Source organism: Siphateles boraxobius, unplaced genomic scaffold (genome assembly GCF_051911475.1).
Source record: "Siphateles boraxobius isolate OS27281-9 unplaced genomic scaffold, OSU_SipBor_1 19, whole genome shotgun sequence".
NCBI classification, from domain to species: Eukaryota; Metazoa; Chordata; class Actinopteri; order Cypriniformes; family Leuciscidae; genus Siphateles; species Siphateles boraxobius.
In genome coordinates this window covers 35,256,392-35,328,480 of record NW_027508799.1, presented here as the reverse complement: position 1 = coordinate 35,328,480, position 72,089 = coordinate 35,256,392, and the positions used below count along the sequence as shown (strand labels likewise).

Sequence of the window (72,089 nt, the reverse complement as noted above, 5' to 3'; positions counted from 1 at the left end):
TTCTCTGACGGGCTCTCCCCGTCCACGCTCAAGGTCTATGTGGCGGCCTTAGCTGCCTTCCACACGCCTTTAGGGGTGGGCACCTTGGGGAGACAACCACTTATAGTTCGTTTCCTTCGTGGAGTTAGGAGGATGAGGCCTGTCATCCAGTCCAGGGTCCCCACGTGGGACCTGGCAGTGGTTCTTGAGGGGTTATCCCTGGCACCCTTCGAACCTTTGGATGAGGTGACTGAGAAATGTATGTCTTTCAAGGTAGCGTTCCTGCTCGCCATCACATCCCTAAAGAGAGTCGGGGACCTTCAGATTCTATCTGTCGCTCCTTCTTGCCTCGAGTTTGCCCCCGGCAAGGTAAAGGCCATTCTCCACCCTAGACCTGGCTATGTGCCTAAGGTGCCGTCAAATGTGGCACGAACTTTAATTCTCCAGGCCTTCCATCCTCCACCGCATGTGTCGGATGAGCAAGCGAAGTTACATCTACTGTGCCCGATCCGAGCCCTAGAGATCTATATGCAAAGAACCTTGGGATGGAGGAAATCAGACCAGCTACTTGTGTGCTTTGGGTCCCCTAGGAAGGGGTCACCTGCTTCAAGACAAACTAGTAGCAGATGGATAGTGGAAACAATCTCTTTAGCTTACGAGGTACGTAATTTGCCTTCACCTCTGGTGCTTAAAGCCCACTCCACTAGTGGCTTCCTCTAAGGCTCTGCTAGCAGGAGTTTCCCTCCAAGAGGTCTGCGATGCTGCAGGCTGGGCTTCCCCTCACACTTTTATAAAACACTACAGTTTGGATCTGCCCTCTACACCGGGCTCATGGGTTCTCTCGTCTTGAGTGTGCCAGTTTGCTTCACACCAGGGCGTATTCTCTCAGTGTGGCGCAGTGAGCATTTCGTTCCCCAATGTGTCGATTCTCGACGCAGCGCGAGTTCCCTCGAAAGGGAACGTCTCGGGTTACGACTGTAACCCTCCTTCCCTGAGAAGGGAACGAGACGCTGCGTCCCTCGGCCACACTTCTAGCGCTCCTGAGTAAGTCTTGCTTCAACCAATCAAAAGCTGTCATTGTTATGATCTGGTTCCCTTTTATAGCTTTCGCTCACCGTCACATGCGACGTCACGGCTGACGTCATGACGCAACACCAATCAAGATTGGACTAGTTCCATACAGGCTTCAGACGCGTCACGCTGAAGGCGTTCCCCAATGTGTCGATTCTCGACGCAGCGTCTCGTTCCCTTCTCAGGGAACGAGGGTTACAGTCGTAACCCGAGACGTTTAGATCAGCTGGAACCGGGAACACTTCCCATAAATCCTGATGTACTTTGTACATCATAAAAGGATGGCGTCTACGCTAATATTAGTCTCTCTGTTTAACCCAAGGTTTACCGCATGAACACCTCAACAAACTCGTTTCCATACAGGCGTGATGACTCCGACCCCGAACCAGATGAACTGGATAAATATTTTGAAAGTTCTGATCCCATATGACCTATAATACTGCCTAAATCATAATCATGCACTGTTCTTTCATTGGCCAAAGGAGGATTGGCCCCCTGACTGAGCCTGGGTCTCCCAAGGTTTTTTTCTCTATTCTGTCACCTGATGGAGTTTTGGTTCCTTGCCACCATTCTTTGCCTGTCGCCATTTTCGCCTTTCTTCGCCTTTGTCACAATTGGCTTTTGTCTTGCTTAGTTGGGGACATTTAATTTTATATTTAACAATACTATTACAGCATTATTTTCCTGTTATCTCTGTAAAGCTGCTTTGAAACAATCTGTATTGTAAAAAGCGCTATATAAATAAAGGTGACTTGACTGAACTTGAAATAAACTGTTTATTGCACTTGCAATTGATTTCTGAGTCATTTACCTGACTCACTGTTTCCAATTGGTCTTATACTGGAATATATATATATTTTTTTAAATGCTCTTAACTTCCATCTTTAATTGGTATTATATATAAAAGCATATAAAAGCTTTCAAGGACCAGTCTTTCAAGAAAGTTTTTTTAGAATATAGATCAGATATGATCTGATAGGTCTATGAATATTGAAGTAGCGGGTTGGTTGATAGCTGAATATTCAAACATCACAGTAAAATGAGGTGGTCGCAGAGCTTCCGTAAGTATCAAAGTATAAAAGTCATATTAGTGGCAAGCATTTGGAGTCTACACTCCAAGATAGATCTATCATGGAAATGTCCAACCGGGGACTGACAAACATCAACTATCAAACAATCCAATACTGCTTTCCAAACAACAATTTGTCTTGTACCAGAAGTATCCGACCTGAAGTAGAGTACATTATTGTGTACATTTTCATCGCTGTAACATCAGTGTTCACCGTGTTTCTGAACCTGTTGGTGATCATCTCCATCTCGCACTTCAAGCAGCTCCACACTCCCACCAATGTGCTGATCTTCTCTCTGGCAGTGGCTGATCTGATCGCAGGACTGATTCTCATGCCAGTGCAGGGAATGAAACTGATTGAGCCATGCTGGTACTTTGGAGAAATATTTTGCTCAATATTTCCTCTTATTCTTTATGTGGTTCTCACAGCATCTCTTGGTAATATGATTATTATATCTGTGGATCGATACATTGCTGTGAATGACCCTTTGCGATATCCAATAAGAGTCAATAATTACAGAGCTATTGTTTCTATTGTTGTAAACTGGTTATTCTCCTTTATATATATTTTTTATCTGTTGTATGAGTTTTTACTGTATCCAGAGATGAACCACACATGTATTGGAGAATGCATTCTTTCTGTTAAGTTTGAAAATACAATACTAGATTCCATTGTTTGTTTAGTGGCACCTTGTTGTATAATTATTCCTTTATATGTGAAAATCTGCTTTGTAGCAAAACGGCAAGCTAAGCATTTAAATTCAGTCACAGACAAAAAGGCCAAATCAGAAAAGAAGGCTACAAGAACCTTAGGGATTGTAGTACTGGTTTATCTTCTTTGCTGGATGCCATGCTATTTAACTAGTCTTTCTTTGGGGCAAAACGAAAATCACTCTCTTATAATTAATGTAATGGATTGGATTATATGCATGAATTCCGGTATGAATCCAATTATATATGCAATGTTTTATCGATGGTTCAGACTGTCAGCAAAATACATTTTGACACTGAAAATATTTGAACCTTCATCAGAATACTTAAATCTGTTCCCAGAGGAGAAATGATCACACTCTCATGCAAATGTAAATGAGATAATGTGTCTCCAAATTAAATTTTGAAATTAAAGTTTTTGTTTTAAGCACATCCTTATAGAACACTGGATGGCATGTAACAGCTGTTTTTTGAATATGGTGTCTAACATGTATATTATGAGCATATTTGTTAGTGATACTGTCTGCTCCATTTACTATGTCTGAACATGAAAGCACAGCAAAATTGTATTGGTGCTGCTTGGAAGGTAGATGTTAAAAGTAAATTTAATATTTGTCACACTCTTATTCTTTTAATAACTCTTATTACAGTTATTACAAAGATAATCTTTAGTTTAAAGAAATCTATTTTTTAGAAGAAAACAAGGTACAATATATGTTGATGCATGACCATGGTAACTTTGCACTTACAGTAAAACAATTGAGACAAATTTCACAACATGAAGTTAAATGATTGATGATGGGTAAGAGTAATGTTTAATCATTATAATGATACGTATTATTAAGCTCTTCATATATCCGGTTTTCTGCCTTTTTTTTAGCCTTATAAAAAAGAATGAACCAATTAACGTCCAATTAGTAATACACTTATTTTGTATTTATACAGTGTTAAGCATGTAATAAAAAAAAAAAAGATTTGAATTCATCAAAGTAATATGCATGGTAATAACGTGAAGAATGTTTAATTGCGAACTTGCAGAAATGTTCCATAAATTATGTTTCCTTTGAAATTTAGTGCATTCAGTTCCTGAATAATACAAATATATATATATTTTGGAACAATATTTTCACTTTCATTTTATAAAGTTCTGAGGGAGAAGATGTTATGATTCAGTGAACAGTGTCAAACAATCCCAACTGTATTTAGGCTCACAGCTCTCAGTGATGTGTCGGGTCCACGCAATAGAAGCAATTTTTGCTGGAATGAGTGGGAACCCAGTGTGCCTGTAGCTTTCTTTATTTCTGTTTCGATGAGTGACCGAAAAAGTAAAGCCTATTAAGCATGTATGGCATATCTAATCTGCTTCATATTACACACCAAACCAAGCTGTGGTATGAGTTCAAACAAATATATTATAAATACGGATACTTCTTCCATCATTTCATATTCCCTTCTGTAATGCAACTTCTTAGATGCAATGTGAGTATACAGTACACAGTTTTATTGTCTAGAGCAGTGTTCCTCAAACCTGTCCTGGAGACTGTAAAACACTGAATACACCAAAATGGCAAAAATAAAAAAATAAAAAAATAAAATACAAAAAACTGTGCTCACTACGACAGGCCTGTCCAATCCTGTTCCTGGAGGCCCACTGTCCTGCAGAACATCAAACACACATGAACCTGCTTTTCAGGATTACTAGAAACTTCCAGGCAGGTGTGTTGGAGCAGGTGGGAGCTAAATTACGTGGGACATATATAAGGTGGCAAGAGATGCCTTTTACCTCACTCTCAGGGCCAAAGACACCCAGTACTGAAACAAATACTTTAGTTTTGCAAAATGCAATTTAAATTAATACTTGTCTAAAACAACCACTTAAGCCAAATTATAAAAATATATTAGATCAAATTAGTCCAGAATCAACTTTGTGTTGCTACCCATGATCACATCAAGGATCAGCTAAATGTCCACATGCATAGTGAAACACTGATTCCCTTTCAAGGGAACTCGAACTCCGTTTAAGTGTTGTGTTGTCCCTTGCCCTCGTTTCATCACGGGTGGGGACACACATCAGCTTTGTGTTGCTTGTTTGGGAGTGGAGCATGCCCAGTCAGTTCTCGAGGGAGCTGACTGTGAGCATTGGGAGAAGCTGTCCGTGAGGACGCTCCGCTCTCGCCGGGCGTTCTTTGAGGAGGACGGTTTGGTGCGGGTCCCGCTGCTGCCGAGGCACAGTGAAGGCTTTCATCTTGGGGTTCGAATATGGATCTAGTAGCGGGGCTTGAGACGGGCCCAGCCCTTTCTCAACCCTTACCTGCTGGATCCGGTGCCTCTGCCCGGGAACGAGCCTGCGCTGCGGCTTCTCCTTCCCAGGTCGGGGCACCATTGCTGAGACTATCCAGTTTTGAGGATCTGGATGTCGTCAGTATTAATATGGGGGATTTTGAGTCTTCGCCAGCTCATACCCCCGGTAATGATGAGGAGCTTATGGAGGTTTTATCTCGTGCTGTAGCTAGATTAAATATTGAATGGCCAGCCGATGATTCTCAGAGTGTTATTAAAAAGAGTTAATTAGATGAAAGATTTCTACCATCTAAAACACAGCCTCCATGGTTGTTCGATTCACTGAATCGTTTCAATGTCCCCGAGACTGCTGGGCGGAAAGAGATTATTAAATCCGAGCAGTTTCGTCCAAGCTCAAGCTCCTCACAGCACAGAGTGCATCAAAAACAGAGCGTCGCCACTCGGGCTCCTCCACAATCTGGGGAACCTGGCTGCCGGTCGAAGTCCAGGCCAGCTAGGGGTAGGCAAGATCTGAGGACTGTCATATCTAAGAAAGCTTGGGCTAAGAAGAAGTCCTGACGCCCAGGGTGTCAAGCTTCTGAGGGTGGTCCCCTCCGGGGAGGGACGATTTCGAGAAATTGTTCATCCTCTGCGCCCTCTGGGGGGCGATTCTCTGAGGAGAGTCGCAGCGCTGCCACATCGGTTGTTCCCTGCCGGTTCGCCGCTTCAGGCCACCGAGGTGTCAGCGTCCCCATACGATTCTCCGAGGAGGGTCGTAGAACGGTCAGTTCGGTTGTTCCCTGCCGGTTCGCCGCTTCAGGGCACCGAAGTGTCAGTACAACCGAATCCCGAGGCCAGTCTCGAGAGACTGGTCCCCTTAGTAGAATTTCTGGCAGCGTGGAAACTACTGCCAAATATCTCTCAGTGGGTCCTGGATATAATAGAAAAGGGTTACAGAATTCAGTTCGGTTCTCGTCTGCCCAGATTTCAAGGGGTCCTTCCCACAGTGGTGGACAGAGAGCAGGCTCGGGTCATGGAGCAAGAAGTACTGACGCTTCTGCAAAAAGGGGCTATAGAAAGGGTTTCTCCTCCCAGCAGACAGTCAGGGTTTTATAGCCGTTACTTCATCGTTCCCAAGAAGGATGGGGGGTTGCGTCCTATTCTAGATCTGCATCAGTTAAACAGCAGAGTTCAGAAACTCAAGTTCAAAATGCTTACACTCAAACAGATTGTATCACAGATTCAGTCCGAGGACTGGTTTGTCACAATAGACTTGAAGGACACTTACTTTCATGTATCAATTCATCCTCATCACAGGAAGTTCCTGAGGTTTGCTTTCGGGGGCGAAGCATACCAATATCGGGTCCTTCCATTCGGCCTAGGTTTATCACCCCGCACCTTTACGAAATGCGTGGATGCAGCTTGTTATCTCAAGCAGGGGGCACGATATTTCACCCTCGCCCGGAGTTGTGGAAACTGTGGGCTCGGCCTCTGAGGGGGCCCAGCTGTTAGAATCCGGTCTCTCGACTGAGGTCGTTGAGACCATCCTTCAATCCAGAGCTCCTTCCACGAGGAAACTATATTCATTGAAATGGAAGCTGTTCTCTACATGGTGTGGAGAATGTTTTTTAAATCCTGTTAACTGCCCGGTTGGTACAGTTCTCGATTTCCTACAAGACTGTTTCTCTGCTGGATTATCTCCCTCCACCTTGAAGGTGTACATAGCGGCTATATCTGCTTATCGCTCCCCTCTGGGGGCTTCTTCTCTGGGGAGAGATCCTCTTATTATTCGTTTTCTTCGTGGTACATTGCGGCTGAGGCCTGCACTGCACTCTAGAGCACCGGCTTGGGATTTGGCCATTGTACTTGAGGGTCTGGCCCTGGCTCCCTTCAAGCCTATTGAAGAGGTTTCAGAGAAGTTCCTTACACTAAAGACTCTATTTCTACCCGCTATTTCTTCTATCAAGAGAATTGGAGATCTGCAAGCCCTGTCGGTGGCTCCTTCATGTTTGGAATTTGCCCCTGGTATTGTGAAAGCATTTTTACACCCTAGGCCGGGTTATATTCCTAAGGTCCCCACTAATGTGGCGAGCCCTATTGTGCTGCAGGCTTTTTCCCTCCACCTTTCAATACCCCAGATCAGGAAAGTCTCAATCTGTTATGTCCCGTTAGGGCTTTGGATGACTACGTTCACAGAGCTGCCCTGTGGCGTAGATCAGAGCAGTTATTTGTCTGCTTCGGTTCAACCAAGAAGGGTTGCCCTGCATCTAGACAGGTAATGAGCAAGTGGGTAGTTGAGGCTATCTCACTTGCTTATGAAGCGGCCGGACAGCCTTCACCTATGGCTGTCCGCGCCCATTCTACAAGGAGTATGGCTGCCTCTAAGGCTTTAATTTCAGGTGTTTCCCTTCAGGACATTTGTAATGCGGCAGGCTGGTCCTCACCGCATACATTTGTCAGATTTTACGACCTAGACCTCTCCCCTCCCGGGGCTAGGTTGCTTGTTTCCTAGTGTGCACAAGGACTCCACACAGAACGGGCATTTCTCATTATGGCGTAGTGGGTATGGGGTTCCCACCGCGTCTCAACGCAGCTCGAGTTCCCTTGAAAGGGAACGTCTCAGGTTACGTATGTAACCCTGGTTCCCTGATAGCTGCGTTCTCCTGCCATACTTCCTGCATACCCTGATCGACTTGCTTCAGGCTTTTTCAGAAGCTGTCGCGGTCTGTTTTAAGGGGTGCTTTATAGCTTCCTGGTCTATGACGTCACCCGCCTATGACGTCTCGCTCTTTCATTGGACTGATTATACACGTGCTTCACGACGCAATCACGCAGAGCGTTCCCACCGCGTCTCAACGCAGCGCCTCGTTCCCTATCAGGGAACCAGGGTTACATACGTAACCTGAGACGTTTTTTTCACTCTCAGAAAAAAAAAGTACAAAAGCTGTTACTGGGATGGTGCCCTTTCAGAAAGTTACTAATATCATGTAGGTATTAATATGTACACTTTAGTTACCAATATATACCTTTAGGGGCAAAAAAGGAACAGAGATATACCTTTGAAAGAGTATCGCCCTAGTGACAGCTTTTGAATTTTTTTTTGAGACTATCAAAAAAACCACCAATTACCATTAACAATGTCATCCATGACCAGCCCCATCACCTGACCTTGACACGGACTGCAAATCTCACAATGAGGACTCTGGCTCTTAAAAAGGAGGTTCTGGGTGCTTTCTGGGCTTCAGGATCTCAATTCTACAGTACAGAGAGCGGACAAGAAGTGAAGTGGGAGAGAGAGGAGGTGATGGCATCAAAAAGGATCTCAAGTTGGGACTCAGTCTTAGATTACCCGAAGCACAACCATGCTGTTTGTTGGAGCATTGCACAAGGCTGCTGCTCCTGACCTTTTATGAGACATTTTTTTCCCCTCATAACGGACATCCGGTTCCTGTCTGCCTTGTGTGCATTAAAAGTACCATTTCGGCAATGAGAACATTTCTGAGCAAAATGAAGATAAAGATGTGTTCTGGTGACTGGCGTGTTTATTGAACCAATCAGATCAGAGTAAATCGAGTGTCAGCGAGAAGCTCATCTGATTGGCTACATGATGAAGGTAGACCCGCCCTGCTCTTCGCACTTGTCACGGTTTATAAATACACTGATTCCTTCTTGTCTCCTTCTTGTCTATGAGCTGCAGCTCATTCAGACACATATATACATATGCTCACCGTTTTCTCCTCTCATTGTCAGATTGTTGTATGAAGTCCCTCGTGTGTGTTGGTCCCACCTGTCGGCGTTTCAGCTCGTGTCTTGTTCGTGTTCACTTGGATTATCACCGGCCGTGGATTACATCACCTCACCTGGATCTTCACTTCATTTCGTCACTTCTCACCGGACTCCTGACCATCTCGTCCCTGCGTCACCAGTAGTATTGTTGTGTGTTATCTGACCGTGGACTGAGATTAAACATCCTTCACTTGCATCTTTGCTTCTGTGGTTCTTTGCCGTTACAGCGCTTGCAAAACTCAGTGAGAGAGAGAATCGTGCCAAAACTGTAACGGCAGGTAAAAGAAAGACGCAACTGTACAAATCGGGTTATTTCTGAAACTTTTTGCCTCATGCACACAACAAGTCATGTAGACATTTGCAACAGTTTATTTTTTTTACACAAAGTTTGATTTTACGCAATTAATCTGTTTTGCAGTTCCTGCTTCTGTTGTTTTCGGTTGCAAAATGCTGTTCACAGACTTGCAGTGCTTTTGGCCGCATTTGTGCGCAAAAACCGTGTCAAAAAAAAAAAGCGCGGAAAAATTAAAGTCTGAAGAATACAGATCCTATTTATTTTGCATTAGCATGAAGCAGCAGTTTCAAAATACATGAATTACACTTACGAATAACAGTTATATGCTGAAAAAAAAAAATTCTTACACTTGAAGGGCGATTTACACCTTTACAAATCTTGTCTTGCACATGCAAATGTAATTTACGCTTGCAATCTTATGTACACTTTCACAAATCTTACCCTGCGCATGCGATTTTTTGTCATCATTTTACCTTCATATATTTACTTCTTATTTATTAAATCCATGCAATTGGTTGATGAACATTGATTAAAATTAAGATACAATTAATAAAAAATTAAATTTACTTTAAAGAAAGGCTTTGTGCTTTCTGTTTGAGGTCTCTGTGAAAGTTTTAAAGTCGCTTTCAGAGCGGTCATGTCCGTAACGGAGAACTGTCACGTCCGTAACATTGTTTTTTTCCTAATAAATGCGAACACGAAAAATTAAATAAAAATAATATTTTATGTTCTGTGGAACATACGGCTTGCCAACAGTGTCAGATGTGACATACGGAAACACGTTGGCGTCTTGGCAGCGCAATTACCCAAATACTTCCCCGAAACAGACAACCACGACACATGGATTCGTAAACCTTTTTCGTTACCCAACACATGCCAGCTTCCTATGCTCGAGAGAGAGAGCCTCATTGAAATATCCACGAACGGGTCGGTCAGAATCGAGTTTCGGTCAGAAGACACTGACAGATTTCTGGATTAGTTTGCGGGCAGAGTATACAGACCTGGCAAACCGAGCGATTAAGACATTGATGCCATTTGCTACAACGTATTTATGTGAGACTGGATTCTCAGCTTTGCTCTGCCTTAAGACCAAGTATAGTTACAGACTGTTTGTGGAAAATGATCTAAGACTGAAACTGTCCCCAATTCGGCCTAACATCGCTGCATTATGTAAGAACATCCAGGCACATCCCTCACATTGATTAAACTGGTGATGTGGATGGAGAGGTGGCATTCTGTGTGGTTTACAAAAATTTAGTTTACTGTTTACTATTTAGTTTACTATTGTTATTGTGTTCGGTTTTTTATTATTATTTTAAAGCAGAGAAGTTAAGAAAATATACAATGTTATCATATGTGAAAAGCAATACTTATCAGTATGTGAAAAGTTAACAATAGCTTAAATGAGATGTTGGATATGTGTTGTGGGGCTATTGTGTGTGAGATTGGGTGCATATCTGTTTAAAATCATTATATTCAGCACATTTGTATCATATGTTAACTTTTGATGAGATTTGTATCATGTGTTTATGACTATTCTCGAGAAAATTGATAAAAAATAAATATTAATAAAAAATTTAAAAAACTTGTTGTTAACAATTGGTGGTGTTGGGGGTACTACAGAAGATTTATAATGTCTCTGTCAGGATACAGGCACGGAGACAGAGGTAAGTGAATCCAAACACAGTTTTATTTAAAGTGACACACGTGCACAGGTGAGTATTCAAAGTTCAAGTGCAGATTCGGTGAAGAGCACAACGTGCGGGGCAGATTACAGGTGAGCAGGTCCTCTTCAGGTTTAGTTGATGTCAAGCAGTCACAGTTCATTAATACTTGTCTTTTCTCTTTCAGATGCAGTCACAAGCAAGCAAACTCAGCGTGAACACAGGAAGTTCAGGTGAATACCAGATCTCGGGAAACATGGATTCAGACAGGATTTCTGAAGACAACAGAACAAGGATACAGAGGTTAGTATTTCACAGGTGAGTATACGTTACTTAGCGGACACTGGATGCATCAGAGACTCCGGGCGACAATGGGTAATGGTCTGTTCCTGTTGGAGGCTTGACCAAGACTGAGGCTGTGGTGAGTGTTTTTATGGAGCTTGCTAATGAGGCTGCTGATTGTGAGCAGGTGCAGGTGATAATACTCAGGGGAGAGTAATTGCAGGTGCGCCAAAGAGGATTCTGGGGAATGTAGTGCAGATAGAACCGGTGAACCTCCCCGAAGGCGCGTCCTCGCGCCGTATAACATCCAAAGGGGTGGGAGGGTGGGCGCCCTGGAGGCTGACGAGGGCGTGGTTGCACAGGACGGGAAGCCTCCAGGGCGGAGCTGGCAGCTCGTGGGAAAAGGGCGGAACAGGCAGCGGGTATGGCCACGGTGGAGCTGTCGGACTCTCGGGCGTCCAGGGCGGAGCTGTCGGACCCTCGGGCGTCCAGGGCGGAGCTGTCGGACCTTCGGGCGTCCAGGGCGGAACTGTCGGACCCTTGGGTGTCCAGGGCGGAGCTGTCGGACCCTCGGGTGGCCATGGCGGTGAGGACCCTTCGGGTGGCCATGGCGGTGAGAATCCTTCGGGTGGCCATGGGGGTGAAGCCACTTCGGGTGGCCATGGGGTGAAGACCCTTCGGGTGGCCATGGCGGTGAGGACCCTTCGGGTGGCCATGGTGGTGAGGACCCTTCGGGTGGCCATGACGGAGCTGTCCCTTCGGGTGGCCATGGGGATGAAGACTCCTTGGGTGGCCATGGGGGTGAAGACCCTTCGGGTGGCCATGGGGGTGAAGACCCCTCGGGTGGCCATGGCAGAGACACTGGGAACCTCGTCTGAGAGACATCCGCGGCCCCCCTAGCAGGCACTGCTCCCCCCCAAAATCTTAATGGGAAATTTGATAGGTACAAAGATTGGTTCTTGGTGCTCAGGAACAAACACCGGCTCAGGAAAGGGAACAGTCTCTGGATCAGCAGACGTGGGCAGGACCAGCTCGAAGACTGGCTTTGCAGGCGTGACGTGAAGATCTGGGCTGGGCCGGACCAGCGGCGAAGGAAGCTCAGGGCTGGACGGGACCAGCGGCGAGGGAAGCTCAGGGCTGGACGGGACCAGCGGCGAAGGAAGCTCAGGGCTGGAAGGGACCAGCGGTGAAGGAAGCTCAGGGCTGGACGGGACCAGGGGTGAAGGAAGCTCAGGGCTGGACGGGACCAGCGGCGAAGGAAGCTCTGGGCTGGACGGGACCAGCGGTGAAGGAAGCCCTGGGCTGGACGGGACCAGCGGCGAAGGAAGCCCTGGGCTGGACGGGACCAGCGGCGAAGGAAGCTCTGGGCTGGACAGGACCAGCGGCGAAGGATCTGTGCTGAAGATGGAAGTAAGACCTGGGACTGAGGACCGGAGAAGGGAAGCTGTTTTTAGTGCTGATCGCATGGATTTGAGCGCCGGATCCGCCATTTTTGCCCACCTGTCCCTACTGTTAGAAACCAGCGTCCGGGCTCGGGGCCACACGAGAGTCTCAGGCTGAACAGCGGGGAAGCGAGGAACCCATGGGGCTGGCTCTGGCGGGCCGGCGTCTGAATTACGGATGATGGGCGGTGGGGTGAAAAGAGAGTTAGCTGGGTTGATGGTTGTCGTGACGTGACGTGCAGGCTTGGGAAGACTGACGTGGATTTCGGGCTGGATGTCTCCCACGGTGAGTGAGGAACCACACACCAACAGCGTGCGGTCAATGAATTTGATGAGAGGTAGGTTGATATCATCCCACAGCAGTATCTGGGCGAGTGGATCGTCGAACCCGCCCCAGAACTGCTGCTGAAGGAAGTCCTCAACCCAGCTCCCATCCTGGTAAAGGTGAAGGTAAACTTTAGCAAACTTCTCCAGAGTACTACTCTTCTGGTCGAAAATAGAGAAGCGCAGTCTTCGGGCTGTGCAGGATTCATAGCAGTTCGATGGTCAAGCCTTCTGTCAGGATACAGGCACGGAGACAGAGGAAAGTGAATCCAAACACAGTTTTATTTAAAGTGACACACGTGCAAAGGTGAGTATTCAAAGTTCAGGTGCAGATTCAGTGAAGAGCACAACTTGTGGGGCAGATTACAGGTGAGCAGGTCCTCTTCAGGTTTAGTTGATGTCAAGCAGTCACAGTTCATTAATACTTGTCTTTTCTCTTTCAGATGCAGTCACGAGCAAGTGAAATCCGCGTGAACACAGGAGGCTCAGGTGAATACCAGATCTCGGATGCATGGATTCATGGATTCAGTCTGTCAGAATCATGGATTCAGACAGGATTTCTGGAGACAGCGGAACAAGGATACAGAGGTTAGTATTTCACAGGTGAGTATACGTTACTTAGCGGACACTGGATGCATGAGAGAGAATGGGTAGACAATGGGTAATGGTCTGTTCCTGTTGGAGGCTTGACCAAGACTGAGGCTGTGGTGAGTGTTTTTATGGAGCTTGCTAATGAGGCTGCTGATTGTGAGCAGGTGCAGGTGATAATACTCAGGGGAGAGTAATTGCAGATGCGCCAAAGAGGATTCTGGTGAATGTAGTGCAGAGATAGACGGTGAACCGTGACAGTCTCAGGGGGTACATGCCTGTTAAAAGTTTGGGAACCACTGGTCTAGCTGTTGGAACGGAATGAGCCAATGTTAACTACCGAGAAATGAAAGTCCTGCCTTGGAGGATAATTCTCATGGCGAAATTTAAGTGGCCGAGCAGAGGCAGCATGTCCAGCTTAGATACGACTCGTAGAGAAGAAAAAGATTCCAAGAAAGACCTAATTCTTAGAAGCTTTTCGAGGGGGAGAGAAGCTTGCATGCTGATCGTGTCGAGTGTGATAGCTAGAAATTCTAGCGAAGTGGAAGGGCCCATGGTTTTATCAGCGGAGAGGGGAACGCCGACGTCGCTGAAAATCTGTTTAAGTATGTCTAGAATTGGAGATTGGGTAGATGGAAAATCGGTTAACAAAAAATTGTAGAGCAGATGTAAGACGAAAGGCAGCTTGCTAACGTTCAGCAGAATCCAACACAGAGCTTCTGAGAGGTTATTAAAAATGTGGAGGTTGCTTCTACACCCGAAAGTGAGTCTTACTGCGAAATAAAATGTTGAATTCCATTTAACTCCGAAAAGTGGCCAGTCTGAAGGATGAATAGGCATAGTCTTGAACGCGTCTGTAATATCAGCTTTAGCTAACCATGCACCCTGCCCAGCTAGCTTGATTAAATGAATGGCATTGTCAACTGAAGTGTAGTGAAGAGAAAAAGGTGGAAGAGGAGTACATTCGTTTACACTTGCTGTGCAAGAGGAATGAGGGGAAGACATGTCGAAAATGAGATGATTTTTGCCGGAGTATTTGCGTGTAGCTACGCCAATGGAATTAATCCGAAAAGGAGAGAAGGGAGGAGAAGCAAAAATGCCAATGACATATCCTTTATTAACTTCTTTCTCTAGCAAAGCGACACCACGTCTGGTTCAATTGTGGCAGATTGCAAATTTTTTGCTAAGAAACTAGTAGTGAGTTGAGAAAGGATGCCCACCCGAAACCCTTGAGACAGACCGGTGATTAGGTAGTCGACAAAAGTTGAATCAGGATGGGAAGAAAGGTAGCGTGACAGAACTGCAACTTTAATAGGAGTAGAAGGGTGTGTGTTAATCAGAGTTTTTTCCGATTTGGGGCTTTCCCACGAGGTGTTGGTCTGTACCGGCGTGGGCAGACTGATTTCGGGTGCGGATCCTTGCAAAAACTACAGAAATTAGTAAATCGACAATTAGGAAATGAGCAGACAGATTCATTAAAGTTCGCACAAAGAGGGACGCTGTTGGAATCTACAACGGAGCGATTGCGGCCATCGTAAGGGGGCCTTACTTTTCCAGCACCCCGGACAGCGCCCGGTGTTTCGCTGGTAAAAGCTTTAGGGCAGAATGGAGCAGAGTATCCGTGTGAGCTACAGATAGAGGAAGCCAGAGTTTTTTGACCACCGAAATGACGAATGAGCAGTTCAGTGTCAATGACAGACCAGTCTAGTTTTGAATTGTACAGCGTGATAAAGGAGGCTGATTTAGTGGAGAATGACTTGTGGTATTCGTAGAAAAGGGTGCCCCGTACCTTTGGTTAAATCAGCCATCATAGCTAAATAAAGGTGGAGCTCTTCCCTTCTTTCAGGAAAGGTTTGGCACAAAATGTCTCTGAAAATGCTAAAAGCAATAACAAATGTTCTCTTCCGGCCTGCTTGTTTTGGCTGATTTGAGAAAGTAGAAGTTGATGGAGACTGAGCCGTTGGATTAGGAGGATTGCCCAGAGTATTTTGGGCCAGGAGAACTAGATCCTTTCTAGACAATTCGTGGTTGAAGGGAATACCAGCTGCCTCGAGGGTGTTGGTTATATTGTCCGAAGACCAGTGTGCCCATAGGGAGTCGCGGCACTGAAGACGTGTACTGTGCCGTGCAGCAAGTCAAGTCAAGTCAAGTCACCTTTATTTATATAGCGCTTTTTACAATACAGATTGTATCAAAGCAGCTTCACAGTGATAACATGAAAATAATATAACAGAGTTTGTTTCTAAAAGAAAATTGAGTCAACGTCCACCTTAAGCAAGGCAGATCAATAATATTATTGAATATTAAATGTCCCCAACTAAGCAAGCCAAAAGCCAAGGCAACAGTGGCAAGGAACCAAAACTCCATCAGGTGACAGAATGGAGAAAAAAACCTTGGGAGAAACCAGACTCAGTCGGAGGGCCAGTTCTCCTCTGGCCAACGAAGGAACAGTGCATGATTTATGATTCGGGCAGCATTACAAGTCAGATTGGATCGGAACATTTAGAATATTTATCCATTTCCATCTTTTGGAAGTCCAAGTAATCACGCCGGTGTTGAGACGAGTTGTTGAGGATCAGTGCCGTCCACCATAGAGGGTCCATTTCGCCGGTGTTGAGTCAGCAGTAGAAGGTGGCTGGACTAAATCATCGTCGGATTCGGAATAGTCACGGATGGATCGAGTTTCCTGAGACTGTCACAGTGTCTGGTTTGTGTTCCCTGGGTTGTCACTAGAGGTCCTCGTTCTCACGGTGTCTTTCTCGTTTGACTTTATTTCCCAGCATTCTGTCTGTCACTCATCAGTTCATTGCACTCAGCTGTTTCCCATCACCTTGTTAGTTCTGTGTGTATATATACCCTGTCTGTTTTAGTGTTTATCACGGAGTCGTCACATATTGTCACCACACTGGATTTTTGGGGATTTACCAGCTACCTTCAGCATTGGAGCCAGTGGGACACACCAATCATACCTGTGTCTCATGACGAAATGGCTGACCCTGCACCGGTGTCTTGAGACAAGATGGCCACCATGCCAGTTCCAGAGGTGGTAACGCCTCCTGAGACGATGGATTTGATACCACCATCCGACCATTGTAAGAGGAGGAGAAGGAAGACTTCCTCCATGACTGTCCCGGTGGTCCAGAGTCCAGTGGTCCCGAGTCCGGTGGTCCAAGTTCCGGTGGTCCAGAGACGGGGGAGGAGGAGAAAGGCCTACTCAGCGGCTTGTCTGGTGGCTCCTAACCCAGAGACCATCCCAGAGCCAGCTGCTGTTCCTGAGCCGGAGCCAGTGTCTGCTGTTCCTGAGTCGGAGCCAGTGTCTGCTGTTCCTGAGCCGGAGCCAGTGTCTGCTGTTCGGGAGCCGGAGCCAGTGTCTGCTGTTCCTGAGCCGGAGCCAGTGTCTGCTGTTCCTGAACCAATGTTTGTTTCTGTGTTTGTGTCTGTCCTTGTGGCTGTTACTGTTCTGGTGTCTGTTCCTGAGCCGGTGTCTGTTCCTGAGCCGGTGTCTGTTCCTGAGCCGGTATCTGTTGCTGTTCCTGAGCCGGTGTCTGTTGCTGTTCCTGAGCCGGTGTCTGTTGCTGTTCCTGAGCCGGTGTCTGTTCCTGTGCCGTGGTCGCACGAAGGGTCTTCGCCGCCCTGGCCGCCCGAGGGGTCTTCGCCGCCCTGGCCTCCCGAGCTTATGTCACAGTGTCTGGTTTGTGTTCCCTGGGTTGTCACTAGAGGTCCTCATTCTCACGGTGACTTATCACGTTTGACTTCATTTCCCAGCATTCTGTCTGTCACTCATCAGTTCATTGCACTCAGCTGTTTCCCATCACCTTGTTAGTTCTGTGTGTATACATACCATGTCTGTTTTAGTGTTCATCACAGAGTCGTCACATATTGTCACCACACTTCTGAGGTCTGTCTTTCTAGTCTGTTTCTTGTTTTTGTTTCTTGTTGTTTTGTATTTTGGATTGATTATATGGACTTTGACCCTTGCCTGGATGACTAAGATTTGGATTATACTTAATAAAACCCACTGCATTTGGATCTACTGTTTCCCGTGTGTGCCCGTGATAGAGACATAGCGGTAAGCAGCTGATCACTGCAAGTAATTGGCAGCGTCAGCATCTGCAAACTCAGACAAACGTAAGTACCAGTTTTTTATACTATACTATACTGTCAGCACCTGATTGGCCAGAAGTTAGATAATGCGTGATGCGCTGATTGAGTCTTCCTGACAGAACTTACGCTTAACTTACGACAGAACTTTTTTTTTTACTTCCTGCTCAGCTACTGTTCGGACGCTCTCGCTTACTGCTCCGCGCTTTGCTCTATCGCTTTTATATTTCTATATTTTATCTCCTTTTATCACCTAATTTTAACTTCAGCAAATCAGCACAGTGCTCAAATGCTTGGATTACAACAACAAAAAAAGCAGAATTATTTTATTCGACCAGCCTCCCACTGAAAGCTTACATTCCGGGGAAGAGAAAACACAACTGCCTACATTCATAAGGATAAGAAAATGCCTCCTCTGGAATCTACTTGCTGCTCCAACTGCCACAGACTTTTACAAAGGATTGCAATTCTTGAAACAAAGTTAATTGCGGGACCACCAAACCAGACGGAACACACAACAGAGCTTCGTCAGGGACGTCCTAGTGCTTCTCGACAGGCCATACTGAGTGTAGAGAAACAAGCCGATCGACTTACTAATCGATGGCACAAACAGGGTGCGAGACCCAAACGCACTCGAGACATCAGATTGTCACGAGCATCACATATTACTGCAGTAGCATCCTCTACCCCAGATACGGCTCTGACAAGGACTGCAAACACTGGTCTCCTACCACCGCCTATACATCTTGAGAACAGATTTGAAGTATTAATGAATGAGGAATCCCCAAATTTGATGAATGTGATCGCACACAGACTGAATCAGCCAGTAGCTAACACTGATGCTAACTGGGGCTCAAGGTCGAGCAGACAGCGGCACTCAGCTCACAGTGCAGCCGAGCCCAGGAATCTAATAGTGGGCGACTCTGTAATCAGAAACATTAATAGCAGGGATACAACAACGTGCTGCCTTCCACAAGCAACAACATCTGATGTAAAGAGGGAACTACAGAACATTCTGATGAAACATAAGACTGCAAATCGACTCATCATTCATGTGGGGAAGAATGATATTCATAAAGAGCAGTCGGAACTTCTTAAAAAGGATTTCAATGAACTTTTTGAAACACTTAAAAGACTGAAAGTTCAAACATTCATCAGTGGACCACTCCCAGCAAGAGGAACATACAGGTTTTCACGGTTGCTTGGGCTTAATACATGGCTGCAAAAAACCTGCAATATAAAAGGAGTGAACTTTATTTACAAATTCAATCTTTTCTGGAGTCAGAGGCAACTGTTTCAACAGGATGGCCACCACCCAAACAAACTTGGTTCAAGAGTGCTAAAGGACAATATCTACTTCTCCCTCCGTCATCCTTCTGCAATGTGTGCCAATCCACTCAACCTGAATGGCACACACACACCTGGATACAGTATGAATGACCACAGGATTTCACTTCAGCACCTGAATGGACATGCGGTTGACATATCACACAAGGACAGTGATAACACACTCAGCCACAACAACCTCTGCTCACGGACACAATCTCAGCTGAGCCCTGCCCACAGAGCTCACCACAGACAGACTGTGACATACCAGCACTGCTCCAAGATACAGCACCCAAGGACGACTTTCTGGAAAACAGCCAGGGAAACCAGGACAGCATATTACTGCCTCCAATAACACCAGAGCAACAATCCCTCTCACCGGAAACGTTATCACTCTGTCCAGCATCTCCACTTCTGTGCTTCTCAGAGAAAATGGAACAACTGGTGCATGCTGGAACTAGACTATCCCACTCTTTTGCTGCGAGCCCCCAGATACCAACCAAAAAACGCCAGGCCCCACAACCACCAAAGCCTGCGGGCCCAGCTCGCCCTCTCCCTCCCCCTGTGAGAGCTCTTCGGCCTCTGCCACAGCGCCAGGGCCCACACCCTCCTCCAGCGGCTCGAGGTGATCCAAAAACAACTGATACCAGCTCTCAGTGATATGTGTCGGGTCCCCGCTATGATAACAATAACTTTCTCAAATGTTTACAGAACAAGCGGGAACCCAATGTGCCTGTATCTTTTTCTATTGCTGTTCGATTACATGATAGAAAGTCTAAGGCCTTCAAAAGCCGTACAGCAAACCCATCTAATCTGGTGCCTATTACACGACATACCAAGATTGCTGTGGGGACAAAAAGTAAGACTGTTAAGTTAGCACTTTTAAACATCCGCTCACTTAAAAATAAATCACTTTTAGTCAACGACTTAATAACCACATACAACCTGGATTTTATGTTGCTAAATGAAACTTGGCTAAAAGAAAGTTGCAGTGCAACAGTCCTCAATGAAACAGCCCCTCCTAACTTTACTTTTATGAGTGCCTGCAGAGCTGTTAGAAGAGGCGGAGGTTTAGCTGCTCTTTATAAAGATGTCTATCAATGTAAGCAAATATCATTTGGGAATTACACGTCTTTCGAATATCTGGGTATTGTGTTAAAAGGTGCTCCACGCATTTTACTTATCATTGTTTACAGGCCTCCAAAATACTCTCCAGCTTTTGCTGAGAACTTAACAGAACTGTTATCAACAATTTCGTCAGAGTTTGACTGCTTTGCCATTGCTGGAGATTTTAACATTCACATAGATAATGCAGAAAACAATATGACAAAAGAAATCAAAACTGTTTTAAAAACTTTTGATCTGACTCAGCATGTACATGGACCCACACATAATCGTGGACACACTCTAGATTTACTTATCAGTAAGGGTCTGAACACTTCATCAATTGTTATTAAGGATGTAGCACTGTCTGATCATTTTTGTATTTTCTTTGATATATTGATCTCTCCTGCCATTGAAGCTAGATCTGTGTCTGTCAAGAAGAGATGCTTAAATGAGAACACTAGTGTACTATTTATGAAGGCTATATCTTTAACACCAAGCATATCTGCTGACTCTGTTGATTTTCTCCTTGATTCTTTTAACTCAAAAGTTAAGAGTGTAATTGATGATATTGCTCCTGTGAAAGTCAGGAAGAAGAGTGGCAGACAAATAGCACCTTGGAGAAACTCAACAGCAGTGCAAAATATGAAAAGACAATGCAGAAAAACACAGCGCATGTGGCGGAAGACAAAACTTGTAGTCCATTATAACATCTACAAAGACAGCATCCATGCTTTCAATAAGGAACTAGGCAAAGCTAGACAGACTTTCTTCTCGAATATTATAAACAGCAATATAAACAACACGCGCACTCTTTTTGCTACTGTAGAGAGACTGACAAACCCCCCAAGCCAGATTCCCAGTGAAATGCTCTCAGACAGCAAGTGCAGAGAGTTTGCTTCTTTCTTCTCTGAGAAAATCAATTATATCAGAAAGGTGATCAGCTCATCCTTGAGTTGCGCTGGGGTCAGGCAGATCAGACAACAGCACGAGAAAGTAGCCACTATGTCTGATTTCGAAGAAATTGATGGCAAAATTTTGGAAGAAACCGTACAGCACCTAAAAACATCAACCTGTGCCCTTGACGCACTTTTTTCAAAAATGTGTTACACAGCTTAGAAGCAGATCTCCTAGAAGTGGAAAATGCCTCACTTCACTCTGGGAGTTTTCCGACCTCCCTGAAAACTGCTGTTGTCAAGCCCCTCCTGAAAAAGAGCAATCTGGATAAGACCATATTAAACAACTATAGACCGATCTCAAATCTTCCTTTCATAGGCAAGATCATTGAAAAAGTTGTCTTCAATCAGCTGAACAAATTCTTAAGCTCGAATGGATACTTTGACCATTTTCAATCTGGTTTCCGACCGCACCACAGTACAGAGACCGTGCTCATAAAGATAATAAATGATATTGGCTTAAATACTGATACAGGCAAATTATCAGTGCTGGTACTACTCGACCTCAGTGCTGCATTTGACACTGTCGATCACAAAATACTTCTTGACAGGCTGGAAAACTGGGTCGGGCTTTCTGGGATAGTCCTAAAATGGTTCAGGTCATAGTTAGGAGGGAGAGGTTATTATGTGAGTATTGGAGATCATAAGTCTGAGTGGACACCCATGACATGCGGAATCCCTCAAGGCTCAATTCTTGCGCCACTCCTATTCAACCTGTACATGCTCCCAATGAGCCAAATAATGAGAAAGAACCAAATCGCTTACCACAGCTATGCGGACGACACACAGCTCTGCTTATCCCTATCGCCTAACGATTACAGCCCCATTGACTCCCTTTGCCAATGCATTGATGAAGTAAACAATTGGATGTGCCAAAACTTTCTTCAGTTAAACAAAGACAAAACTGAAGTCATTGCGTTTGGAAACAAAGATGAAGTTCTCAAGGTGAACGCATGCCTTCAGTCTAGGGGTCAAACAACTAAAAATCAAGTCAGGAATCTTGGTGTGTCTCTAGAGTCAGACCTTAATTTCAGTAGTCATGTCAAAGCAATAACTAAATCAGCATACTATCACCTCAAAAATATTGCAAGAATTAGATGCTTTGTTTCCAGTCAAGACTTAGAAAAACTTGTGCATGCTTTTATCACCAGTAGGGTGGATTATTGTAATGGACTTCTCACTGGCCTGCCCAAAAAGACCATAAGACAGTTGCAGCTCATACAGAACGCTGCTGCTAGGATTCTGAGCAGAACCAGAAAATATGATCACATCACACCAGTCCTCAGGTCTTTACACTGGCTGCCAGTTACATTTAGGATTGATTTTAAAGTATTATTACTGGTATATAAATCAGTCAATGGCCTAGGACCTCAATACATTGCAGATATGCTCAGTGAATATAAACCCAACAGATCACTCAGATCATTAGGATCACATCGGCTAGAAATACCAAGGGTTCACTCTAAGCATGGCGAGTCTGCTTTTAGCTACTATGCCAGCCGCATCTGGAACCAGCTTCCAGAAGAGATCAGATGTGCTCCTACAGTAGTCACATTCAAATCCAGACTCAAAACACATCTGTTTAGCTGTGCATTTACTGAATGAGCACTGTGCCACTGTTCGTCCGACTGTTTGCACTGTATTTTATTTTGTTTTAATTATTCTGATTTCATTTGATTATTTCTGTATTTTATCTTTTATTCTAAACTGTTTTAATTATTCTGATTTCTTTTGATTATTTTAATTTCTTCTATGTAAAGCACTTTGAATTACCATTGTGTATGAAATGTGCTATATAAATAAACTTGCCTTGCCTTGCCTTAAACTTAAAGCTTTCACATCTTTTTAAGGAAGTAAATAAAGGAGGCAAAATAGTTACACACACACAATTTGTTCAAGCACCAAAGTGTATATAACAGATTTATAAAGCTTCCAAAGACAAGATCACCCAGCGTGTGTGTGTGTTTTCATGAGTGCAGATGTGAGGGCAAATAGTTTTTCAGTTGAGCCATCCAATCCAAAAAACGCCAACCTCCACAATGAGACAGATAAAAAAAATCCACCAACATATTTCCCTCCCAGAAAATTAAAGCTTTAGCATAAGTTCTGCCAGGAAGACTTAATTGCTACGTCACTTATTACCTTCACATCTATCCAATCATGTCCTTATACTTGCTGTATAAAAGATTGGTACTTACATATGTTTGAGTTCGCAAATGCTGACGCGACAGTTAACTCCACCCTCCCCACCACCACCAGTATGGTCCTGTCCACACCTCCCGTGGGTTGGCTGCGCCCCAGCCTTCGACTTCCGGCAGGAAATGCAGATCCGCTACCCTCGGATTATGAACTAGGGATGGGGCCTACGCCAAAGTACAATATAAATAATCTACCCCTTATGAGGCTTTGCTACAGCGCTATGGAAATAAAGGTGACTTGACTTGACCAATAAAGTTATCACGCCCAAGGTAAATCAAACATAAATAAAAAGAAAAGAAAGAAAAAAACCTGGTCAGTTCTTATACCACTGCTTTAGCTTTAAAGTTTCCCTTTCAAGGGAACTCGAGCTGCGTTGAGACGCGGTGGTAACGCTCTGCGTGATTGCGTCGTGAAGCACGTGTATAATCAGTCCAATGGAAGAGCGAGACGTCATAGAAGGGTGACGTCATAGGCCAGGAAGCTATAAAGCATCCCTGAAAACAGACCGCGACAGCTTCTGTGCCTTCAGCAAGCGATCTGTGTATTATGTCCTTGTCATATTTATTGTTGTCTGTCAAGTTGCAATATATATATATATATATATATATATATATATATATATATATATATATATATATATATATATATATATATATATTAATATATATATATTATGGCGAAAGAGAGCAAGCAGCTTTGTGTTGTTCCATGCCCACGTAATATCACGGGTGGGGACACACACATCAGCTTTTTGTTTCTATTTGGGAGTGGAGCATGCCACAGTCAGTTCTCGAGGGGGCTGACTGTGAGCATTGCGAGAAGCTGTCCGTGAGGACGCTCCGCTCCCGCCGGGCATTCTTCGAGGAGGACGGTTCGGTTTGCGCTCCCCGCGCAGGTCCCGCTGTTGCCGAGGCAAGGCGGCAACTCGCATTTTGGGGTTCGCAAGCGGATCTGACAGCGGGGATTGGGACGGGCCCCGCCCTATCTCAGCTTTCACCTGCCAGATCCAGTGCTGGCGATTTCCAGTTCCGAGGAATTGGTATCGTTAGTGTTTTGTTTAAAAAAAAGAGAACAAAACAAATAAAGATATTAAGAAAAAGTCAGATGTTTTAGTTTTCAATAAATGAATAAATAAGTCAGCTAACAACTCTGTTGAATAAAGAGGAGCTTTAAAAGGAGGTTTATCTAGTGCTGTTGCTAGTTAAATATTTACTGGCCAGCTGAACATTATGAGAGTGAAAATAAAAAGAGTTTATTAGAGAAAAACTCTGTATCTCAGCCTCCTCGTCGGGGACTGCCGTTTTCCCCTATCTCCACACTTAGGTGTCGAGATCGTGGAATAAGCCGGTTTCTATTTCATGTGATAGAAATCGTTTCTCCTCTGCGTCCTCTTGGCGGCGATTCTCTGAGGAGGGTTGCAGCACGGCCAGTTCGGTTGTTTTCCTGCTGGTGGCCACGGAGTGATATATATATATATATATATATATATATATATATATATGTTTTTCTGTTTTAAAAATAAAGAAAAATAAGATAAAATTATGTCTGTTCTTCTGGACGCTCCGCTTACAAAAAACTAAGAAATTAATCAGTCAGCGGCGTTCCAGAGGTTTCTTCCTCACCAATCTAATGTTCCTGAGACTGCTTGGCGGGAGCAGTCTCGGTCTACTAAGCTCCTCGCAGCACAGAGTGCAAAATGAGCATCGCCATTTGGGCTCCTCCACAATCGAGGAGGACCTGGGTGGCGGTAGCACTCTAGCCAGTTAGAGATATGCAAGATCTGAGGACTGTTTTATCTCTAGAGAAGCTTGGACAAAGAGGAAGCCCTGACGCCGAGGCTATCAGGCTTCTAAGGGTGGCCCCCTCCGGGGTAGGGACAGTTTTGAGAGATCTTTTCTCCTCAGTGCCCTCTGGGGCGCGACTCTCACTGCGTTTAGGGCACCAAGGTGTCAGTGTCCCCAAACGATCCTCCGAGGGGGTTCGTAGAGCAGTCAGTTCGGTTTCCCTGCAGGTTCGCCGCTTCAGGGTGCCGAGGTGCCTGCTTTTTTTAACGATTCTCCAAGGAGGGTCGTAGGAACTAAGCTACTTAGAGTTCGGCAAGATCTGACGACTGTCGTCATCTCTAATAGAGCTTAGACAGGAAGTCCTGTCGCAAAAAACGAAGCTATCAGGCTTCTGAGGACTCCTCCTGGGCAGGGACGGTTTTGAGAAATCGTTTCTCCTCGGCGCCCCCTGGGGTGCGACTCTCCGAGGAGGGTCGTAGAACGGTCAGTTCGGTTGTTCCCTGCCGGTTCGCCACTTCAGGGCACTGTAGTGACTGTTCAACCAAATCCAGAGGCCATTCTTGAGAGACTGGTTCCCCTAGTAGAATTTCTGGCAGCGTGGAAACTACAGCCACATATTTCTCAGTGGTTCCTGCACACTATAGGAAAGGGTTCAGAATTCGGTTCTTGTCCGCCCAGATTTCTAGGGGTCCTCCCCACTGTGGTGGGCCCCGAGCAGGCTTTGGTTATGGAGAAGGAAGTACTGACACTTCTGCAAAAGGAGCTGTAGAAGGGGTTCCTCCTCCCGGCACACAGTCAGGGTTTTACAGCCATTACTTCATTGTTTCCGAAAGAGGATGAAGGGTTGCGTCCTACTCTAGACCTCCGTCAATTAAACAGCAGGTTTCAGAATCTTAAGTTCAAAGTATGCTTGTGCTAAATATGATTGTGTCACAGACTCAGTCCGAGGACTGGTTTTTCACAGTAGACTTAAAGGACGCTTACTTATCTATCCATCCTCATCACAGGAGGTTCCTGAGGTTTGCTTTCAGGGGCGAAGCATACCAGTATCGGGTTCCTCCATTCGGCCTAGGTTATCACCCCGCACCTTTACAATATGTGTGGATGCAGCTCTGGCTCCTCTGAGACTCCAGGGCATTCGTGTATTAAATTATATCGATGATTGGTTGATTTTAGCTCAGTCCGAGCTTTGTCAGTTCATCATCGAGATGTCGTTCTGTCCCACATAAGGAGTTGGGGTTGCGGCTCCACATCAAAAAGAGTGTACTCCTCCCAGCTCAGAGGACCACTTTTCTAGGTGTAATATGGGATTCGACAACAATGCAAGCACGTCTGACTCCTGCACGCATTTCTGCGATTATCACAGCCGTAAAGAATGTAAAACTAGGTCAGTCACTCACTGCAAAACAGTCTCTGAGACTGTTGGGGCTCATGGTAGTTGCGTCCAACGTAGTTACTTTTGGCCTTCTGTACATGAGACCCCTGCAGTGGTAGCTCAGGACCAAGGGGTTTTCTCCGAGGGGAAATCCGCTGCACGCTCAAGGTCACGCAGCAATGCCTACGTGTCTTGGTCATGTGGAAGAAACCTTGGTTCCTCGCCCAGGGCCCAGTGCTGGGGGCTTCTTGTCGACGCGTCACGCTATCGACGGATGCTTCCCTCACAGGATGGGGGCGGTCATGAGTGGCCGCTCGGTGAAGGTCTTTGGTTGGGGCTCATGGCAGTTGCGTCCAACGTAGTTACTTTTGGCCTTCTGTACATGAGACCCCTGCAGTGGTGGCTTAGTCCAAGGGGTTTTCTCCGAGGGGAAATCCGTTTTCGCATGATCAAGGTCACGCGGCTATGCCTACGTGCCTCGTCATGTGGAAGAACCTTGGTTCCTCGCCCAGGCCCAGTGTTGGGGGCTTCTTGTCGACGCATAATGTTATCGACGGATGCTTCCCTCACAAGTCGGGGGCAATCATGAGTGGTCGCTCGGCGAAGGGTCCGGACAACACACTGATGGTCTAGTATATCAGAGCAGAAATCCTGTTGAGGCAGGGGCTGTGGCCCGGGGAATGGAGACTTCACCCGAGGTGGTAGAGCTTCTTGGGGAGAACTTCGGTCAAACTCAAGTCAACCTTTCGCATCGTTTGTACAATGCATTGCCCTTTGTGGTTCTCCCTCACGCATCCAGCTCCGCTTGGACTGGATGTGATGTATTAGGTGTGGTTGCCGCTACACCTGTACGCTTTCCCGATATCTTTGCTCCTGGGAGCTCTGGAGTTATGGATACTGTGGGCTCGGCCTGTGAGGGGGCCCCGCTCATAGATTCAGGTCTCACGACTGAGGTCGTGGAGACCATAGTCCAGTCTAGAGCTCCCTCCACGAGAAGACTAAATATGCTGTTCTCTGCCTGGTGCAGAGAACGCCTTCTGAATCTTGTTTCTGCCCTGTTGGTACAGTACTTGATTTCTGTAATGAATGTTTCTTTGCTGGGTTATCTCTGAGGAGAGATCCTTAATTTCGTCTTCTCCGTGGTACATGAGGCTGAGGCCTGCACGTACTTGGATTTGCACATGGTTTGGTGGTAGTATTTCTTCACCCCGGATCGGGTTGTATTTCTAGGTCCCTACTAAATGTGCGGGTCAGTTCTACAAGGAGTATGGCTGCCTCTAGGCTTTAATTTCAGGTGTTTCCCTTCAGGATATTTGTAATGCGGCAGGCTGGTCCTCACCACATACATTTGTCAGATTTTATGACCTAGACCTCTCCACTCCTGGGGCTAGGTTGCTTGCTTCTTAGCGTGTGCAAAGATTTCACACAGAATGGGCATTTGTCTTTATGGCGTAGTGGGTATGGGGTTCCCACCGCGTCTCAACGAAGCTCTAATTCCGTTAAAAGGGAACGTCTCAGGTTACGTATGTAACCGTGGTTCCCTGAGAGGGAACGAGACACTGCGTTCTCCTGCCATACTTCCTGCATGCCCTGATCGACTTGCTTCAGGCTTATCAGAAGCTGTCGCAGTCTGTTTTCAGGTGTGCTTTATAGCTTCCTGGTCTATGACGTCACCCGCCTATGACGTCTCGCTCTTCCATTGGACTGATTATACACGTGCTTCACGACGCAGTCACGCAGAGCGTTCCCACCGCATTTCAACGCAGGCGTCTCGTTCCCTCTCAGGGAACCAGGGTTACATACGTAACCTGAACGATCGCCATGTCTGGTTGTGGTGAATGAACCTAATGCAGATGAAAAGCCTAACCTGTCTAATCAATTTTCTTCTCGATACCCTGCAAGATATTGTTGATCTCTCAAACACTTTTTTTGATTTTCCACTCAGATTCTGTGAACTATGAAATCTCAGTTGACCCTGAACTTCACTCGAACCCCAGGGAGTTGTCACATTAATGTTGACATGGATTAAGTGCCATGCTTAAAAAAAATTGTATTGGTAATTTAGTGCATTTATTTAAACAATATCTTTTTTGTTATGTTCTCTTGGTACTTAGTGATATTTGGAGTCTCTACTAATGAGCTGATGGCCTGAATCAGGTCCTCTGAATCAGGTTACCTGAAGAAGGTTTGTTTGATTAGGGAGACATACAAAATTTGCACAGTTACGGACAAGCTATGGACAGTGAATGACTTTACTGAGGTAAATGTAACCTGACATATTGTTTTATTGATGTATTTCTATGGTTGAAACACTGAAACACAGCATTTTCATCAAATCCTCAGTAAAATTTGATCTTAGCAGTTCTGTGAATAGGTTTAAAAATCTTAAAAACTTCCTTGCTAGGAACAATTTAGAGAATTTGAAGTGAATTCAGCCCCTGATCGGCAATGTCCTCTTGGCTTTCTTATGATGTAATGATTCTGTGTTCAATCCTTTTGAGACCAATCAGCACTTTTAACTGAACCAAGCTGTTTACTTGACAAAATTTTAACTCTCCACAGGGAGTCTATTAGCACGTGAAAACATTCAGTAATGATGTCCCATTAAACATGATGTTGAAGCCTAGCAATTAAAGGTGTTAGATGTATGAACATACAGTATGCTGATGCAACATCCATTCACCTTGGATGAAGGTTACTTATCATTACCCAAAAATACTTTACTGCTTCTGTAGAAAACAGACAAAAACGTAATGCTTTTGTTGTGTGCAGTGAAAAGAGTGGCAGTTTTAACAATTGAAAATGAACAATGCATGAATGTGAATGCTAAGTGAATGCAAGGTTTTCTGTAGACATGTTGTTTGCATGTATAATGTTTGTTTTAAGTTTCAAGAACCATTCAGTGGAATGCCTGATCGCTGCAAAACTGGCATGCAATAAAGCAAAAGTTTCGTCTGTCTAATTTCAGATTCTTTCACAATCCTGTTCCCCTCTGCTCCAATTGCTTCATGTCTCGACTCTACTATTCGGTCCAAATAAAGGCCAGACATATATCTTAAATATAAAATACACATAAAGGTGGTAGTTAATAAATAATAAAATGTGAACAATTATAGGTTATACTGTTGTATAAAACAAGAAACTTGTAGTCATTTTTTGTGTGTTTGTATTCTTGTAAGTTTTTTTCTTCTGAGTGCATTGTAGAGAGACATATTTCCATTATATCTTTCTGTTTCATGAAACCAGCCAAAGTTTTAGGATGTTTTAACACACCTAAAAGTATAATTGGTACCTGGCATACAAAGGGAAATCTTCCTGTAATGTTGTTAAAGGATAAAATGATAAAAAAAAAAAGTAATATGGGACAAAGTCTGAATTATTGTCACATTCAAAATACACAGCAAAGAGATGAAATACCAGAATCTGTCACTTTTTCACTGGTCAAAAAGCACAACGAAGGAGATATATTCAAATAGGCTTTAATTAATAATCCAAAATCACTCATAACACAGGAATACATAGGAGATGTATCCAGACTTAACAATAATGAGATCTGACAACATAGAACTGAAACACAGGGATATACGTAAATACATAGAACGTCTAGGTTACTGTCAGAAACCAATCAGAGTCCACATCTCACACCACACAACGATCACTGAGTTCTAATCACCTTCACCTGTTCCCAATCAGCAACCAGCTCCATAAAAACACCCAGTTCACATTCAATCTTTGTCAAGTCTCCAACAGGAACAGATGCTTTACCACTGTTTCATAAAGTCTCTGATACAACCTGTCCTCGTCACGTAACGTATACTCACCTGAATTATACTAGCCTCTGTGTCCTTCACTGCGTGAAAAGAGCTGTAATCGGGCATGTAAAACTCCTGAGTACTCCTGTGTACTCCACAAATAAACGTGTGTGTACGGGAGTTTGCTGTCCCGTCACACAATCCCGAAAACTCCTGGATACGTCCAAGTTTGGGTCACAGCAGGGAGCCACTAAGGGCCATCAGTTACCATGGTGAATAATCCCCCGTCGGGGTCAATGCAAGGGAATATTAGCATTTCACACCTTTGGGACACAAGGCAGTGGCCTCCTTCAATTGGTCAGAGGTCTTACATAGGATTGGCTGCTCAATGCTTTGTCCCTCCTCTAAACCCCCACACTATTGGTCCAGTTTATGGCCTCATTTGGGTTTATTATTACTCATTATTAATATTTATTTTCATTGGTGTTCATGGTTATAATGTCAAGACAATCAGATAGACAAAGTTGAGTTTGTTATTTTTATTATTTGTAAATGACACTGGGCACATGACATATATATACACACAGTCCAAATTCTATAAATAAAAATACATTAGCACAGAATACACTTTACTATTAGTCATACAATATATAACCCCATATAATATATAAGGCCTGTGTATAATATATAGAAAACAATATAATATACAAATACTTTAGAATATATAAATAGTACAATATATAAATAATACAATTTATAAATAGATAACAATATGGAATTGTATAGAATATATAAATGCAGTATATATAGAAAACTATATAGAATTATATATATAATACAATCTATAAATTATACTTTATAATATAAATAATACTATATATAAAAAAAACAAAAGAATATTCAAATTATACTATAGAATAATATTTAGATGCGTAATACTAAAATAATTCACAGGCCAGCTTCTGTGGTCTCCACCGCGACTCGATCTGCACCAACTCGTGCATGATGAGTTCCCAAGTACTTCTGGTCTGCTTCCAGTCTTTTTTATAGCACCCCACACAGCGCAGACAAAACTGTACTACGGGTTGGAGGCCGAACAACCCACACCGACTTTCCATCCAAGATGGCATCCTCCTCTTCAGACATGTGGTCAACTGTTGTAGTCTTTGTACCATCAACACCACTGTTTGTATACACCGTCACTCAAGACTCACTTAGAAGATTTGAGAGGTCTACTAGGCCTGAAGCAAGTCAGTGCTGTCAGACAAATTCATACTGCCGGGGACTCTCCATCAGGGAGGGCTGGTTGGGCCTACTAGCTGATAGTAAGTTTATTCTGCTACAAACATATACTGTTGGGAACCATACTACACCAAAACGTCCCGGGTTACGTATGTAACCCTAGTTCCCTGAAGGAACGAGACGCTGCGTGAAACGCTGCGGGAACGCCTCTTGCGTTGTGCATCATGAAGCACGTATGGAATCAGCCCAATGGCGAGACGGAACGTCACGAGTGACGTCATCGACCAGGAAACTATAAAGCACACCCCTGAACACAATGGCGACAGCTTCTGGAAAAAGTCTGAAGCAAGTCGATCAAGGGAATGCCGGAAGTATGGCAACGACACGCAGCGTCTCATTCCTTCAGGGAACTAGGGTTACATACGTAACCCGGGACGTTCCCTTACAGGAACGTCGAGCTGCGTGAAATGCTGCGGGAACGCTAATACCCACGTCGCCATAAGAGCAAGTGACCGACTGTGTGAATCAAAGATTAAATTCAGCCGAAAGCACCTGCGCCCCAGGGGTGGAGCTGAGGTCTAGGTCATAAAACCTGACGAAAGTATGCGGTGAGGACCAGCCTGCCGCATCACAAACGTCCTGGAGGGAGACTCCTGACAATAAGGCTTTGGAAGCCGCCACACTCCTGGTAGAGTGAGCTCGGACAGCCAAAGGTGAAGGCTGACCAACCGACTCATAGGCAAGTGAGATGGCCTCAACCACCCACTTGCTCATCCTCTGCTTAGACACTGGGGACCCCTTCTTAGGTGGTCCAAAACAAACGAACAGCTGTTCTGATTTTCTCCACAGGGCAGCTCTGTGGACGTAAGCATCTAAAGCCCGAACAGGGCAGAGCAGATTAAGTTTTTCCTGATCAGATGATGTAAAAGGAGGAGGACAGAAGGCCTGCAGAACTATAGGTCTGGCCACATTTGGTAGGAACCTTAGGGACATAACCTGGCCTGGGGTGGAGAAAAGCCTTCACCATCCCAGGTGAAAACTCCAAACACGAAGGAGCAACCGAGAGAGCCTGAATATCTCCGATTCTTTTAAGAGAAGAAATGGCAAGGAGAAAAATAGTCTTCAAAGTAATAAACTTATCAGCAACTTCTTCAATAGGGTCAAAGGTAGCTAGGGAAAGACCTTCTAGGGCGATAGCTAAGTCCCATGCTGGCACCCTCGTGCGGACTACAGGCCTCAGCCTCAAAGTACCACGAAGAAAGCGAGTTATAAATGGGTGTCTCCCCAGAGAGACTCCACTGAAAGGGACATGGTAAGCAGCAAGTGCCGCCACATACACCTTTAGTCTGGAGGGGGATAGCCCTGAGGAGAAACGCTCCTGCAGGAACTCCAGCACTGCACCCACTGGGCAGTTAACTGGGTCCAACAGGTGTTCTCCACACCAAGAAGTGAAGAGCCTCCACTTCAAGGCATATAACCTCCTCGTGGAAGGAGCTCTGGAATGAAGGATGTTCTCAACAACCTCGGTTGAGAGACCAGCCCCTACGAGCTGGGCCCCCTCAGAGGCCAAGCCCATAGCTTCCACAACTCTGGGCGAGGGTGAAGTATCAACCCGCTCGCCTGAGAGAGAAGGTCCCTCCTGATCGGAATCTCCAGAGGAGAGCCGTGTAGAAGAGACACTAGGTCCGTGAACCATACTCGGGCCGGCCAAAACGGGGCTACCAATAATAGACTGACCCCGTCCCGGCGAACCCTCTCCAGAACTCCTGGGAGCAGAGCAATCGGGGGAAAGGCGTACAGGCGTGACCTCGGCCACGCCTGCACCATACCGTCCAACCCCAGCGGGGCTGGATGACTGAGAGAAAACCACAGTGGACAGTGTGATGTCTCCCTGGACGCAGATAGGTCTACCTCGGCACGACCATACTGCATCCAAAGGAGCTCCACCACCTCGGGGTGGAGTCTCCATTCCCCGGGCCTCGGCCCCTGCCTCGACAGGATGTCCGCTCCCCGATCTAAATACCCCGGGAGATAAATCGCCCTCAATGAGAGAAGCTTCCCCTGGGACCATAGAATGATCCGGCGAGCCAGATTGTATAACAGGCGAGAGCGCAGACCCCCCTGATGGTTTATGTAAGAGACCACCGATGTGTTGTCGGACCGGACAAGAACATGATGACCTCTCAGAGCCTGAAACACTGCCAACATCTCTAGACAATTTATATGCCAAAATCGATGATGGTCCTGCCACAGACCCTGGGCTGGGCGACCACTCATGATCGCCCCCCAGCCTGTGAGGGAAGCATCTGTCGTTAGCGTTACATGACGACAAAGAGCTCCCAACACAGGTCCCTGGGACAGAAACCAAAGATCCCTCCACATGACCAGAGCACGGAGACAACTCCGTGTAACTTTGATCACGCGGAGGGGATTTCCCCTCGGGGAGAACCCCTTGGTCCTGAGCCACCACTGTAATGGTCTCATGTACAGCGGGCCGCAGGGTATAACACTGGACGCTGCTGCCATCAGACCCAGCAGTCTCTGGAACTGCTTTACAGTGAGCAACTGGCCTAGCTTTACTCTTTTTACAGCTGAGAGAATCGAAGCGATGCGGGCAGGCGACAGGCGAGCCCGCATTGCCACAGAATCCCATAGTACCCCCAGAAAAGATGTTATCTGTGATGGAGATAGAACACTCTTTTTGACATTCAGCCTCAACCCCAATTTTTGATGTGTGCGAGGACGACATCTCGATGCCGAGACGCTTGCTGCTGCGATTGAGCATGAATCAACCAATCGTCTATGTAGTTCAGTATACGAACGCCCTGGAGATCAGCGGGACTAGCGCTGCGTCCATGCACTTCGTGAATGTGCGGGGAGATAAAGATAGGCCAAACGGAAGAACACGATATTGGTACGCTTCGCCCCCGAAAGCGAACCTCAGGAACTTCCTGTGTTGCGGAAGGATGGAGATGTGGAAGTATGCGTCCTTCAGATCTATCGTGACAAACCAGTCCTCGGACCTGATTTGTGACACGATTTGCTTTAGCGTAAGAATCTTGAATTTGAGCTTGGCTACAGCACGATTTAATAGACGCAGATCTAAAATTGGACGCAACCCCCCATCCTTCTTTGGAACGATGAAATATCGGCTGTAAAAACCTGACTCCTCGCTGGGAGGAGGAACCCGTTCTATAGCCTCCTTTTGAAGGAGCGTTTTCACCTCTTGTTCCATTACCAGAGCCTGCTCGGAGCCCACCACGGTGGGCAGGACCCCGTTGAATCGAGGAGGAGGAGATCTGAACTGAATGGCATAACCCCTTTCTATCGAATGCAGAACCCACTGAGATATTTTTGGAAGACTTTTCCACTCTGCCAGAAAATCTACTAAGGGTACCAGCCTCTCCAGGCTGGCCTCTGGAATATTTTGAGCAGCAGACACTGCGCCCTGTAACGGCACACCGGCAGGGGACGACTGGTCTGACTGCTCTAAACCCCTCCTCGTCCCTCGGGAAAGCGCTCGCTGGGCCCGTCTGCGCCCCGACAAGAAGGCGGGGTTTGCAGAAGGGACCCCTGAGGGCACCGTGAGAGGGAGATGTTCACCGCTTCAGACGGTGCCCGTTCTGAACGGCACCGCCGTGGAGGCTGAACGCGGGAAGGCAAAAATCGTTCGTCAAGCTTGCTTTTAGAAACATATTCCTGCCTAACAGCTGGCCACTCAATGCTTAGTTTTGATACAGCACGAGTGAGCACCTCCATAAGCTCCTCGTGTTCAGGGGAATGAGGTGACGAGTCCTCAACATCCCCTGTCTCAATACTGACAACATCCAGCTCCTCAGAACTGGATAGCTGCAGTATTGGTGCCTCAGCCTGGGGGGAAGAAACCGCAATGCGTCCATCCACACCCGGAACTGAGGCACTGGAACTGGCAGGTAAAGGCTGAGATAAGGCAGAGCCCGTCTCAAACCCCGCTGACAGATCCATTTGCGATCCCCACGACAGGCGCCGCCGCTCTGCCTCGACAGAAGCGGGACCCGAGCCGTGGGGAGCGCGAACCGAACCACTCTCCTCGAAGAGTGATCGGCGGGAGCGGAGCGTTCTTAATGGAAAACGCTCGCAATGCTCACAATCAGCCCCCTCGAGAGCTGACTGGGCATACTGCAAGGTCAAGGGGTCAACATAGGCACTCTGCTGCTACGCAGCTCTGTACGCAGCAAGTGCAATTTGACTTGTGCCACAGTAATCCTTCTGTTGCCTCAGACCAGACAGTATAGCCTCATTGACCTTGTGGACAGGTGAGCCTTGAGCGTCCAATAGCCTGTCAATGGTTTGCGTTTGTCCCTCCTCAGACACTTTTGCTAAATTCTCACCACTGCTTACTGGGAGCTACCCACAATCCTTGCCGTTTCAGAGATACTCTGACCCAGTCACTTTGCCGTAACAAATTGGCCCTTTTTGTCCACAAAAAGTGTTTGTGGACTCACATGTGGTTACCTTTTTATGTTCCTGTGTTTCCTTCTCATGTTCTGTTCTGTTCCTGTTTCATGGGTTCTTGCTGCTAGTTTGTTGCCATGGAAACTCATTGGTTAATTATGTTCACCTGCACCTCCTTGTTATCACCTCCAGCATGACACGGCATAATATTAGGGCATTGTACTGTCAGTGAGGTGGAGGACAACGGAACTACACTGCTGCAGCCCTTCCAGTCAACTCCCTCCATCATAATGTCCTTGATCATCTGCACTAAGCCTATGCCCACAACGGATCTGGAACCGCAGCCCACCACAGACCCAGACTTGGAGCTGATGCCCCCCACGGACCAAGAGCCTGAGCCGATGCCCACTACAGAGTCAATTCCTGCAGCCATGTCTGTCACCTGAGCCAAATCAGTCTGAGCAGGTTTTTTAGCCGATTCCTGTTAGCCGATACTGGAACGGGTTTCCAGTGGGAATATTAATAGAATAGAAGGCATGGAGTGAAACCCTGTCCATACTCTAGTCACTGCTGTGGATATGATGAACTTGAATCCTTGTGGGATTAAGGAATATGAAGAGATTATTTCCAAACCTGCCCCCACCTAGCCTCCCACTCCCACCTCCTCTACCTATGCCATACAGTTCTTCAGCCTTGTCTTTGCTGGCTCCTTTCAGCCCCTCGTATCCTCCCTCAGTAGCATCACCTAGCAACTCGGATCTGCCTGGGGCTTCCAGTTCGCAAGCTCCGCCAAAAGATGTCGTTCCCCTGGCTTTACCTCAAGCCTCTGAGCCCATCACTCCACCTTGGCCCATCGACCAGTCGGCTCCACCTTGGCCCCCTCCCCCTCGGCTCCACCTGGGACCGTCATTCTTATGGCTTTACCGGGCCTCCTCACCACTCCGGCTCTGCCTTGGTCAGTCCATTTTCTCTTAATCTAGGGGTCTCCAGTCATGCAAAGTTTAGCCCCATCCCCATATAAACACACCTGCTAATCAAGGTCTTACTAGACAAATTAGAAACTTCTAGGCAGGTGCGTTGAGGCAAGATGGAGCTAAACTTTGTAGGACAGTGGCCCTCCAGGAGCAGCATTGGACACCCCTGTCTTAATCTAAGCATAGTTTAACCAAAGCTGTCTAAGGAAAGATCATAGTTTATGAGGACAAATTTTGGTCATAAATCAATTTTGACTAAATGAGTTATTCTATGTTGCCTTTGCATAACAGTCTAATAATATTTCAAGGCTCCTTTCTTGAGATTATTTCCAGGGACATACATTGGTGGTAGGCCTATACTGGAGAGGTGAAAATATCCAGATTCCATCTTTAATTTTTATTGTATGTTAACATGTATATAATTTGTAGTGGAATTGAAGGCAATGGATTGGACTTATTGCTCTAACAGTAGTGCATTTGTCTGCTGTTTGTTAGTACAGATGCTGTATTACATGGGCAAAATGTAAGAGTAAACTAGCTTTCTTAGATTCACTAATCCATTATATTGAATAGATCAGATTGATCGGGTCTATGAATATGTAACTAGTGGGTGGATTTGAGAGGTTGTATTGTTGAATGGGATGGTCGCTCTGCTTTCTGTACGTATAAAACTGAGTCGTGTCAGTGACAAGGACCAGGGGGCTAAACTGACAAGCATCCTCACACAGAATCTATCCAACAGGGGACTGACAAACATGAACAATCAAACAATCCAATACTGCTTTCCAAACAACAATTTGTCTTGTACCAGAAGTATCCGACCTGAAGCAGAGTACATTATTGTGTACATTTTCATCACTGTAACATCAGTGTTCACCGTGTTTCTGAACCTGTTGGTGATCATCTCCATCTCGCACTTCAAGCAGCTCCACACTCCCACCAATGTGCTAATCTTCTCTCTGGCAGTGGCTGATCTGATCGCAGGACTGATTCTCATGCCAGTGCAGGGAATGAAACTGATTGAGCCATGCTGGTACTTTGGAGAAATATTTTGCTCAATATTTCCTCTTATTCTTTATGTGGTCGTCGTGGCATCTCTTGGTAATATGATTATTATATCTGTGGATCGATACATTGCTGTGAATGACCCTTTGCGATATCCAATAAGAGTCAATAATAACAGAGCTGTTGTTTCAATTGTTGTAAACTGGTTATTCTCCTTCTTTTATTCGTTTTATCTGTTGTATGAGTTTTTACTGTATCCAGAGAGGAACCACACATGTATTGGAGAATGCATACTTGTTGTTACATTGGAAAATCTTCTAATAGATGCTTTTGTTTGTTTAGCGGCACCTTGTTGCATAATTATTCCTTTATATGTGAAAATCTGCTTTGTAGCAAAACGGCAAGCTAAGCATTTAAATTCAGTCACAGAAAAGAAGGTCAAATCAGAAAAAAAGGCTGCAAGAACCTTAGGTATTGTAGTACTGGTTTATCTTCTTTTTTGGACACCGTACTACATAGTTACTCTTTCTTTTGGGCATGACGAAAATGACACTCTTATAATTGATGTAATGTATTGGATGTTATGCATGAATTCCTGCATGAATCCACTTATATATGCAATGTTTTATCAATGGTTTAGAGTGTCAGCAAAATACATTTTGACACTGAAAATATGTGAACCTTCATCAGAATACTTAAATCTGTTCCCAGAAGAGAAATGATCACTTACACTCTTGCATGAAGCACAAATGTAATTTCCATCTGTCTATGAATGGAATAGTTAGGGTTCTTGTGTTAAGCACTTCCTTATCAAACATTAGATGACACCAGAATCTGCGCAACACCTATGTTTGTGAATAGTTTAAATGTTCTGCCTATTATGTATGTATATTGAGAACATGTACATGTGTGAGTGACATTTTTGCTCTCTTGAAGGCCTTAAAATGACTAAATCAACTACAACATTATCTTTAAATACAAAGAATTTTTTTATAAGAAAACAAGACAATGCTAAATACAATTGTGGGACAAACTATAAAACAGCAGCTGTAAATGAATAATAAGGCCTGTGATTTTTTATAATATGTTATTAGGCTGTTCATTTCTCCCAATAGTGCCTGTTTATTCACACAAAGTATTTTTATTGAATATGGAGCCCTCTTCCATTTGACTGTCAGGAACTGATGAGGTCAGATTATCTGTAATCGAACAAATGGCATTTTGCAAACTGTCAGTTGTAAGAGATAGGCTATCTCAGTTTTCTTGTGTTTAAAATATGCTGGAATGTATGATGATCAACAAACCACACTTAAACATGGGTCAGAAATAAAGGAATCAACTAAATACTTCATATGGCATCCATTTTCTAACATTCTCATGTTTTTAAGCATGTTACATTTTTTAAATTGTAAATTTTTTCTGTTGTAATGGGCTGAAATAAATATGTTCAGATATGTGTTTGTGTGATATGTTTGAGTAAAAACACATACAGTGTGAAATTCTTTGCCCTGTGTCTGCATTTCTGGATTTGTCCATGTTGTATATGGTCATACTGTATTTCATAATGGTAGGCAAAGCATGGCAGGTTTATTTATATATATAGTAAATGTCATGCACAATGGTAATACTGCACTGTTTACATTTGAATTATTAAAGATATTGATTTTTTTTAACTTTTACTTTTATTTAAACTACTAATCTTTAAAAAACGTGTTTAAACAATAACAATTAAAAGAAAAACATATAATAATGGTCTTGTCACAAAGTACAAATCAACCCAGATTAATCCCTAATCATAAAACGTCTCGGTTACGTATGTAACCCTAGTTCCCTGATAGGGAACGATACGCTGCGTCAAGCTGTGGGAACTGTAGAAGATTTTATTATTTAGAAAACAAGTAATTTTGCTATATATTTGGACACAATTGTTTCTTCTGTCTGTGACTTTGGATTTCCTCTGTGTATGTGAAAGACCTTGAATGGAATGTTGTTTGCTGCAGAAAATTCTATTCTGAGAAGTCACATGGTAAAAGACCTTTACCCAAAACTATCTATAGGGTGTGTTACCTTCTTTGGAAGAAGATGTATGTATATAACTCTGAACCAAAATATACTCGGGAGCGCACTGGAAGGCCAGAGGCCAGAGCGTTAGAGTGTCGTTCTATGGAACGGAACGACATTCGAAAATAAAGTCTAATTATTTCTGGCATCAAAGATCTCTGCGAAGTTATTTTTCAGAAAGATTGAAAACCACAACATTTGGCGCCCAACGTGGGGCTTGGGTTTTGAAGCAGAAGGAACCATGAAAGGCGACTCTGGTGACCGACACAGACAACAGTGGCCACTGTAATTTGCGGTGAGCAATTTTTGCTTTTGAAAAAGTGTGTGTTGTCACCAGTGAGCCAGAGTGGTAAGACCCTTTAAAATGCTTCTCCAAGTTTAAAGAACTAAAAAATTGAAAAGAGGATCTTTGATTCTAGAAATAATTGTCTATTGTTGTTGACGATATAAAGTAATGTGTAATAGCGCGGCGGAGCTCCCGTTAGTGTTTGCCTGTGTTTATATAATCTGGTGCAGATTGTATGAATATTGGTAGGATGCTGATGTGCCGCTAAAGGTTTTGTCGTATGTACGTAAGAATTTATGTTTACTGTTAAAGGATAACAGTTATTGTTTTTTCTTGTCAAGAGGGCCTTGAGGATGACAAGTGTACTGGTAGAGGTTATCAGTTTTTTATAGATTTAAGTATACTGATATAGGGTATCAGATTTCTGTGTTTCCTATTAAGAGGGCCTTGACGGATAATGGGATAGCATGTACACAGATGAAGTTAAGTATACTGGTAAAGGTTACCAGAACTCTGTGTTACTTATTAAGAGGGCCTTGAGGATAATAAGTTAATTGCATGTGCACAGATTAAGTTTGGTTTATTGTTACCGCCTTGTTATAGGTTAACAAGGGACTGGGTAAGTTTTATGTGGATTTCGCCAAGAGGGCCTGGAAGGATGGCGAATATTGCACAGATAAGTTTAGCTTTTGGTTACCGCCTTGTTATAGGTTAACAAGGGACTGTACGGAAAAGCTATGTAGTATATGACTCTGTTGTGTCGGAGGAAGTGAATCGCAGAGGTCTTATAGTTTAAAGTTATTGTATTGTCAATGTGTTGTGTGAGTAGAGTGAATGTGGGATCCCGTGTGTCTGCTTGACTGTGCCTGTGGTTAAAAATAGGTGACAAGGAATGTGTGAATGAGCTTGAGAGACAAGTAATATATAAATGAGTATTAAAAGTAAAGGAAATAGTAAAAGAAAACAATTGTTTCAAGATATTAGTCTTGCAGATTATTGTAGTATGAATTAAGTTAAAGTATAAAATGTAAGTAAAATAAGTAAAAGTATATATAATGATATATATTAATAGATAAAGAGAAAAAAAATGCACGTGCTTAATATATTATATCTTATATCTGAAGACGTCTAAAATTTGTATCTCATTATCCCTGAAGACAAAGTGAGAAAAATGATTCTATTGTAGATAATTAAGGTTGTGCTAAGGAAGAAAAAATAACTTGTGCAGTGTGCTAAAAGTGAACAAGATTGGGTGACCAAGTTTCAACAGTCATAAATAATTTACAGCAATCTTAGAATTGTAGTAAATGGGAATTGTTGGGAATGGGTGAGGAAAAGTTTATTCACCATGTTAGATTATTTTGAGCACAGCATGCAAATATAGGAGAAAGATTGAAGGCTGATTTTATTATAGGGAAAATTATTTAATTGTATTATACTCAGATAGTCAAAAGTTAGATTATTGCTGATATTGCAAAGAAGAGATAGCTTGCTTTTTCCTGCAACGAAGAACTTGCTTTACTAAAAACAGAATGGGAGAACTGCTGTTGTCAACCAGTGATTATTATATAGTATAAAAGAACTAGGAAAAAGATGGTTAAAAGTGGAATTTAGATAAAAAGCTAATAGCTCAGGAACAAATATTTATAAAGACTAATTTGATCTATGCAGCTCTCTGAGTGTTCAAGTTTCAGATGGCTTCAGTGTCGAATGGAAGAGGTGAAAGGTCAAAGGCGACTGCAGAGAGAAGAAGAAGAGAGGGTGAGGGGCGTTCAGCTCCCCTTCTGAAGATGACCACTCTCTGGAAAACTCAGCATGGAGAAAGACTGATTAATGCTGGAAAAGGTGAAACTTTCACTATTTCACTGGAGACTTTTTCCTGAGGACAAGAGGAAAATCCTGAGATGCAAAGCTGAGGCAAAATCTATCCAAAGCCCAAACTCAGCAGAGTCAGAGAAACAACAGAGCCAATATACAGTGTACTACACCAAGCCTTGAGTGACAGGCTGACGACACATGCAGAGCGACAGCCATGAAGCTTCAACAGACTGATAATCTAAAAACAGAAAAACTGACCGAAACCCTTCCCTAACGGGCAACACAGGTGTGGCAACTCCGATGATCCCTCTAGAGACTGCTTCAAATTTAGTTAATTATTAGATTAACTTTATTCATTCTGATTATTCACTGGTCTCATAAGCAATTCTTTATATTCTCTGATAAACTAACGCTCTCTGCTTTTCCAGTAGGTTCAAGTCCAGCCATATAAAAAAGAAAGAAAATACACTGAAAGAGAGAAGTGGGTGCTCAACTCACCAAATAGTTCAAACTGAGGCTGGATTTGGTATAGTGAGGGCTATTACATTAAACAATTATAGGGCTAAAAGTATGAGAAAAATTATTCTGTAGCAAAGAAAAAGATAGGGAAAAATTGTCAAAGAATTATCATTATTGTTTACAAAACAATGATACTGGTCACTCCATTTTGTTTTGATAAGTTTTTAGAGATATAGATTGGAGAAAAAATTACTCCAAAGGTCCAAAATTATGAAATCGCAAAAAATGCTGTCAGAACTGGGATAATGAGATGGAAATGTTGTTGGCCATGGATCCAAGATTATGCAGAGATCTCCAATTTCTTAAAGCAGCTCATGAGCAAAAAACAAAAAAGAATAGGAAAAATCAGAAAAACAAATGACAAAATGTATTTGAAAAATTACAATTGGCAGGCTTATTATTCTAAAATACTTAGTCTATTAGAATTTGTAAAAAGAAAAAAAAAGGATTATAACAACGGTGTTAAACTAAACCTTATGATCATTGACACTTCTCAGTAGTGTTTGACATAGCTGTGTTGACCTGATCAGACCTTGTGGCTAAAATTATAGGATGCCACATTTAGAGCACAACCTGTAAGAGTGTATGCTGGCCAGTGTGTGTGAGAGAGACACTGAGTGTGAATGAGTGATTGATGATGTCTGAAGAAACACTAAGGCAAATCAATTATTTTGCCAATACAGCTGTATTTAAAATTTAACATGTGGGCCCACAGGGCAAATTCTGCCCAATAAAATAATGACCATGGATGGATTTGGTTAAATTTCCTTGTCAGGAACTGAAGTAACAACATGAAAAAACAAAGAATGAAAAGAGAAAAATAAAAAGAGAAAAAACAGTGCCACATTTGCGCAGCGCATAACATATCTGACTATCTTTGCAGCATAACACGTCTGCCTTTCTTTTCAGCATATCGTGATGGAGCTGATCTTTGTCAAAAGTATGAAATATTGTCTTGTAACTTTTGTCAAAGTGGGTTGAGTATTGTCCAAGATGCCTAATAAATAGTGGGTTGATAGTGGAACTCAAGACAAAGAGATAACTGAGTTGAATTGACTAATTATAAGAGTACATTGAAATTTATTGTGAGAAAAATTCAAAAAGTTGCAAAAAATGATCAAAAGTCAAATTTATGAAAAACAAATGAGAATATATGGATTAAAGCACTGCTGTTAATGAAAGCAGAAAGGACACCACTCAGCCCACATGACCTTTCTACAGGTAACAGCGAGAAGTACAATGGGACAGATGAGCAGATGATTGAAATCACATGTTGTTATCACTAACAAAAATAATTAAGCTTTAATTTACAGATAGCAGCAACTCGATTCCAGGAAGGATTCTGGGACAAGTCTAACAAAAAGAACCAGTAACTGTGCTTCGTAATTTCAGAAGAAGTGATCAACAGTGTGACATTTGAGTCCATGCCTCTCAACTTAAAATACACCAACTGACTTCAGCAACCCCCCCCAACTGAAGTGACATGGACATGCTGACAATGAGAGAAAGAGTCCATTGCAACGAACGACTCACTGGAGTCACCCTGGTGAAAGATGTAATGATTGATGACCAGGTTAACAGAATGATCAAATCATGAATGGAAGAAAAGACAAACTTAACCAGAAACACAGGAATGAGAAGAACTGTGCAAAGAAAAGAGAATCAAAACAGATGAGTACAAGCTCAAACAATAGTCAACATCAACCAACTTTCCTATGATTGAATGTTCAGCCCTTGAATAGATTCAGTAGCAACTTAATAATAACCCCACCATAACAAAAATGATTGAAGAGAAAAATATATTAAAGCAACATAGAAAACAATGATAATGAAAAAAAAAGAAAAGAAACTAAAATAATGTTAACAATTAATTTAAGAAATTGATATAGCATAGTGGGAATTAAGACAATTCATGAAGGAAAATTTTAGAACTAAAAATAACTTTTAAATAAATCTTAATGGGTACTCATTTGCAATTGGGCAATACAAGAGTATACTTAATTAATTTAAGGCTACAGTTGAAATTAAAGCAAGTATTAACAAATATTAAATTTTAATTTTAATTGATAAGAATACATTTTGATTCAATATGCAATTGATTAGCTAAAATTATATCAAGTAGTGCTTGATAGAAAGTATAGAAAGTTTATAGACTTAGAGGAACTTATTGAAATCCAATAACAAACAGGCCATTGTGAACAATCTAATGGCACCAGAGGGGGGTCAAAAATAGATATTTGCCATTCACATGAAGGACAGATTGTTGAACCAATGAATACTTTTGAATATTCTCAGTCCAGATGCGCAATGGTTTTAAACCAGGGAGTAAGATAAGGAAAGGAAATTAAAAATTAAAATGAATATAAAATTATAGGCATTTTAAATTAAAAGGCATTTTTGCAAAGTTTTGTGAAATTTGTGGCAAAAACAAAGTTAAGAAAAGAACAGGGACAAAAATAGGCCATATATCAGTATACCATGTGGATATGATATAGATGGGTAAAAGCAATGAAATCAGCAGAGGAGGGCAGGAACAGAAATTATATTTCTAACAGAAGTAATCCTTAGATTGAAAATCTATCAGAAATAAGGTCAGATTATATGTCAACTAAACAGAAGTATTGAAGATTGAAAATAAATTGCATACGAATGCAAGGAAGTTTTAATAATAATTAAGTTATAATGCTAATGGTTTAAATGGTTGATAGACAAACTTTTAGATTGTTAGATATAAAGAAAAAGAAATGTACATATAAGGAATATGTAAGAGTGCAAAAAGTTATTTGCTAGAGTTATTTTTCTAATTGTCTAATGAGTTTATTGAATGACTTTTATGAGATAAATGTAACATTGCTCTGAAGCTTTCTTAGTTAGAGTGATTACATGAGACATAATTAGTTTATTCATGATAGTTTATTTAGAAATTAGTAGAAACAAAGAAAATGTATTCAGTTTAGTCTTGAACTGAGGAGCTACAATGAGAATAGGAAGCAACATGCGAGATTAAAAAGGTCAAAATGGAATTTATTGTTTAAATTTGGTAATAAAATAGACAGTAAGCGAAATGTATTGCAATTTATTAGATAGGTGTAAAGTGTTCTGTTCACTAAAATTGACTGACTAAAAGATGGATTCTTCGAATTTAAGAAATGATATTCTCTCATAAGAAATGATAAAAACGAGAGAGTTATGTTTACCTAGCCATATTCTGAATTAATAGTCATATGGATCAAGTAGAACAAAAATGCATAATAAATCAATTAGACTACTATAATAAGCAGATATTTATTATAATGCTTTGTCTGCATTAGGAGAAAAACAATTATATGAAAAAAGTAGAATGACTTATGTTTGGTCATCAGTGTTGCACTTTTTACTAAATAATATTGCGCAGGGAGGAAAATTTAGCAATTACGATTGAGTCAAGAAAAACTTAAGAGCAGAAGTTAAGGAAAACTTCATAAAAGTTTGGAAAATTAAGGTTTTCTCAATTATAGATGTTTTTGGAGATGCAATATTAAAAGTGGGTTATTATTCTGTTGTATTCTTTGTATATTAAGATCACTAGTTGGAAAACCACGGTTAAACGAATGAAAATGCGGAAAAAAGATAATGAAAACTAATTTGAGAGGGCAACCAAATTGATATTTACAAACCCTGGATGTTGATTCCAGTAAATGAGGAATTGAGGACGAAGAAGATGATTGATGAGCCAGACCCAAGAGGATATCTACACCGCAAGAAAACTTTCAATAGTATAAGAGACTTTTATGTTTGATATACTCTACATAACTGTGACAATAACATGCAAAGCAAGAACAAAGGTATACACACACTTATAACAATGTTTAAGTTTGTCTGACTAGGGAGAACTCGATTCTTTTACTTTTTCCATTTAACAAAAAAGAAAGAACAACTAAAAGAAATAAAATGTATGGAAGAAGATGTTTGGCTCGAGTGCTCCTCCGGAGTGTGGTGGCTTAATCTAGTAATTGGAAAGGAGAATGAGTGACTCAGTTGAGTCACTAGGTAGTATAACTGAGGGAGCTGGATTTTGAAACTACACTCTGGAAAAAACTAGTGAAAGTGAGGCTTAGATAAGCCTCAGAGGAGGGAATGTAGAAGATTTTATTATTTAGAAAACAAGTAATTTTGCTATATATTTGGACACAATTATTTCTTCTGTCTGTGACTTTGGATGTTCTCTGTGTATGTGAAAGACCTTGAATGGAATGTTGTTTGCTGCAGAAAATTCTATTCTGAGAAGTCACATGGTAAAAGACCTTTACCCAAAACTATCTATAGGGTGTGTTACCTTCTTTGGAAGAAGATGTATGTATATAACTCTGAACCAAAATATCCTCGGGAGCGCACTGGAAGGCCAGAGGCCAGAGCGTTAGAGTGTCGTTCTATGGAACGGAACGACATTCGAAAGTAAAGTCTAATTATTTCTGGCATCAAAGATCTCTGCGAAGTTATTTTTCTGAAAGATTGAAAACCACAACAGAACGCCCCTCCGTTGTGCGTCATAAAGCACGTATGGAACCAGTCCAATGGAGAGACGGAACGTCATAGGCGGGTGACGTCATCAACCAGGAAACTATAAAGCACCCCCAAAACACAAGCGCGACAGCTTCTGATAGGCCTGAAGGAAGCGCTAACGGGCATGCTGGGAGTATGGCAGAACGACGCAGCGTCTCGTTCCCTATCAGGGAACTAGGGTTACATACGTAACCGAGACGTTCCCTTTCAAGGGAACTCGAGCTGCGTCAAGCTGTGGGAACGCCAATACCCACGTCGCCATAGGAGCAAATGACCGTCATGTGGGAACTAGCGCACAGAGGACGAGAGCACCTGCGCCCCAGGAGTGGAACTTAAGTCCAATTCATAGAACTTAACAAATGTATGCGGTGAGGACCACCCAGCCGCATCACAAACATCACTTAGCGATACTCCTGACAACAATGCCTTAGAAGCAGCCATACTCCTGGTAGAGTGGGCTCGTACAGCCAAAGGTGAAGGCTGACCAGCCGACTCATAAGCAAGTGAGATGGCCTCAACCACCCACTTGCTCATTCTCTGTTAAGACGCGGGACACCCTTTCCTGGGTGGCCCAAAGCACACAAATAACTGTTCTGATTTCCTCCACAGGGCAGCTCTGTGGACGTAAGCGTCTAACGCCCTAACCGGGCAGAGAAGGTTAAGTTTCTCCTGATCTGATGACACAAAAGGAGGAGGATAGAAAGCCTGCAGCACTGTAGGCCTAACAGCATTAGTAGGGACCTTAGGGACATAACCTGGTTTAGGGTATAGAAAAGCCTTAACCATACCAGGCGAAAACTCCAGGCACGAGGGTGCAACCGACAGAGCCTGCAAATCGTCTCGGTTACGTATGTAACCCTCGTTCCCTGAGTAGGGAACGGAGACGTTACGTCGGATGACGACGAATGGGGTTTCGCTTAGAAAGCCTATCAACTTAGAGTATTACAAAACGAGCCAATGGCAAAGAAATGCCATGGGTCTGCGGAATTTGCATGACGTAACTCCGCCCCACCTCGTGGGTATAAAAGGAGGACGCCAGCAACAGGCAGATATGTTTCTTCGCTGAGGAGCCAAGACTGAGCTCAGGCGATCCCCGCGGTACAGCGGAAAGTGGCAGGCAGACGTAACGTCTCCGTTCCCTACTCAGGGAACGAGGGTTACATACGTAACCGAGACGTTCCCTTTCGTTGTCACTCCGAGTTACGTCGGATGACGACGAATGGGGTTACCAGTCTAATCATGCCACCTACTCAGCTGTCTTCCAGTGCCCTGCGTAAATCTGAGATCCCTGTCGTGAGACTGGCACGGACGAAGGCCTCCTATTTAGCACAGGAATACCAAGGTACACTGGGGAGCATATCCCAAAGTTTAGGGGAAATATGCAATTACTGCCAACCCAGAGGGGGGGGGACTTAGAGAGTACACATATGACCCGAAGGAGACATATGGAGAACACTGGGGGGTCCAGCCGCAGGTGGAATATTTCAACCCCAGGGGTGGCAAGGTGGCTTGCCAAGGGAAAGACACACGCTCAGAGAGGCTTACAGTGGAAATACACATGTGGGGGTCGCTCAGAGGAGGGACCATGCACACGGGAGGCACCTAGCCGACGCACAGGCAATAGACACTGGCGCCAACGTCAGGAGTGCTGGAGGAACTCAGGGCTTTTCGGGGAAGCTCACCATTAGGAGAATTTCGCACGTATCCAGTCCGTGGAGTGGAATGGCGAGCAAGCGAAGACACCTGAGCGGGTCCAGTACTAGCTGGTTGAAGCGAGTACATGAGAGGACACTGGCTCCACTCGGAGATTGTAGAATCTGGCGAATGTGTTAGGTGTCGCCCAGCCTGCAGCTCTGCAGATGTCTGTTAGCGAGGCGCCATGCGCTAGAGCCCAAGAGGATGCCACACTCCGGGTGGAGTGGGCGGTCACACCAAGGGGGCACGGTCGACCTTGCTGCTGGTATGCCAAGGCAATGACATCCACTATCCAGTGAGACAACCTTTGCTTGGAGAGAGCCTTTCCCTTCAGCTTCCCACCATAACAGACAAAGAGCTGGTCTGAGGTCCTGAAACACTGCGTCCTGTCTACATAGGCGCGGAGGGCGCGTACTGGACAGAGCAGTGCCAAGGCTGGGTCTGCCTCCTCCGGGGGCAGCGCTTGCAGGTTCACCACCTGGTCCCGGAAGGGAGTGGTAGGAACCTTGGGCACATATCCAGGCCGGGGTCTCAGGATCACGTGAGAGTAAGCCGGCCCAAATTCCAGGCACGCTTCGTCAACGGAGAATGCATGCAAGTCCCCCACCCTCTTGATGGAGGCCAATGCAACCAGGAGCGCTGTCTTCATAGACAGGAACTTAAGCTCCACTGATTGCAAAGGCTCAAAGTGAGCACTCCGCAGGGCAGTTAGAACCACTGAGAGGTCCCAAGAGGGAACGAGAGGAGGACGAGGAGGATTCAGTCTCCTCGCTCCTCTCAGGAACCTGATGATCAGGTCGTGCCTTCCAACAGACCTACCTTCGACTGGGTCATGGTGTGCGGCAATAGCGGCAACATAGACTTTCAGGGTGGAGGGAGACAGCCTTCGCTCCAGCCTATCTTGAAGGAAGGAAAGCACGACACTAATCGAACATCTCCGGGGGTCTTCTTGAAGAGAAGAGCACCAGTTGACGAAGAGGTTCCACTTCAACGCGTAGACGTGTCTCGTGGACGACGCTCTAGCGGAAGTGATGGTAGCCGCCACCGTAGGTGGAAGGGTACTCAAACCTGCTTCGTCCCGTCCAGGAGCCACACGTGGAGGTTCCAAAGATCGGGACGAGGGTGCCATAGGGTGCCCCGTCCCTGAGAAAGGAGGTCCTTCCTCAGGGGAATCGGCCAGGGAAGTGCTGTCGCGAGGAGTACTAGTTCGGAGAACCAGGTCCGGGCGGGCCAGTATGGCGCGACCAGAATGACCTGCTCCTCGTCCTCCCTGACCTTGCGCAGGGTCTGCGCAAGAAGGCTCACTGGGGGAAACGCATATTTGCGGCCCCGCGGCCAGCTGTGCGCCAGTGCATCCGTGCCGAGCATGCCCTCGGTCAGGGAATAGTACAGGGCGCAATGGGTCGAGTCGTGAGAGGCAAACAGATCTATCTGTGCGTCCCCAAACTGGTCCCAAATCAGCTGAACCGACTGGGGATGGAGTCGCCAATCTCCCGGGAGGGGCTGAAGCCGTGAGAGCTCGTCGGCTGCACAGTTCAGGGCTCCGGGGATGTAAATGGCATGAAGCGACCTCAGATGCTTCTGACTCCATATGAGGAGGTGGCGGGCGAGTTGCGACATACGGCGGGAGCGTAGACCACCTTGATGGTTGATGTACGCTACAGAGGCGGTATTGTCTGAACGGACTAGTACGTGTTGGTTCTTGAGCACGGCCCGGAAGCGGCGCAGAGCAAGACGTACGGCCAGCAACTCGAGGCAATTGATGTGCCAGAGGCGGCGGGGTCCTGTCCAGGAACCCGCGGCAGCACGTCCATTGCACATGGCACCCCAGCCCGTGGAGGAGGCATCTGTCGTTACAACAACATGCCGCGAAGCTCGTTCCAGGTGCACTCCGGCCCGTAGAAAACTGAGGTCCGACCACGGGGTGAAGGTCTGACGGCAGGACGGAGTAACAGTTACTCGGAAGGTGCCGTGTTGCCATGCCCTCCTCGGGACTCGGTCGCGAAGCCAAAGCTGAAGCGGTCTCATATGAAGCAATCCGAGCGGTGTTGCCACGGCTGCAGATGCCATATGCCCCAGGAGCCTCTGAAAGAGTTTCAGTGGAACCGCACTCTTGCCCTCGAACTGTCTCAGGCAAGTCAGCAGTGACTGCGCGCGCTCGCTCGTAAGCTGCGCGGACATGGCGACCGAGTCGATGTCCATACCGAGAAAAGAGATCCTCTGCACGGGGCAAAGTTTGCTCTTTTCCCAGTTGACCCGAAGGCCCAGACGAGCTAGGTGCCGGAGCACTAGGTCCCTGTGTTCGCATACCTGGTCTCGAGAGTGAGCTAGGATCAGCCAGTCGTCGATGTAGTTCAGGATACGAACCCCGTGTTCCCGAAGGGGAACAAGGGCTGCCTCGACGACCTTCGTGAAGACGCGAGGAGACAGGGCTAGCCCGAAAGGGAGAACCGCGTACTGGTATGCCTGCCCCTCGAAGGCAAACCGAAGGAACGGTCTGTGTCGAGGGAGAATGGAGACATGAAAGTAGGCGTCCTTCAGGTCGATTGCTGCAAACCAATCCTGGGGCCGCACACATCCGAGAATGTGTTTGGCAGTGAGCATCTTGAACGGCAGCCTGTGAAGGGAATGGTTCAGCACACGCAGGTCCAGGATTGGTCGTAACCCACCGGTTTTCTTGGGGACAATGAAGTACGGGCTGTAGAAGCCGGTCCTCATCTCGGCCGGAGGGACGGTCTCGATCGCACCCTTCGCCAGCAGGGTGGCGATCTCTGCTCTCATGATAGGGGCGTTGCCACCGACCAAAGTGGAGCGGACTCCCCTGAAGCGGGGAGGAGACCGCGCGAACTGAATCGCGTAGCCGAGCCTGATCGTCCGTGCGACCCAGCGGGACAGGAGGGGGAGCTCTAGCCAGGCTCCCAAAAACTGTACCAGCGGGGTCATACGGACCACAGACTTCCCACCGATGGTGCAGCAGGGCGGAATGACTGGCCCGGACGTGGACGGCATAGCGGCCCGGTGTGGGGGCACAGTCATTAACCGCGCCCTGACAGAGGAGACCAGGGAAGGAAGAACGTTCCACGGGGGTCTGCTCTGCCAGGGGGCTGGCGACAGAGGCGGAAGGGAGCGGCACGGTCCGGGGACGGCGCGCACTGCCAGCCGGCTCTGGGACAGAGGGGGACGAGGGGTGCACGGCTCGGAGGCGGCGCACCGTGTCGTCCGAGAACTCTGTGTGCTCAGGGATGGGAATGTTACTTCTTTCTTTAACCACATTAGGGTGCTGCCCACCCGTGGGTGAGCAGCGGGGAGTGGAGAACAAAAGATTCTCCCCCGGCCCTCCACCGGGGGAAGGAGTGGTCCTGCTACCATCTCCTGAGAAGTAATTTTCAGCATCCCTGAGCAGCCCGTCTCAGGAGCGCCGTATTCACACCCGAGGGTGGCAGCTGTGACGAGTCGTCACTTCCAGACGAATCAGACCCGCCTAGTGATGCTGCGATCGACATCGCATCTTCCTCTGGAGCGCCAAAGGACACCCGCGGGACCTCAAAGGACGGTCCCGCGATGATCCCCTGAACGCTCGCGGGTTGCAACACTGGAGAAGGTGCTGCGGGGCACGGACACATAGTCGGCGCTTTGTTCCACACAGTCACCCTCAGATCACCCTGGCCACCAGCCGAAGTAGAGCCTCTTGAGGAGGCGCTAGATCGGGGTGTGGATGAGGGGACTCTCACTCTTGCGAGATCCTTGAGTCTCGATCTAAGTGTTGCGATGGTCATGTTCCCACAGAAAGAACATGACTCATCCACGAGCGCTGCTTTAGCGTGATCAAAGCCCAAACACACCAAGCAGCGCTCGTGCCCATCAGAGTCAGACACCAGTCGACCGCAACCAGAAGTGCACGGGCGAGGCATCTTTAAAAAGACTTGCCACGTGCAAGCTCTTTTTGTGAGAGAAACTCATTGCTGAAGCGCCCGCGGAGAACACACTCGCTGGCAAACCACGCTCAGATAAGCAGGAAGTGTGCACTCGCCGGGAGATCGCCGTCACACCAACACTGGAGAGTTGCTCGTCTCGTAAGAAGCTGACAATCAGAGATAGCTTAAGGAGTGAAGAATTACACTTGGCTCCGAAGCGAAAACATATCTGCCTGTTGCTGGCGTCCTCCTTTTATACCCACGAGGTGGGGCGGAGTTACGTCATGCAAATTCCGCAGACCCATGGCATTTCTTTGCCATTGGCTCGTTTTGTAATACTCGAAGTTGATAGGCTTTCTAAGCGAAACCCCATTCGCCGTCATCCGACGTAACTCGGAGTGACAACGAAAGGGAACTCCGATTCTCTTAAGTGAGGAGATTGCAAGCAGAAAAAGAGTTTTATAAGTGAGAAATTTCTCAGAAACTTCCTCAATAGGTTCAAAGGGGGCCAAAGAAAGGCCCTCTAGTACAATGGCCAAATCCCAAGTCGGCACCCTCATACGAACTGCAGGCCTCAGCCTCAAAGTGCCACGAAGGAAGCGAGTTATAAGTGGGTGTCTCCCAAGAGAAACTCCACTGAAAGGGACATGGTAAGCAGCTAGTGCCGCCACATACACCTTTAGTGTGGAGGGGGATAACCCTGCAGAGAAACGATCCTGCAGAAACTTCAGCACTGCACCCACTGGGCCATTAACTTGGTCCTGCCGGTGTTCTGCACACCAAGAAGTGAAAAGTTTCCACTTCAGGGCATATAACTTCCTCGTGGACGGAGCTCTGGAGTGAAGGATGGTCTCAACAACCTCAGTTGAGAGACCAGATTCTATGAGCTGGGCCCCCTCAGAGGCCAAGCCCACAGTTTCCACAACTCTGGGCGGGGGTGAAATATCGTACCGCCCTCCTGAGAGAGTAGATCCCTCCTGATCGGAATCTCCAAGGGAGAGCCGTCCAGAAGAGATATTAGGTCCACGAACCATACTCGGGCCGGCCAGAACGGGGCTACTAGAAGTAGGCTGACCCCGTCCCGGCGAACCCTCTCCAGAACTCCTGGTAGCAGAGCAACCGGGGGAAAAGCATACAGACGTGACCTCGGCCACGGCTGTACCAGAGCGTCCAACCCCAGAGGGGCTGGCTGACTGATGGAGAACCACAGATGACAGTGCGTTGTCTCCTTGGAAGCGAATAGGTCCACCTCGGCGCGACCGAAACTCAACCAAAGGAGCTCCACCACCTCGGGGTGGAGCCTCCATTCCCCCGGCCTCGGCCCCTGCCTCGACAGGGAGTCTGCTACCACATTCAAATAACCAGGAAGATACATAGCTCTCAGAGACCGTAACTTCCCCTGGGACCACAGGAGGATCTGACGGGCCAACTTGTAAAGTGGACGCGACCGCAGGCCCCCCTGATGATTTATATACGAGACCACCGACATGTTGTCTGACTGAACTAGCACATGATGACCTCTGAGGTCTGCTAGGAAGTGTTTCAAAGCTTGGAACACCGCCAACATCTCTAGACAATTTATATGCCATGATAGATGATGGTCCTGCCACAGACCTTGGGCTGGACGACCACTCATGACCGCCCCCCACCCTGTGAGGGAAGCATCCGTCGTTAGCGTTACGCGACGACAAAGAGCCCCCAACACAGGCCCTTTGGATAGGAACCAGGTTTCTTTCCACATGACCAGAGCACAAAGGCAGCGCCGCGTGACTTTGATCGTGCGGAGGGGATTTCCCCTCGGGGAGAATCCCTTGGTCTGGAGCCACCACTGCAGTGGTCTCATGTACAACAGGCCGCAAGGTATAACGTTGGACGCTGCTGCCATCAGACCCAACCGTCTCTGAAACTGTTTTACAGTGCGTAGCTGGCCTAGCTTTACTTGTTTCATAGCTGAAAGAATCGAAGCGATGCGGGTCGGAGAAAGTCGCGCCCGCATCGAGACCGAATCCCAAACGACGCCCAGAAAAGTGGTCTTCTGAGAAGGAGATAATACACTTTTCTTTGCGTTCAGCCTCAACCCCAACTTTCTTATATGAGCGAGAACGACATCTCGATGCCGAACCGCCATCTGCTCTGTCTGAACTAAAATCAACCAATCGTCGATGTAATTGAGGATACGAATGCCCTGAAACCTCAGGGGCACTAAAGCTGCATCCATGCATTTCGTGAAACTGCGGGGAGATAAAGCTAGGCCAAATGGAAGAACCTTGTACTGGTACGCCTTGCCCCCGAAGGCGAACCTCAGGAACTTCCTGTGTTGTGGAAGGATGGAAATACGCGTCCTTCAGATCTATCGTGACAAACCAGTCCTCGGATCTGATTTGTGACACGATCTGCTTGATAGTGAGCATCTTGAATTTTAGCTTCCCTACCGAGCGATTCAACAGGCGCAGATCTAAAATTGGACGCAACCCCCCATCCTTCTTTGGAACGATGAAATATTGGCTGTAAAAACCTGACTCCAAACTGGGAGGAGGAACCTGTTCTATAGCCTCCTTTTGAAGGAGCGCTTTCACCTCTTGTTCCATTACCAGAGCCTGCTCGGGGCCCACTACTGTGGGCAGAACCCCTCTGAATTTTGGTGGACGACACCTGAATTGGATAGCATAACCCTTTTTTACTGTGTGCAGAACCCACTGAGATATTTTTGGAAGGCTTTTCCACTCTGCCAGAAATACTACTAAGGGTACCAGTCTCTCGAGACTGGCCTCTGGTGTAGCTTGAGCAGCAAACACAGCGCCCTGTAACGGCGCACCGGCAGGGAACGACTAGCTTAACTGCTCTGAGATCCTCCTCAGAGGGGGCGAGCGTCCCTCGGGAAAGCGCTCGCTGGGACCGTCTGTGCCCCGGCATGAAGGAGGGGTTGGCAGAACGGGCCCCTGAGGGCACCGAAGAAGAGCGGGCACCGTGTAATGCGGTGAACACCTCTCTCCCACGGCAGGGACCACCCTCAGCATCCTGACGCCAGTGGCGTCAGGACTTCTTCTTTGCCGAAGCCTTCTTGGCCATAATAACTGTCCTCAGATCATTTTTGCCAGAGGACTTCGGCTGAGAGTGCCGCGTCTGGTCCCACTGTTTGGAAGGGGGAGCGCGAGACGCGACACTCTGCTTCTGTTGCGCCCTATGTGAGGAGCTGACTGACGGCCTGGACTGCTCCCGCCCAGCAGTACCGAGGACATGAATTTTAAGACGACATAAATTTCTGAAACGCTGCCGACTGTTTCTTCTCTTCCTGAAATCTATCTATGACAGTATTGACAGAATCACCAAAAAGACCATGAGGAGAGAGCGGAGCGTCCAAAAGAAAAGCTTTGTCTTTTTCTTTCATGCCAGAGAGATTTAACCATAGATGCCTCTCTGCGGCCACCAGGGCTGCCATAGTACGGCCAATTAGCTTGGCCGACTCCTTGGTGGCGCGCAGAGATAAATCTGCAGCCTGACGCAGTTCGCGAACTACGTCAGTGCTGAACTCTTGAGTGTCACTCACATCCTTTAATAAGTCAGCCTGGTATGCCTGCAAGATGGACATCGTGTGCAGGCACGCCGAGGCTTGACCGGCCGCCGAATACGCCTTACCCACTAAAGCGGATGTACTTCTAAGAGGCTTAGAGGGTAAGAGTGGTGCTTTAAAAGAAGATACAGCTTCAGCAGAAAGGTGACTAGCAAGCACCTCTTCTGCTTTGGGCATCGCCCCATAACCATGAGATTTTGCCCCCACAATGTTTGAATAAGTGGACGTTTGAGGGCTAAAAACACGATAAGAGACCGGCTTTTTCCACGATCTCGAAACCTCTGTGTGGAGATCAGGGAAGAAGGGCAAGCACCGGCGTGGAGGTTGAGAACGGGAAGGCAAAAATCTTTCATCTAATTTAGATTTTTCTCTAGACTCCTGCCTAACAGCTGGCCACTCGATGCTTAACTTAGAAACAGCACGAGTGAGAATCCCCATAAGATCCTCACTTTCGGGAGAGCGAGATGGCGAATCATCGACATCTCCCGCATCCAGACTAACAACATCCAGATCCTCAGAACTGGATAGTTGCAGTACTGGGGCCTCAGTTCGGGGGGAAGAAACCGCAGAGCGTGCTTCCGAACCCGAGACTGAGGCACTGGATCTAACAGGTAAGGGCTGAGATAGGGCAGAGCCCGTCTCAAGCCCCGCTGTTAGATCCATCTGCGATCCCCACGAATGACGTCGCCGCTCAGCCTCGGCATAAGCGGGACCCGATCCGCGGGGATCGCGAACCGAACCACTCTCCTCAAAGAGTGATCGGCGGGAGTGGAGCGTTCTAAGAGGCAAACGCTCGCAATGCTCACAATCAGCCCCCCTCGAAGAGCTGACTGGGCATGCTGCACTCCCAAACAAACAACACATAAGCTGTGTGTATCCCCGCCCGTTAAATAGCGCGAGCAGGGAGGAACACACTTCTTAAATTGTTGTTCGCTCGCCATTGTCTCTCAATATAACATATATATATATATATAGTTTTTTGAAATAGTGAAACTCCTGCTTAGTGACAGACAAAAACACTTGAGACAGATCCACATATAGCGCTTACTGAAGGCATAGAAGCTGTCGCGCTTGTGTTTTGGGGTGCTTTATAGTTTCCTGGTCGATGACGTCACCCACCTATGACGTTCCGTCTCTCCATTGGACTGATTCCATACGTGCTTCATGACGCACAACGCAGGGGCGTTCCCACGGCTTGACGCAGCTCGAGTTCCCTTGAAAGGGAACCACCTTTAAAAATCAGGTAATTTAATAAATGAATGAATAAATTGAACGAAGCATTTATATAGCTCTTCTAGATATAACTGTACACTCAGAGCATCAGGGGTCTCTCTTCTCAACCTCCACTACATATTTATCTGTAACTGAAGTGCATATTCAACAGTGACCTAAGAGTCTGGACATAAACATCATCATCATCAAATCATCAAATCATCATCATCAAATCAATATTTGTCTTTATCCTTTATCCAAAACCGACATGAGCTTTTTGTTTATTTTTCTTCCTCTGGTTTGCTCACTGGAGGAATAAAGGATTAAAGAATTATGGAATAACTTTCTAGTGACTCCCTGATAAACATACTATCTCTAATCTTATCCGACAAAATTAGTACTTTAATATCGCAGTAATGATTAATCAGTAATGACTGATACTATCTGTTGCATTTAAAAATATATATTTATACAACAATACTATATTATCAGTACCTTCTCTATACAACTGTCCTTTCTATCACATTCTCTTTCTTTTTCTCAAATTTTCTTGCTCTGTTTCTCATCCCGGCCCAAAAAAGCTTGTTTCTGCCATGGAATAAAAAACACAAAAGGCAATTGTGACTTTTTATCTCACAATTCTGTTTTTCATAAATGTGTGATGTAAACATGCAAATGTAAGAAATACAGTCAGAATTGTGAGATATAAACAATTCTCAAAACCCAGAGCAAAACCTATGGCGTTTCTTTAGTCTCAAATCTTGCCCACATAAAAATCAGGCGTGTGCACATGATACGGGCGCGCAACTTTAATGGCTTTATCAGATTATTCCAGAGATTATGCCCATTTCAGTATTTTTGGGATTTTAACACACCTTTGAAAATTACAGATGCTTTAACGGGAGCAAAACCACGGGCATGGATGCTGCATATAGGCTAATCCTGTCATGATTCTCTATAACAATAATAATAATAATGTTTTATTTATATAGCGCCTTTCCAGGGCTCAACGATGCTTTACAATAAACAAGCAACAATAAAGGCAATGGACAAAGACAGCAGACAAAACAACCGTAGATGAACGGTCAAGTAATAGAATACAATCAGATAAAAAACAGTGCAACTTAAGAATTATGACATTCAGAAAATAAGTGAGTTTTGAGCATGGATTTGAATTCAGAAATAGTGTTAACAGAACAGAGTGATCGGGGGAGAGGGTTCCACATTTTAGGTGCAACAACACTGTATGATCTGCCCCCCATTGAAACAAGGCGATGCCGAGGGACGACTAGAAGGCCAGAGTCAGAGGATCGTAAAGTGCCAGTCGGGGTGTAGGGGTGGAGCAGGTTACAGAGATAGGGGGAGCCAAGCCGTGCAGAGATTTAAAATTGAGAAGGATAATTTTGAATTTAATATGGTAAGCCACAGGAAGCCAGTGAAGATCGTGCAAAATTGGGGTGATATGTGCAGAGCGCTTGGTATAGGTGAGTATTCTAGCAGCAGAGTTTTGAATCTATTGCAATTTGGAAATGGAGCTAGCAGAAAGGCCAATGAAAAGTGCATTGCAGTAATCAAGACGTGATGTGACAAATGCATGGATGACAGTTTCAGCGTCTGAGGTACTGATGAAGGGACGGAGCTGAGCGATGCTATGTAGATGAAAGAATGCTGATTTAGTGATAGAATTAATGTGAGAGTGGAAAGATAGAGAGGAGTCAAAGATTACACCAAGATTTTTAACAGTACTAGATGGTTATATATGAGAGCTAGCGAACTCACAGGTGACGTTGGAAGGGATTTTGTTAGTGAGCGTAAAAATAATCTCAGTTTTGTCCATGTTAAGTTTTAGAAAATTTGAATGAAGCCAATCTTATATTTAATGTACACAGGCAGAGATTTTGTCGGTTTTGTTAGATGAAGTCGATGTACAGGTAGTATACAATTGAATATCGTCAGCGTAGAAATTATAATTGAAACCATGATGGTGGAGGATCTGACCAAGAGGTATTATATAAATTAGGAATAGTAATGGCCCTAGAATGGATCCCTGGGGGACACCTTGCTTCAGGGGGAAAGTAGATGAACAAAAATCGTGAACCTAAATGTAGGACTGTCTGTCAGAGAGGTATGAACAGCGCGGCTTGAAGTGACGTTCAAGCCGTCTACCAGTGGCCTTTAAGATACGTAGCTCAGTAGTGTACCAAGGAGAAGAATGTGTGGAAGGGACGCTTCTGGTATTAATAGGGGCATACTTATCTAAGATATTCGAGATAATGGAGTGCTAGTTAGATAATATCAGGGAGGGAGAAGAGATATCAAAGACATCAGAGAGATTAGATGCAGTAATGGAGGAGCAGAATAAGGCAGTATCAACAGCTTTGAGATTGCGGTAGAATATAACAGTTGTTGAACATTTCTTGCGCATAGGCAGGCTGAAGCTAAAATCGAGAAATTTATGATCAGGAAATAAATAACATTTATGATCAGAAAATAAATAACAGTGTTCCAAACTAGTTTTTGCGACATTTGAAGTATCGACATAAAATGTATCTAAATTTAAATTAAAAAAGGTTGTGTCGACACTTTAGAAATTGTATCGATTAAAGGTATTTCTGCTATTGGTTAAAAATTGTAAGGGCTAAATCATCATTGGATGCAAACCTTGCTAAAAACAGGTAGAGTAGACGGAACGCTCTGGTAACACTTTACAATACGGGTGCACTAATAAGCATTAATTCATGCTTAACTAATGCACAGATAATACTGAATTAATGTGTAACTAATGATTGTCTAAGCTATTCATTAATGATTACCACATTAGGAACTAATTAAGAGTCTGTATGGTTAATGTATTAGTTCATACATGAATTGTTATTAATTAAATATGTAATTGTGAATAAATTCCCTAATAACTCATTTTTTTAACTAATAGTGTTAATTAATATGTTAATTTCCAGAATGAGCCAAAGCCTTGTATTTCAACTTCCAGATAATACAGGTACACATTAATACATGATTAATTACTTCATTGTTAGTGCAAATTCATGTGTAAATTACTACAATTACTAAATGACTAGTTAATAATGATGTGCCTCAACAAGTAAAGTCATAACATAATGATACCTTTGCAAATTATTAGCTAATGATTAATTAAAGCAGACAACTGGTAGTTGAAGTGCATAGCGTTGACTAATTGTGGTAATTAACACATTAATTTACACTATTAGTTAATAAAATATGTTATTAAGGAATAAATAAACAATGACACATTGAATTAATATCAATTCATGTATTACTTAATTAATCATATAGTCTCTTTATTAGTTGCTGATGCAGTAAGAATTAATTAATGGTTTAGTTCTTCATGAATCATACATTAACACATGATTATCTGTGCATTAGTTAAACATGAATTAATCCATATTAGTGCACCCGTATTGTAAAGTGTTACCAACGATCTTTTTTTCTTTTTACATTACCACACAAAAACTCTATGTTTCATGTGATATTTCTTTTATTTGTCTACTAAAAAATTATGCTCAGTTATACTTATAAATAGTTCATATTTTCCACTGTTAGTTCAAGAATACAAGAAATTTGTTCAAATTATACCCATCAGGTAGAGATGAAACACTCATCCGTAATGCTGTAAAGTAGCCTCACCCAACTAACTTAAAATGTTAAGAAGTCTTAAAAGATATCATTCTACAAAAGAGTGGAAGTTTTGATGCATATGCAATTATTTGAACGTGTTTAATTCCATTTAAAACAAAATTCTGTCGGAATCTTAAAGAAAAATGATTGTAACATATCCAAGCATTATTCTAGCAGTGTTTTTCTATAATGTTGTGATTTTTGCTTTGGTCATGTAGTGATGCTCATTGCTGTCTGTGGTGTTCACCGCGTTGGCTGTTAATGTCGGCATGAAACAGAAGTTTCACAGTCTTTTCTTCTCTATTGTGTCGTATGTGGTTACCTTTTTTTGTTCCTGTGTTTCTTTCTCATGTTCTGTTCCGCTGCAGCCCTTCCAGTCCACTCCCTCCATCATAATGTCCTCGATCATCTGCACTAAGCCTATGCCCACAAAGGATCTGAAACCGCAGCCCACCACAGACCCAGACTCGGAGCTGATGCCTGTCAAGCCATGTCTGTCACCAGAGCCAATTCAGTCTGAGCTGGTGTGTGTTAGCCGATTCCTGAACCCGTTCCAGGGGGAATATTAATAGAATATGAAGGCATGGAGTGAAGCCCTGTCCATACTCTCGTCACTGCTGTGGATATGATGAACTTGAATCCTTATGGGATTAAGGAATATGAAGAGATTATTACTTGGTCAGTCCATTTTCTCTTAATCTAGGGGTCTCCAGTCATGCAAAGTTTAGCCCCAACCCCATATAAACACACCTGCTAAATAAGGTCTTACTAGGCAAATTAGAAACTACTAGGCAGGTGGGTTGAGGCATGATGGAGCTAAACTTTGTGGGACAGTGGCCTTCCAGGAGCAGCATTGGACAACCCTGTCTTAATCTAAGCATAGTGTAATGATGGTCCAATGTGTGTAGGGAAGAAAGAAGACAAAGGTCGGCGTGACTGGGACTCGTACACTTTATTAACTCCAAAAATAAAGAAAACTGAAAAGAAAAGGTGCGCCACTTGCGCCTTCACCGTAGAGATCTACAGCACAGTTTAAAAATGCTCTTTCCCGCTGACGTGGGGAGCAATACAAGCAATACTTTATCTCCCGGTTCACGTAGTCTAGCCCCCCTGTTGTACAGCCGACTTTGTTTGTCCTGGGCCTGTAACAAACTCTCAATAGAAAGCCGCCCCAAAGTGTGGAGTTTTGTTCTTAGGTCCATGACATATTGAATTTCATTTTTGCTATTCGAAGGTCTGTCCTCCCAAGTTTCTCTAAGCACGTCCAGCACCCCGCGGGGCTGACGCCCATAGAGAAGCTCGAAGGGGGAAAACCCCGTGGAGGCTTGGGGGACCTCGCTTACAGCGAACAAGAGTGGTTCTAGCCATTTATCCCAATTTTTGCCGTCTTCCCCGCACGAACTTACGAATCATGGATTTCAACGTGCGATCAAAGCGTTCCACCAGGCCGTCTGTTTGTGGGTGATAGACACTGATGTGAATCAATTTAATGCCCAATAATTCATAAAGTTCGCGAATAGTACGTTACATAAACGCGTGCCTTGGTCGGTGAGAATCTCCTTTGGGATTTCCACCCGGGAGATTAATTGAAACACTGCACTCGCTACGCTCTTGGCGGAAATATTGCGAAGCGGCACTGCTTCTGGGTACCACGTTGCATAATCCACCAGGACTAATGCAAAGCGATGCACTCGTGCAGATCGTTCTAATGGCCCAATGAGGTCCATGCCAATTCTCTCGAAGGGGACCTCCATTAAGAGGCACAGCCTCTCCCACCTGAGAGACCTCTCCCCTCCCCTACTTCCTTTTAGTCCCAGAAGCACCTGCATACAAATGTACCAATAGCACTTTAAACCACGGCCAATTGGTCCCCAAAATTAGCGGGTGCCGGAGGTGCTGACTTACGGCTACCTCCACACTATGCTTTTGGACCCTAAATTGGATTGTGACTGGCATTAAGGGGTAATCCACCCCTTCCCCGTGCACACACCATACCCTAACCATGCGGCTATTATCCAATTGACCTGGTTGAATCAGACTTTGATGGATGGAGGTTTGGTTACAGCCTGAATCCATCAAAGCCTGAAAGATACCCCCCTTTATACTCACTGGTATTTGGTACAGCCCAGCATGATCGTGGGCGGCCTGCGGTGTGTCAGGGACCCTGACCAGTGTCCCCACCTCCATCACTGGAGACCGGTCGACAAAATGCCCAGGGTCCCCGCAATGCCAACAGGCCGGCCCAGTCCTTCCCGCCGCCCCAATGGCGGGAAGTTGGTCAAGCGATTGGCGTGGGGAGAGCACTGATGCAGGGGATGGAGGGATGCCAGAAGCGGAGGCTGCTCCCCTAGGCAGCGCTCTGGGTGCAGGGACAGGCTCCGCCCCGGTCTTCCAACGGGGCGCTGGCCTAGGAGGGAAACCTCCATGGGACCTAGGGAGAGGGACAGGTGGAGAAAAAACTGAGGAAGGGGGAGAGCGTGAGAGAGAGAGTGAGAGAGAAGCTGCTGGAAGAGATTCGCCGACCCCTGGCCACGCCACCATCTGGTCCTCCACTGGAAGGCGACTCGCTGTAAGATGGCGTGCTTAAGGTCTTAATAGACCACAAGGTTCTGGACTGGCAGTTGTCTTGCGGTGATCTGTGCTTCTCCAGACAGCAAAGGGATCAACCGCATTGACCAGTCCACAGTTGGCCAGCCCCAGGCCTCGGCCGTCTTCTCGAACAGGTCAAGGAAGGCTTCTGGATCGTCCCGCGGACCTATCTTTTGAAGCGGCATAGGCTGGGCCGAGGCTGAAGCTGGCGGTGATGGTGCGGCCCGAACCCCCCGGTCCATCAACCTTCGGAACAGCTTGCGGTCCTCCTGCTGGGCCCGGAGGAGCGCCTCGAACCGGCGCTCCTGTTCCTCCTTCACGGCCAGCAGGGCTCGATGTTGTTCCTGGTGTAGACTCGCGAGTTCATGGATGACATCATCAAACGGGGACGGGAACTGTCTGGCGGCGGCTTCTTCTTCCATCCCGGGTTTCAGCACCAGTGTAATGATGGTTCAATGTGTGTAGGGATGAAAGAAGACAAGGGTCGGCGTGACTGGGACTCGTACACTTTATTAACTCCAAGAATAAAGAAAACAGAAAAGAAAAGGTGCGCCACTTGCGCCTTCACCGTAGAGATCTACAGCACAGTTTAAAAATACTCTTTCCCGCTGACTCAGCTCTCATTCCACTTTTATCAAACTCTTTCCGATATCAATACTCAGTCCACTTGTAATAAACTCTTCCTGATGTCAATACTCAGTCCACTTGTGATAAACTCTTCCCGATGTGTCAGCCAGCAAGCGCGGGTGTTGGTATGAGTCCCCAGTCCTTCTCTCCCCACTCTCTCACACCAGCCGGCTTTTATGCGGTCTCCCCACGCCAATTACTGCAATCAGAAACAGGTGTTCGTCATTTTGCACTTGACCTACTTAGTTACCGCTCGGCTCCCTCCTCGCTCTCCCACTGCAAACTCCGCAAAACCACGCCCCCCTCATCACACATAGTTAAACCAAAGCTGTCTAAGGAAAGATCATAGTTTATGAGGACAAATTGTGGTCATAATTCAATTTTGACTAAATGAGGTATTCTATGTTGCCTTTGCATAACAGTCTAATAATATTTCAAGGCTCCTTTCTTGAGATTATTTCCAGGGACATACATTTGTGGTAGGCCTATACTGGAGAATATCCAGATTCCATCTTTAATTTTTATTGTATGTTAACATGGATATCATTTTTAGTGGAATTATATCCATGCACCATGCAATTGCACTTTCTGTAAAGCTGCTTTGAGACAATGTGTATTGTGAAAAGCGCTATACAAATAAATTTGAATTGAATTGAATTGAAGGCAATGGATTGGACTTATTGCTCTAACAGTAGTGCACTTGTCTTGTGTTTGTTAGTACAGATGATGTCTTACATGGGTAAAATGTAAGAGTAAACTAGCTTTATTAGATTCGCCAATCCACTATATTGTATAGATCAAGGCAAGGCAAGGCAAGGCAAGTTTATTTGTATAGCACATGTCATACACAATGGTAATTCAAAGTGCTTTACATAGAAGAAATCAAAATAATTAAAAGAAATCAGAATAATTAAAACAGTTTAAAATAAAAAATAAAGTACACACAGTCACAATGGTAATTCAAAGTGCTGTACATATAGTAAATTAAAATAATCAAAAGAAATCAGAATAATTAAAACAGTTTAGTATAATAAATAAACTAAAATACAGTCGGACGAACAGTGGTACAGTGCTCATTCAGTAAATGCAGAGCTAAACAGATGTGTTTTGAGTCTGGATTTGAATGTGACTACTGTAGGAGCACATCTGATCTCTTCTGGAAGCTGGTTCCAGCTACGGCTGGCATAATAGCTAAAAGCAGACTCGCCATGCTTAGAGTGAACCCTTGGTGTGGTGGGGTTAGAGAGGACTCAAGAGCGAGAGTGACAATCACAGTTCTTTAATAGAGTCAAAAGTCAGACCACAGGTAATCCAAACTGAAAAGTCAATAATAAACATCAACAGAGGACACCAGTAGAACTGGCAGAATCACATGAACATAAATCTCCTCTGTGGTACTGGTAGAGACGAACAGCAGGCTGGTAAAACAGCGACTCGGAGACTCACGGAACTGGATACAGGTGGCGAGCACCGAGCAGGTAATCAGCCTCAGCTTTAAGCACGTAAGGTTTCTGTGGACGTATAGATGAGCAAAGGATAATTCCATTAGAAATATTCCGTAGGATTCACAAGACAGGACAGGACAGGACTGAGATAAACTCTGGTTAGTGAGCATCTGAGACATCGAACAATCTGACAACAAGTCAGGGCAAGAGAGGGTTAGAAGAAGCCAAGATAATGAGAGGAGATGAGGAACAGGTGGAGAGGAATGAGCGTAATGAAAAGTGATAACAGCTGTCAGTAATGAAAGTGAAAGTGGTGTGTGTGTGTGTGTGTGTGTGTGTGTGTCCAGCAGAGGGAGACAGTGAAGGAGACAGGATCATGACAGTACCCCCTCCTCAATGAGCGCCTCCTGGCACTCCCGAGGAGGAACTCTGGCGAGACCGGAGGAGATCATCAATGAGCGAGGGGTCCAGGATGTCCCGGGGGGAAACCCAGCTTCTCTCCTCAGGACCATACCCCTCCCAATCGACCAAATTCTGGTGCCCACGACCCCTCTGGCGCATGTCTAAGATCTTGCGGACAGTGTAGATGGGTGAGCCCTCAATACGAACAGCGGAAAACGAGGCGCGAGAGGGCGAGCGATTAATGGGCTTAATACAAGAGACGTGAAACACGGGGTGAACACGACGAAGATTAGGCGGCAAACGGAGCTTGACGGCGACAGGATTAATGATCTTGACTATACGGAATGGTCCGATGAAACGGGGTGCCAGCTTACGAGATTCGGACTGGAGAGGTAAATTGGAAGTGGAAAGCCACACTCTTTGACCAGTACTATAGCGAGGACTCTTGACGCGGGATCTATTGGCAGTGATGCTCATACGTCTTCTCGAACGACAAAGAAAAGATCTCACCCTCTTCCAAGTGCGCTTGCAACGACTGATGAAAGCCTGAACGGATGGACAAATAGAATTGGCTTCTTGAGAAAGGAATAACGGGGGTTGATAACCGAGACAACAATGAAAGGGTGAGAGCCCCGTGGCAGAGGATGGGAGAGAGTTATGGGCATATTCTGCCCAGGGGAGCTGCTCCGCCCATGACGCAGGATTACGATAAGCTAGGCTGCGAAGGATGCGGGGGACAATCTGATTGGCTCGTTCGGCCTGGCCGTTAGTCTGGGGGTGAAAACCCGAGGAAAGGCTGGCGGTGGCCCCAATAAGACGACAGAACTCTTTCCAGAACTGCGAGGTAAATTGCGGCCCCCTATCGGAAACAACGTCGGTGGGCAAACCGTGTAATTTGAACACATGATTAACCATGATCTGGGCCGTCTCCTTGGCAGAGGGGAGCTTGGCGAGGGAAATAAAATGAGCAGACTTAGAGAAACGGTCGACCACAGTTAGGATGACGGTATTACCGGCCGAAGGGGGAAGACCGGTGATAAAGTCGAGAGCAATATGGGACCACGGACGAGTAGGGACCAGTAGCGGACGCCGCAGACAAGCAGGTGGGGAATTACCAGCCTTGGTCTGGGCACAGACAGAGCAGGAGGCGATGAAACGGCGCGCGTCACGATCTAAGGTGGGCCACCAGAAACGCTGACGGATAAAAGCGATAGTGCCCCGGACGCCGGGATGGGCTGTTAATTTGGAAGAATGCCCCCACTGAAGGACGGCCAGACGAGTGGGCCCCGGGACAAAAAGATAGCCCCTAGGGCAGTTTCGCGGAGTGGCGACGCGAGAAAGAGAGCGCTTTACTTGTCTCTCGATTCCCCAAACCGTAGCTCCCACCACACGACCGGGAGGAATAATTTCCTCCGGGGATGTGACGGCGGGCGAGGAATCAAAGAGACGAGACAACGCGTCAGGCTTGACGTTCTTAGAGCCTGGGCGGTACGAGATGGAGAAGTCAAAACGCGTGAAAAATAGCGCCCAACGAGCTTGACGTGCATTCAGTCTCTTAGCGGAGCGGATATATTCCAAATTACGATGATCAGTGCAGACGATAAAAGGGACGGAGGAGCCCTCTAACCACTGTCGCCATTCACCCAGGGCCAGGCGGATGGCGAGCAGTTCGCGATTACCGACATCGTAATTACGTTCCGCGGGAGAATGACGGTGAGAAAAGAAAGCGCACGGGTGTATCTTGTTATCCGAGGCTGACCGTTGAGAAAGAACGGCACCTACCCCCACCTCAGAAGCGTCGACCTCGACAATGAACTGTCTTGTAATGTCCGGCATGAGAAGAATGGGTGCAGAGGTATGGGTGCATCTCTCCCACACTTCTACCAGCACTCACACACATCATCAACTCATCCCTCCATACTGGCATTTTTCCTACAGCATTTAAGCAGGCTCGGGTAACCCCACTGCTTAAAAAACCAACTTTAAACACATCACTTCTAAAGAATTACAGACCTGTCTCTCTCCTACCTTTCATTGCAAAAACACTTGAACGAGTTGCTTTCAACCAAGTATCATCTTTCCTGTCTCTGAATAACCAGCTGGATGTTAACCAATCTGGCTTCAAGTAAGGGAAGTCAAGCTGTTCGTGGTATTTTCCCCATTCATTTAAGTTGCCATTGTCAGCACCGACACTTCGAGGTCCGCGTGCTCGAAATGGACGACACGAGCTGCTTATTCAGCGGTGCCGTGTCACTTTTCCAAAATCGCATATAAAGTGGCCGAGATTAGCATATATTACCATAGGCTCTCTGTGGACGCCTCTGGGGGTGCCATTGCACCACATGGGAGTCCACCAAGTGCTTTTGGGGTCCACCAACTACCTACTCTTCACCATAGTCCTCCTCAGTACCACGAAGTGCCTATTTTGACCCCTAACCACCTATTTTCTTCTTCATTGCCACGAAGTGCCTATGGGGTCCCCTAACCACCTAAACTTCACCATAGTCTTCCTCAGTACCACAAAGTGCCTATTTTGACCCCTAACCACCTATTTTCTTCTTCATTGCCACGAAGTGCTTATGGGGTCCCCTAACCACCTAAACTTCACCGTAGTCTTCCTCAGTACCACGAAGTGCCTATTTTGACCCCTAACCACCTATTTTCTTCTCCATTGCCACGAAGTGCCTATGGGGTCCACCGAGCACCTAAACTTCACCATAGTCTTCCTCAGTACCACAAAGTGCCTATTTTGACCCCTAACCACCTGTTTTTTGTCTCAAGTCACTGTGTCTCTAACTCTGAGCCGAAAAGTCACAGGGCCTCGAAATTCGGCGTGAGGGTAGCCCAGCGGGCCCCGGGGCGAGATCCTTAGTTTCAAGGTTCTACGTGGTTCCCAAGTTTGCATTTCGGCGGTTCGGCCTGATCCACACATGGTTCAGCTTTCTCCATCCCCCAGGGTCTTTCTGGGCCCCAGTGACAGCATGCAGATCAAGTTTGGGGCCGCCAGGGCCCCCGGGGGCCGAACGGCAAAGCGTCCCACGTACAACTTATCCCATTGATTTTCATAGGTGTTCTGTGGACATTGGGCCACAAGTGTTTTTTTTGTGTGACTAGACCCTCCCCTCTCTGTGTGCCTTCCGGGGCCGAGTGACGCAGCTTTCCAGGAAGTTTCGGGGCCCTAGCACCTCCAGGGGCCGAACGAGGTTCAGTGACACGTGCAACTTATTCAATGCGATTTCACAGGTACTTGGTGGACGGTGGTCCGATTGGCCCGAAATTGACACGTACGTCCCGTCACGGGCCCCTGGCATGGGTTCTAGAGTTCCGCGTCCCTCTGACCTTTTTTCGCGCTAATTGGCCACCAACAGCCCCATGGAACAAGTTGCACGTGGGACATCAAAAAAACAGGGGCCAAAAGGGGTCGAAAGGTCGCAGCGGCCCCAAATTCGGCACGGCGGTGGTCCGGGGGCCCCCGGTTCTAGATCACGGGTTTGGTGGTTCTAGATCGGTTCCGAGTATGTGTTTCAGCAAAACGGTTCGAAGGAAACGCCCGATCGGCCCGAAACTGACGTATGCGTCCCGTGACGGGCCCCTGGGACGGGTTCTAGAGTTCCGCGTCCAGAGCTGCTCGTTTGGCCAAAAAACACCCCCTTGACCTGGAAGCGCCTGTGAAGTTTGAACTGAACAAGTTGCACGTGGGCGGCCGGAAATACAGGGGTCGAAAGGTCGCACCGCCTCCAAATTCGCCGCCCTGGTAGTCGAGGGGCCCCCGGTTCTAGATCCCGGATCGCAGGGTTCTAGATCGGTTCCAAGTGTATCATTTTTTTGTGCAAAAATCTCCTCGCTTTGGTTCTACTGAGCTTATGTCTTTCTGTGTGTGCAAGAGGGCTGCCATTCATTGGACCATGTGCTCGGTGAAGGGTGGACAGAAAGGTCCGATCGGCCCGAAACTGACGTATGTGTCTCGTCACGGGCCCCTGGGACGGGTTCTAGAGTTCCGCGTCCCTCTGACCTTTTTTCGCGCTAATTGGCCACCAACAGCCCGATGGAATAAGTTGCACGTGGGACGTCAAAAAAACAGGGGCCAAAAGGGGTCGAAAGGTCGCAGCGGCCCCAAATTCGGCACGGCGGTGGTCCGGGGGCCCCCGGTTCTAGATCACGGGTTTGGTGGTTCTAGATCGGTTCCAAATATGTGTTTCAGCAAAACGGTTCGAAGGAAACGCCCGATCGGCCCGAAACTGACGTATGCGTCCCGTCACGGGCCCCTGGGACGGGTTCTAGAGTTCCGCGTCCCTCTGACCTTTTTTCGCGCTAATTGGCCACCAACAGCCCCATGGAATAAGTTGCACGTGGGACGTCAAAAAAACAGGGGCCAAAAGGGGTCGAAAGGTCGCTGCGGCCCCAAATTCGGCACGGCGGTGGTCCGGGGGCCCCCAGTTCTAGATCACGGGTTTGGTGGTTCTAGATCGGTTCCAAATATGTGTTTCAGCAAAACGGTTCGAAGGAAACGCCCGATCGGCCCGAAACTGACGTATGCGTCCCGTCACGGGCCCCTGGGACGGGTTCTAGAGTTCCGCGTCCCTCTGACCTTTTTTCGCGCTATTTGGCCACCAACAGCCCCATGGAATAAGTTGCACGTGGGACGTCAAAAAAACAGGTGCCAAAAGGGGTCGAAAGGTCGCAGCGGCCCCAAACTCGACGCGGTGGGTGTTCGGGGGCCCCCGGTTCTAGATCCCGGGTTTGGTGGTTCTAGATCGGTTCCGAATGTGTTTTCAGTTTGACCCTTCAAGAGGGAATGCCAGTCTATGAGCTGACTATGAGTGCAAGTGGCCTTTGAAGAGAAACTTGAACAAATGTGGAAAAAAAATTAGCCCTGAGTTCTAGAGACTCGTCCTCCTGATATGTCGTTCGGGGGCCCGAGGGGGCCCGGCACGCAGTGTTTGGGGCCACGTGGGACCTCCGGGGGCCGAACAGGGGCCACTGACACGTGTGACTTATCCCATTCATTTTCACAGGTGTTTGGTGGAGGTGTGACAGAAAGGTCCGATCGGCCCGAAACTGACGTATGCGTCCCGTCACGGGCCCCTGGGACGGGTTCTAGAGTTCTGCGTCCCTCTGACCTTTTTTCGTACTAATTGGCCACCAACAGCCCCATGGAATAAGTTGCACGTGGGACGTTAAATAAACAGGGGCCAAAAGGGGTCGAAAGGTCGCAGCGGCCCCAAATTCGGCACGACGGTGGTCCGGGGGCCCCCGGTTCTAGATCACGGGTTCAGTGGTTCTAGATCGGTTCTAAGTATGTGTTTCAGCAAAACGGTTCGAAGGAAACGCCCGATCGGCCCGAAACTGACATATGCGTCCCTTCACGGGTCCCGGGGACGGGTTCTAGAGTTCCGTGCCCAAAACTGCTCGTTTGGCCGAAAAAAGCCCCCCTTGACCGGGAAGCGCCTGTGAAGTTTAAACTGAATAAGTTGCACGTGGGAGGGCGGAAATACAGGGGTCGAAAGGTCGCACCGCCTCCAAATTCGCCGCCCTGGTAGTCGAGGGGCCCCCGGTTCTAGATCCCGGATCGCAGGGTTCTAGATCGGTTCCAAGTGTATCGTTTTTTTTGTGCAAAAATCTCCTCACTTTTGGTTCTACTGAGCACATGTCTTTCTGTGTGTGCAAGAGGGCTGCCATTCATTGGACCATGTGCTCGTTGAAGGGTGGACAGAAAGGTCCGATCGGCCCGAAACTGACGTATGCGTCTCGTCACGGGCCCCTGGGACGGGTTCTAGAGTTCCGCGTCCCTCTGACCTTTTTTGGCGCTAATTGGCCACCAACAGCCTCATGGAATAAGTTGCACATGGGACGTCAAAAAAACAGGGGCCAAAAGGGGTCGAAAGGTCGCAGCGGCCCCAAATTCGGCACGGCGGTGGTCCGGGGGCCCCCGGTTCTAGATCACGGGTTTGGTGGTTCTAGATCGGTTCTAAGTATGTGTTTCAGCCAAACGCTTTGAAGGAAACGCCCGA

The 72,089-nt window shown here is 45.8% G+C and overlaps 2 protein-coding genes across 2 annotated transcripts; both read left to right on the top strand.

Annotated features, from left to right (window-relative positions):
* The first annotated feature begins 2,187 nt into the window (after positions 1-2,187).
* Positions 2,188-3,183, top strand: LOC143741579 (trace amine-associated receptor 13c-like). Its single transcript, XM_077233842.1, has one exon. It carries the CDS (start codon positions 2,188-2,190, stop codon positions 3,181-3,183), a length of 996 nt encoding a protein of 331 aa, XP_077089957.1.
* A 34,292-nt stretch (positions 3,184-37,475) lies between these two features.
* Positions 37,476-38,465, top strand: LOC143741577 (trace amine-associated receptor 7c-like). Its single transcript, XM_077233841.1, has one exon. The coding sequence runs from the start codon at positions 37,494-37,496 to the stop codon at positions 38,463-38,465; it is 972 nt and encodes a 323-aa protein (XP_077089956.1). The 5' UTR covers positions 37,476-37,493.
* Positions 38,466-72,089: the final 33,624 nt, after the last annotated feature.

Coding starts and splice junctions, on each gene's coding strand:
- LOC143741577 (XM_077233841.1), top strand. CDS start 37,494: ATGAACAATCAAACAATCCAATACTGCTTTCCAAACAACAATTTGTCT.
- LOC143741579 (XM_077233842.1), top strand. CDS start 2,188: ATGTCCAACCGGGGACTGACAAACATCAACTATCAAACAATCCAATAC.